The sequence below is a fragment of the Acomys russatus genome, chromosome 6, assembly GCF_903995435.1.
Source record: "Acomys russatus chromosome 6, mAcoRus1.1, whole genome shotgun sequence".
NCBI lineage: Eukaryota > Metazoa > Chordata > Mammalia > Rodentia > Muridae > Acomys > Acomys russatus.
Window position 1 is genome coordinate 1,422,974 of NC_067142.1, and position 72,089 is coordinate 1,495,062.

A 72,089-nucleotide genomic window follows, 5' to 3' on the forward strand; every position below is an offset into this window, starting at 1 on the left:
TTTGTCTGCGTCTTCCTGTATTTGATCACAAATTTTATTTGTTTCCTTCATTATCATCCTCATTACTAAGGATAGAGGTCATTTTCTTGTATTTCCGTTGTATTTGAGTTCTCTGGGTGGTTTTCTTTGGGATAGCTGGAAACTGGAGACGCCATGTTTTTTGGGGGTTTTTTTGCGTATGCTTTTTCGTTGTCCTTTAGACATCTTGCCATCTATGTTTTTGTTTGGGTAGCTTCCAGAGTTGGATGGAGGGTGTCTAACGATTGATTCACTTGTTTTCTCACGATTTCCCTAGGCTGCGAGCTCAAAGCTTCACTGGTGTGTATGTTAGGAGGTTAGCCCTGTTGTTCTGGTCTCTCACAGCCAGTGATCTTCAGCCTCCTGTGCTGTGGATCCTGCAATTGTTCTTTGTCTCTGAATGAGCGTGGGGTCATGCCAAGGTATCCACAGCCTTCTATGTTCCCTGCCAAGTCTAGCCAGGAACACTGGGCCCGAACCACAGGCTGAACTCAGCTAGATTCTCAGGGCCTGAACCATCTGCCAAGCTCAGCTAGGGATTCTGGGCCCAAATGCACACAGGGTCCAGCCAGAATTTTCGGGCTGGGACTACGCACCAAGCTCCGCTAGGGCCTTTTGGCCCAAAGTGCGTGCTGTGGTCAGTTATTGACTCAGGGCCCGAACTGACCACCAATCTCAGCCAGGAATTCTGGATTCAAACTGTACACTGTGCCCAACCAGAGTCTTAGAGCTAGTGGAACCGAGCACTCTGTCCAGCCTGCGCCACAGCAGGAGAACTGTGGCTGTTCTGAGTTACCACCAGTGGTGGAACCAAGTCCTCCACCCAGACTGTGTCACTGCAGGGGAGCTGCCGCTGAGCTGAGGTTGCACCTAGGGTGGAACTGCGTGCTCGGCCAAGCCTGCGCCACAGCAGGAGAACTGCGGCTGCTCTGGGTTAGCACCTATGGTGAGACCAATGCTGCTCCGCCCGAACTGTGTCACCGCAGGGGAGCTGCCGCTGAGCTGAGGTATTGCCTAGTGTGGAGCCGTGCGCTCAACTAAGCCTGCGCTACAGCAGGGGAGCTGTGGCCGAAGCTGAGTTAGTGCCTCGGGCAGAATTGCTTGCTGGGCTGGGCCAGTACCTGGGACTCTGAGGCCGAACTGTCCGCCGAGTCCAGTCTGGGTCCGAAGGCTTCATGCAACCCAAATCCTGCCCCGAGTCCCCTCTCCCGCAGCAACTCCCACCAGCCACCACACAAATCGCCTCCACCGGAAGGCTATGAGCTGCAAACCTCAGCCACCATTGCTGGTGCCCCTGGTGCTGCTGCCTCTGCCGCTGCCACTCCGATCAGAGAAAATCCATTCTCCTCCCGTGTTCAGGGGCACGCAGGTCCTCCGCACCCTGGTCCCTCCGAACCGTGGAGCTCTCCCGCTGCCGTGATGTTCGGACCTCGGTGTTCCTGGCTCAGAATCTGTGCAATTCCCTGAATTGTTCACGGGAGCCTCCAACGCGGTACACACTGCTCGCCGCCATCTTGGATCCCCCGAGTCCATTCGTGTTAATTGTACTTAATGATATTAACCAATTACTCTTTTTTCTAAGTCCTATATGGAATTATCATGATATCTACTTTCTAATGTTTAAATCTTCTCTCACTGTGTGTGTGTGCGATCTTGAAGTTTCACTATTTCAGATAATCACAGGTTTTTAAAATTTTATTCAAACGAAACCTATTCATTCTGATACTATTTTGTAACTAATTATTTATTATTTATGGTTTCCATACAATATACAGGACCACAGTTTTATCTCTGCAGGTCCTTTCCCTGCTCTTTTCGAAGGCTTTCCAGAGATATAAACCCAACAGGACATAACAAGTTACAATAAGATTAGGCATATACCTTCTATCAGGCATGGATGAGGACACCCAATAGGAGTTAAGGGTCCCAAGAGCTAACAAAAGAATCAGAAACACCCACACTATCAATGTTAGGATTGAACAAAACACAGGCCAATTCATAATATATATGCAAAGGACCTAGCATAACACCACAGGCTCCATGATTGCCTCTTTACCCTCTGTGTACCCCTTGTGGATCCTGCTGTGTTGATTCTGTAGGCAGCATTCTCCTGGTGTACTCCACTTCTTTTGCTCCTCTTCAGGAGATGTTTCTCCTCCTTTGTCTTCTTCTATATTCCTTTAGCTACAAAGTAAGGGCAAAATAGATCTCAAATGTGGTCTACCTTCCAGCTGTTCTGGTTATCCAGGCACGTCAGCCATGGAATCTTTTTCATGGCATGTACCGGAAATCAGACCTGTTATTGGTTTGATTTCCTACAAGTTGATCCTCCATTACCGCAAAAACATCTTCAAGCAAGGAAGATTATAAGTCAAAGTATTTTGGCTGGGTTGTGACCCAATTCCACAGGTGGAAGTTGCCTGGTTATAAACGACAGCCTTTAGCTTCCATATCCTCCATTACTGGTAGTCGATGCTAGGTCCTGTAGTGCATTGAATAGTTATGTCCCCTGTAACTCATGTGTTTGACTGAGTACCATAGAGAATCGCATTATTAGAAGGATTGTCCTTGTTGAAGTATGAATGGTAGTGTTAGAGCAAATAGGTCACTGTGGGGAGCGGACTTTCAGGTCTTACAATTCAAGCTATGCCCAGTGCAGCATACAGTCTCCCGTTTCCGGAGGATCAAAATCTAGAACTCTCAGATCTTCTCTAATATCATGTTTTCCGTATGTTTCCATGTTTTCTAGAATGATGATAATGGACATCTGAAACATCAGCCAGCTCAGTAAAATGTTTCCTTATAAGAGTTTCTGTGGTCGTGAAGTCTTTTCACAGCAATAAAACCCAAACTGGGCCATCAAGAAACCCAAACTACACTCTTGTAGAATCTTAGTAATTTCTATTGCACGGGTTTTCTACATGCCCCCAGAAGATCCTCAATTCTAGTTGTCTCTGCCTTGCTCTTTCCTTCCATCTTTCCCCCACAACTTGTTCCCTCCTGTTCACATTACCACCATCCCCAGTCTACCTGAAATTATTTCTATTTTACATCTCATGGATATCTATGCATGTACTGAGCTCCTCCTTGTTATTCAGACTTTCCGGTGTCTGTGGATGGTAGCATGGTATCTTATAGATAATATTATCCAGGTTACCTTACTTGTGGTTTTGTTTTCATCCTTAATAGTGTGACCATTTTGTTATATCCTTTTAAAAAGATAAATAAAACCCATTTTTTTTAAAGAAACACAGTTTTTTTTATCTTTTCTTCTGTTGAGGCAATGTATGCTGTTTACAGTCTATGGCATTATGAATAAAGCAGCTATAAACATAGTTCAGCAGTGTATTGTGGTATAGGAGAGAATCCTTTGGGTATGATCCAGGAGTGGTATAGCTGGGCCTTGATGTAGACAATTAGCAGTTTCTGGAAGACCAACATAAGTGATTTCATAGTGGTTGTGAAACTTTGTACTACAGCAGTGGAAGAGTGTTTCTCTTGCTCCACATCCTTGCCAGCATGAGCTATCATTTGTGGTTTTGATCCTTGCAATTATACAGGAACAGATGGAATCTCAAACTGGTTTTGATTTGCATTTCCCTTGTTGCTTAGGATGTTGGACATCTCTTCAATTGTTTCTTAGCTATTTGAGATAACACTTTGTTTAGGTCTATACCTCAGTTTTTAATTGATTATTTGGTTTGGTGTTCCTAGTTCTTAGTTCTTTACATATTTTATATTAGTCTTCCAATATGTGAAATTGGTGAAAATAATTTCCTATTCTGTCAGCTGAAGTTTTGTCCTGTTGATGGGTGTTTTCTCCTTATACGTTTTCTCAGTTTCATGAGACCCATATATTAATTGTTTAATCAGGTTCTTGCTATGGGAATTCTGTGCAGCAAGCTGTCTTGTGTCAAAGCATTCAAGGTTATCAATAGTTTTCCTTCAATGGGTTCTATTTGCGCCTTTACAATGCACATGAAGTGAGTTTTTGTGCAGGGTGATAAATATGAATTTACTTGCATTCTATTACATGCTGACATCCATTTAGACCAGCATTGCGGAAGGTTTTTCCATTTTTAGTTTCTGGCTTCTCTATCAAAAACTAGGTGTTCGAAGGTGTATGAATTTATATCTGGTTTTCAATTTAATTCCAGTAATCAACACATGTTTTAACCAATTGCCCTGAGTTTCTATAGAGCTTGTAGTACAAGTTAAAGTTACGGAGGGCAATACCACAGGAAGGTCTTTTATGGCATGGCTGTTTTAACTACACTGTGATTTTTGTTTTGCCCTTTCTAGGTCTGCAAAGAATTGTGTTGGAAACTTTCAGAGATGTGTAACGGTTACTTTTTTTCCTTTTTTTAATTAATTATTATTGTTACATCTCAATGTTTATCCCTATCCCATCCCTTTCCTCCCATTCCCCCCAGCCCCATTTTCCCATTATTCCCCTCCCCTATGAGTGTTCCTGAGGGGGATTACCTCCCCTGTATATTCTCATAAGGTATCAAGTCTCTTCTTGGCTACCTGCTGTCCTTCCTCTGAGTGCCACCAGGTCCCCCCTCCAGGGAACATGGTCAAATGTGAGGCACCAGAGTATGTGAGAAAGTCATATCACACCTCCACTCAACTGTGGAGAATATTCTGACCATTGGCTAGATCTGGGAAAAAGGTTTTAAAGTTTACCTCCTGTTTGTCCTTGGCTGGTGCCTTAGTTTGAGTGGGACCCCTGGACCCAAATCTGCCTATCATATTGTTCTAGTAGATTTCTAGGACCTTCTGTATCCTTTTATATTGCTATTCTCCCATGCGTCTCTCATTTAGAGTCCCAATAGGATGCCTTCCCCCTGTCCCAGTTTCCTGGTAAGTAAAGGCTTTCGTGGGACATCCCCTTGGGCTAGTATGCATATATAAGTGAGTATATACCATTTGATTTTTCTGCTTCTGGGTTAACTCACTCATTATGGATCATTTCTAGCTCAATCCATTTATCCACAAATTTTGGGAATTCTGTTTTAATAGCTGAGTAGTATTCCATAGTGTATATGTACCACAGTTTCTTTATCCACTCTCTACTGAGGGACACTTAGGCGTGTTTCCATGTTCTGGCTATTATGAATAAGGCTGCTATGAACATGGTTGAGCAAATTTTCTTGTGTGTGCTGGAGCATCTTCTGGGTATATTCCAAGGAGTGGAATAGCTGGGTCTTGAGGAAGCCTATTCCCATTTTTTCTGAGATAGCACCAGATAGATTTCCAAAGTGGCTGTACAGTTTGCATTCCACCAGCAATGAAGGAGTGTCCTCTCTCCCACATCCTCGCCAGCATGTGGTTTCGCTTGAGTTTCTGAACTTAGCCATTCTGATGGGTGTGAGATGGAATCTCAGTGTCATTTTGATTTGCATTTCCCTGATGATAAGAAGGTTGAGCATTTCTTTAAGGGTTTTTCAGCCATTTGATACTCCTCTGTTGAGAATTCCTGTTTAGTTCCAAGCCCCATTTCTCAATTGGGTTATTCGGTTTGGTGGTGTTTAATTTCTTGAGTTTTTATATATTTTTGGATATTAGACTTTGTCAGATGTAGGGTTGGTGAAGATTTTTCCCAGTCTGTGGCTGTTGCTTTGTCTCTTGACAGTGTCTCCTGCCTTACAGAAGCTTCTCAGCCTCATGAGGTCCCATTTATAATGGTTGACATAAAGCCTGGGCCATTGGTTTTCTGTCAGGAAGTTGTCTCCTGTGCCAAAATGTTCCAGACTCTTTCCCACTTTTCCTCTAAGTGGCTTAGTGTCTCTGGTTTTATGTTGATGTCATTAATCCACTTGGATTTGGTTTTGTGAAAGGTCCAAATATGGGTCCAATTTTTTTTTTACACATAGACCTCCAGTTAGACCAGCTCCTTTGTTGAGTGCTATCCTTTTCCATTGAATGATTTGGCTTCTTTGTCAAAATCAAGTGACCATAGTTTGTGGATTCATCTCTGGGTCTTCGATTCGATTCCACGGATCACCAGCCTGTTGCGTGTGCCAGTACCATGCTGTTTTAATTACTATTGCTTTATAGTACAGTTTGAAATCAGGTATGGAGATTCCTCTGGAGAAACCTTTTATTTTACAAGATTATTTTAACTATCTGGGTTTTTTGTTTTCCATATGAGGTTCGAATTGAACTTTCAATGTCTAAAAATTGTGTAGGTATTTTGATAGGGATTGCATTGAATCGTAGATTCCTTTGGTAGGATGGCCATTTTTACTATGTTAATTCTCGACCATGAGCAAGGAAGATCATGCCATCTTCTCAGGTCATCTTCAATCTCTTTCTTCAGAGTTTTGAAATTTTTTTCATACAAGTCCTTCACTTGTTAGTTAGGGTAACTCCTAGATATTTATATTGCTTGTGGCTAATGTGAAGGGTGTGGTTTTCTAATTTCTTTCCTGCAAGCTTGTCATTTGTGATAGGAAGGCTACAGACTTTGAGTTAATTTTGTATCCAGCCAATTTGCTGAAGGTTTTATCAGCTTTAGGAGTTCTCTGGTGGAATTTTGAGGGTCACTTATGTACAGTATAATATCATCGCATAAGGGATAATTGACTTCCTCCTTTCCCATTTGGATACCTTGATCCCTTTTGTTGCCTTATGCTCTGGCTAGAATCGAGAACTATATTGAAGAGATATGGAGAGAGTGGGCAGCCTTGCCTTGTTTCCTGATTATAGAGGAATTTCCTGAGTATCCACCATTTACTTTGATTTTGGCTATTGGCTTGCTGTATATAGCCTTTATTATGTTGAGGAAAGTGCTTGTACCCCGATCTCCTAAAACTCAACACAGAATGGGTGTTGAATTTTATCAAAGGCTTTCCCTGCATCCAAGGAGATGATCATGTGGTTTTTTCTTTTCAGTTTGTTTATATGGGGGATACATTGATGGATTTCCATATATTAAACCATCTCTGCATGCCTGGAATGAAGCTTACTGGTCATGATGAATGATATCTTTGATGTGTTCCTATTCGTTGTTGCAAGTATTTATTTAGATTTTGCATCTATGTTCATAAGAGAAATTGGTCTGAAATTCTCTTTCTTGTGTTGAGTCTTTGTGAGGTTTAGGTATCAATGAGACTATGGCCTATAGAATGAATTCGGTAATTTTCCATCCATTTCTATCATTTGGAGTAGCTTGAAGAGTACGGTATTAGCCCGCCCTTGAAGGTCTGGTAGAATCTGCACTGAAACCATATGGCCCTGGGCTTTCTTTGGTTGGGAGACCATCGATGATTGCTTCTATTTCTGTAGGGGAAATGGGACTATTTAGCTTGTTATCTGTTCGCATTCAAATTTGGCAAGTGAAATTGATCAAGAAAATCGTCCATTTCCCTTAGATTTTCAGATTTTCTGGCGTATATGCCTTCAAAGTAGGATCTTATGATCTTTGAATTTCTTCAGTGTCTGTTGTTAGGTCCCCCTTTCATTCGGATTTTGTTGATTTAATACTGTCTCTCTGCCTTTTATTTACTTTGACTAATGGTCGTGATCTTGTTGATTTTCTCAAAGAACCAGCTTTTGGTTTTATTGATTCTTTGGACTGTTTCTTAGTTTCTAATTTGTTAATTTCAGCCCTGAGTTTGATTATTTCCAGAGGTCTACTCCTCTTGGGTGTTTCGGCTTCTTTTTTTTCTAGGCGTCCAGTTGTGTGTTGTTAAGAGCTTATGTGGATGTTTCCAATTTCTTTTTAAAGGCACTTAGTGCTATGAATTTTCCTCTTAGCACTGCTTTCAATGTATACCCACAAATGTTTTTATTCCTCCTCTTGTAGTTAATTTTATTTTTCTCGCCCATGATTGCAAAGCAAGTCTAGTTATTTTGTAGACTTAGACTCCTGTTTTGATTATTCGTTTCTCAGAAAGTTTTTCAAATAAATAAAATTAATTCAGGACCATTTAATGTAATTTTAAGAATAAAGTTTACTGTAAGAATATATTAATTACTTTTCTATCACTGTAATAAAAACTATAAACTAGGCAATTTACAGAAGAAAGGGTTTATTTGGGATTATGGTTCCTGAAATTTAAGAGTTCATATCCATTATGGTGCAGATATCTGGCAGCAGAAATAATAATAAAAAAAACCCTCTCATGTCAAACTGCAGGAAGCAGAGAGAAAACTGTGAATAGTTTCTGGCTTTTGAAACATCAAAGCCATGCAACAATCAGTGACACACTCTCTCTCTCTCAAGGCCATACTCCTATACTCATTCAAATGACACTAAGAACAGGCATTGAATTTCTGATCCCTTGGGGGATATTTTCATCTAAATCACCACATAGCTCCTCTCAGTCAATAAAACATTATATATTATATATTAAATCTATACTATGAAAAAGTCAAAGCTACACTCCATGAAACTGATAATTTAAAAAAAAGTTATATGTGTAGTTAAAGAATATAGACAGACAAGTAAACAGAATTCAATTACTATGTCAGGTTTAATTGACAAGGTTGGATAAGAGCATTAAATTTAATAGATATTAATATAAATGTACAATGATGCAAACAACATAAGCATAACATCTAGGACTCTTATAAATAATTTTATTATAAGACTTGACCACTCACTTTCTAGCATTTACCTAAGTATTAAAACAAGCATTTGTTCATACAAAATAATCTACCTGAATGTATAAAAGATGTATAAAATGTATAAAAGTCTATTGCCTTCAAACTGATGATGATTTATTAATAATATGTGTCAACATATTTATGTGTGTGTGCAAAGTATATTTATCAAGTCGAATAATTTTACTCTGTCATCTTTGTTACAGCTGCTACCCTTCTCTGAAGCTATTTTTTAGTAGAGTAAAATCCAGGTACATTCTGCACACTTCCTACTATTGCTCTAAAAAGCTCTATGGTTCCTTCTCAATGGAAGATATTATTGTAAACTAGGTGGGAATAAATGTTGCTGATGGAGTTTCATATCTGTTATGGATGGACAGCTGGAGAGACACACATACATGTACATGAGGTGTCCACACTCATACTGGTAAACATTTGTACTTGTAACACTGTGTGTCTATACCAAGCCAAGGATAAAATTTTATTATGGCTATAACTCTAACCAATACCGATATGGGTCATTTTACATATCTCACATTAATTCGTAGATAACCACTTGAACTGTGACAAAAACAGTTTCTCACCATCTGATATCCATTTGTATAATGATTAGCTTACTGTATACATGTATAATGGTCTCAGAAAATTTAGCACATGCTTGGTAGGGAACTGTTTTATTATCGAGAATACATATTTACAAAAAGGTCATTTTTCATTCTGACATCTAATTTGACTAACTTGCAAATTACCTTAATCTGATACAATTATGTGCCATCTCCCTTAGAAGAAACAGAGGTTCAAAATAAAATTTCTGTCGCTCTGTGTACATAGATTCTTTCTGGGGTATTCTTACTTCCTAGATATTTTTATTGGAATATATTAAATTTAAATATTTAGGTATAAAGTTCTATGAGTTTGTAAAGTGTATCATGTCATGGCTTGATATTTACAGGATCCCATCTAGTGGTACTATATTTCTTGAAACCTCATGTCCTTAACCAATCATCTCATTATATGTCTCTCCAAAATGTGTCATCTGTGGTTGTCTTATCTCAAAATGTCCTATCATCAGGACCATAAAAATTTTAGACTGTTAGGACTGTCTTTATTCACTCAGCAGCATGCATTTAGGGTTTCTATCAATTCTTTTTTTCTTGATACCTCATTTATTTTTAACTCTAAACAATAAATCTATAATTACAAATACATATGTCACAATACTTTTTCTTAATCAGCTTTTGAGGAAATTTTGCTTTTTTTACCTCTTAGCAATAATGATGAGAGTCTACATGAAAGTTTTTCTGTGGTTATAAGTTTTCATACCCATTGAGAAAATGTTTAGGAACGCATTTCTGGTTTCAAAGTAAGATTACGTCTTGTATTCACTCTCCAATTGGGTGGACCTTTTATAGAACTCCCAAGTGCTGATTTAGTTCAATGTTCTCCTACTTAGTTTTTAGGGTTTTTTTTAATTTGTTTTGTTTTTTTTAGGAATACTCACTGCCTAGTCTTAAAAAATTCCTTTTTTCTCTAAATCAAGAGTTCCACAGGCCGTGGTGTTTCCGTCTCTCAGTTTAATGCCCTGGGAACTCCATTAATTATATCAGACAGTGAAAACATCAGATGAGTTTTATCTTTCCATTTAAAGAATTATAGATGACTTTTTAAAATGTTCTTTATCTTGAAAGTTTCACTATTTCAGATAATCACCATGTTTTTAAAATTTTATTCAAACTGAAACCTATTCATTCTGATACTATTTTTGTAACTATATTTATTTATTATTTATGGTTTCCATACAATATATCAGGACCACAGTTTTATCTCTGCTAGGTCCTTTCCCTGCTCTTTTCTGAAGGCTTTCCAGAGATATAAACCCAACAGGACATAACAAGTTACAATAAGATTAGGCATATACCTTCATATCAGGCATGGATGAGGACACCCAATAGGAGTTAAAGGTTCCCAAGAGCTAACAAAAGAATCAGAAACACCCACACTATCAATGTTAGGATTTGAACAAAACAGCAGGCCAATATTCATAATATATATGCAAAGGACCTAGCATACACCCATGCAGGCTCCATGATTGCCTCTTTACCCTCTGTGTACCCCTTTGGATCCTGCTGTGTTGATTCTGTAGGCAGCATTCTCCTGGTGTACTCCACTTCTTTTGCTCCTCTTCAGGAGATGTTTTCTCCTCCCTTTGTCTTCTTCTATATTCCTTTAGCTACAAAAGTAAGGGCCAAATAAAGATCTCAAATGTGGTCTACCTTCCAGCTGTTTCTGGTTATCCAGGCACTGTCAGCCATGGAATCTTTTTCATGGCATGTACCTGAAATCAGACCTGTTATTGGTTTGATTTCCTACAAGTTCTGATCCTCCATTACCGCCAAAACATCTTCAAGCAAGGAAGATTATAAGTCAAAGTATTTTTGGCTGGGTTGGTGACCCAATTCCACAGGTGGAAGTTGCCTGGTTATAAACGACAGCCTTTTAGCTTCCATATCCTCCATTACTGGTAGTCGATGCTAGGTCCTTGTAGTGCATTGAATAGTTATGTCCCCTGTAGACTCATGTGTTTGACTGATTGTACCATAGAGAATCGCATTATTAGAAGGATTGTCCTTGTTGAAGTATGAATGGTAGTGTTAGAGCAAATATGTCACTGTGGGAGCGGACTTTCAGGTCTTACATATTCAAGCTATGCCCAGTGCAGCATACAGTCTCCCGTTTCCTGAGGATCAAAATCTAGAACTCTCAGATCTTTCTCTAATATCATGTTTTCCTGTATGTTTCCATGTTTTCTAGAATGATGATAATGGACATCTGAAACTATCAGCCAGCTCAGTAAAATGTTTTCCTTTATAAGAGTTTCTGTGGTCGTGAAGTCTTTTCACAGCAATAAAACCCAAACTGGGCCATCAAGAAACCCAAACTATCACTCTTGTAGAATCTTAGTAATTTCTATTGCTACGGGTTTCTACATTGCCCCCAGAAGATCCTCCAATTCTAGTTGTCTCTTGCCTTGCTCTTTCCTTCCATCTTTCCCCCACAACTTGTTCCCTCCTGTTCACATTACCACCCATCCCCAGTCTACCTGAAAATTTATTTCTATTTTACATCTCATGGATATCTATGCATGTACTGAGCTTCCTCCTTGTTATTCAGACTTTCCGTGTCTGTGGATTGTAGCATGGTTATCCTTTATAGATAATATTATCCAGGTTACCTTACTTGTGGTTTTGTTTTCATTCCTTTATATGTGTGACCATTTTGTTATATCCTTTTTAAAAAGATAAATAAAACCCATTTTTTTTAAAGAAACTACAGTTTTTTTTATCAGTTCTTCTGTTGAGGCATATGTATGCTGTTTACAGTCTATGGCTATTATGAATAAAGCAGCTATAAACATAGTTCAGCAAGTGTATTTGTGGTATAGGAGAGAATCCTTTGGGTATGAGTCCAGGAGTGGTATAGCTGGGTCTTGATGTAGACAATTAGCAGTTTCTGGAAGACCAACATAATGATTTTCATAGTGGTTGTGAAACTTTGTACTACAGCAGTGGAAGAGTGTTTCTCTTGCTCCACATCCTTGCCAGCATGAGCTATCATTTGTGGTTTTGATCCTTGCAATTTATACAGGAATCAGATGGAATCTCAAACTGGTTTTGATTTGCATTTCCCTTGTTGCTTAGGATGTTGGACATCTCTTCAATTGTTTCTTAGCTATTTGAGATAACACTTTGTTTAGGTCTATACCTCAGTTTTTAATTGATTATTTGGTTTGGTGTTCTCTAGTTTCTTTAGTTCTTTACATATTTTATATTAGTCTTCCAATGATGTGAAATTGGTGAAAATAATTTCCTATTCTGTCAGCTGAAGTTTTGTCCTGTTGATGGTGTTTTTCTCCTTATACATGTTTCTCAGTTTCATGAGATCCCATATATTAATTGTTTATATCAGTGCTTCTGCTATGGGAATTCTGTGCAGCAAGCTGTTTCTTGTGTCAAAGCATTCAATGTTATTCAATAGTTTCTCTTCAATTGGGTTCTATTTGTCTGCCTTTACAATGCACATGAAGTTGAGTTTTGTGCAGGGTGATAAATATGAATTTACTTGCATTCTATTACATGCTGACATCCAGTTAGACCAGCATTTGCTGAAGGTTTTTCCATTTTTAGTTTCTGGCTTCTCTATCAAAAACTAGGTGTTCGAAGGTGTATGAATTTATATCTGGGTTTTCAATTTAATTCCAGTAATCAACACATGTTTTTATACCAATTGCCCTGTAGTTTCATTACTATAGCTTTGTAGTACAAGTTAAAGTTACGGAGGGCCATACCACAGGAAGGTCTTTTATGGTTCATGGCTGTTTTAACTACACTGTGATTTTTGTTTTGCCCTTTCTAGGTCTGCAAAGAATTGTGTTGGAAACTTTCAGAGATGTGTAACGTGTACTTTTTTTCCTTTTTTTAATTAATTTATTATTGTTACATCTCAATGTTTATCCCATCCCTTGTATCCTCCCATTCCTCCCCAGCCCCATTTTCCCATTATTCCCCTCCCCTATGAGTGTTCCTGAGGGGGATTACCTCCCCCTGTATATTCTCATAAGGTATCAAGTCTCTTCTTGGCTACCTGCTGTCCTTCCTCTGAGTGCCACCAGGTCTCCCCCTCCAGGGGACATGGTCAAATGTGAGGCACCAGAGTATGTGAGAAAGTCATATCACACTCTCCACTCAACTGTGGAGAATATTCTGACCATTGGCTAGATCTGGGAAAAAGGTTTAAAGTTTACCTCCTGTATTGTCCTTGGCTGGTGCCTTAGTTTGAGTGGGACCCCTGGACCCAAATCTGCCTATCATATTGTTCTACTTGTAGATTTCTAGGACCTTCTGTATCCTTTTATATTGCTATTCTCCCATGCGTCTCTCATTTAGAGTCCCAATAGGATGCCTTCCCCTCTGTCCCAGTTTCCTGGTAAGTAAAGGCTTTCGTGGGACATGCCCCTTGGGCTAGTATGCATATATAAGTGAGTATATACCATTTGATTTTTTCTGCTTCTGGGTTAACTCACTCATTATGATCATTTCTAGCTCAATCCATTTATCCACAAATTTTGGGAATTCCTTGTTTTTAATAGCTGAGTAGTATTCCATAGTGTATATGTACCACAGTTTCTTTATCCACTCTTCTACTGAGGGACACTTAGGCTGTTTCCATGTTCTGGCTATTATGAATAAGGCTGCTATGAACATGGTTGAGCAAATTTTCTTGTTGTGTGCTGGAGCATCTTCTGGGTATATTCCAAGGAGTGGAATAGCTGGGTCTTGAGGAAGCCCTATTCCCATTTTTCTGAGATAGCACCAGATAGATTTCCAAAGTGGCTGTACTAGTTTGCATTCCCACCAGCAATGAAGGAGTGTTCCTCTCTCCCCACATCCTCGCCAGCATGTGGTGTCGCTTGAGTTTCTGAACTTAGCCATTCTGATGGGTGTGAGATGGAATCTCAGTGTCATTTTGATTTGCATTTCCCTGATGACTAAGAAGGTTGAGCATTTCTTTAAGTGTTTTTCAGCCATTTGATACTCCTCTGTTGAGAATTCTCTGTTTAGTTCCAAGCCCCATTTCTCAATTGGGTTATTCGGTTTGGTGGTGTTTAATTTCTTGAGTTCTTTATATATTTTGGATATTAGACCTTTGTCAGATGTAGGGTTGGTGAAGATTTTTTCCCAGTCTGTAGGCTGTTGCTTTGTTCTCTTGACAGTGTCTCCTGCCTTACAGAAGCTTCTCAGCCTCATGAGGTCCCATTTATTAATGGTTGACATTAAAGCCTGGGCCATTGGTTTTCTGTTCAGGAAGTTGTCTCCTGTGCCAAAATGTTCCAGACTCTTTCCCACTTTTTCCTCTAAGTGGCTTAGTGTCTCTGGTTTTATGTTGATGTCATTAATCCACTTGGATTTGAGTTTTGTGAAAGGTGACAAATATGGGTCCAATTTAATTTTTTTACACATAGACCTCCAGTTAGACCAGCTCCATTTGTTGAAGATGCTATCCTTTTCCATTGAATAGATTTGGCTTCTTTGTCAAAAATCAAGTGACCATATGTTTGTGGATTCATCTCTGGGTCTTCGATTCGATTCCACTGATCAACCAGCCTGTTGCTGTGCCAGTACCATGCTGTTTTAATTACTATTGCTTTATAGTACAGTTTGAAATCAGGTATGGAGATTCCTCTGGAGAACCTTTTATTTTACAAGATTATTTTAACTATTCTGGGTTTTTTGTTTTTCCATATGAGGTTCAGAATTGAACTTTCAATGTCTTTAAAAATTGTGTAGGTATTTTGATAGGGATTGCATTGAATCTGTAGATTCCTTTGGTAGGATGGCCATTTTTACTATGTTAATTCTCCCGATCCATGAGCAAGGAAGATCATGCCATCTTCTCAGGTCATCTTCAATCTCTTTCTTCAGAGTTTTGAAATTTTTTTCATACAAGTCCTTCACTTGCTTAGTTAGGGTAACTCCTAGATATTTTATATTGCTTGTGGCTAATGTGAAGGGTGTGGTTTTTCTAATTTCTTTCTCTGCAAGCTTGTCATTTGTGTATAGGAAGGCTACAGACATTTTTGAGTTAATTTTGTATCCAGCCAATTTGCTGAAGGTGTTTATCAGCTTTAGGAGTTCTCTGGTGGAATTTTGAGGGTCACTTATGTACAGTATAATATCATCTGCATAAGGGATAATTTGACTTCCTCCTTTCCCATTTGGATACCCTTGATCTCCTTTTGTTGTCTTATTGCTCTGGCTAGAACTTCGAGAACTATATTGAAGAGATATGGAGAGAGTGGGCAGCCTTGCCTTGTTCCTGATTATAGAGGAATTTCCTTGAGTATCTCACCATTTACTTTGATTTTGGCTATTGGCTTGCTGTATATAGCCTTTATTATTTTGAGGAAAGTGCCTTGTATCCCCGATCTCTCTAAAACTTCAAACATGAATGGGTGTTGAATTTTATCAAATGCTTTCCCTGCATCCAAGGAGATGATCATGTGGTTTTTTTCTTTTCAGTTTGTTTATATGGTGGATTACATTGATGGATTTCCATATATTAAACCATCTCTGCATGCCTGGAATGAAGCCTACTTGGTCATGATGAATGATATCTTTGATGTGTTCCTCTATTCGTTTTGCAAGTATTTTATTTAGTATTTTTGCATCTATGTTCATAAGAGAAATTGGTCTGAAATTCTCTTTCTTTGTTGAGTCTTTGTGAGGTTTAGGTATCAATGAGACTATGGCCTCATAGAATGAATTCGGTAATTTTCCATCCATTTCTATCATTTGGAGTAGCTTGAAGAGTATCGGTATTAGCCCGCCCTTGAAGGTCTGGTAGAATTCTGCACTGAAACCATATGGCCCTGGGCTTTCTTTGGTTGGGAGACCATCGATGATTGCTTCTATTTCTGTAGGGGAAATGGGACTATTTAGCTTGTTTATCTGTTCGTCATTCAAATTTGGCAAGTGAAATTGATCAAGAAAATCGTCCATTTCCCTTAGATTTTCAGATTTTCTGGCGTATATGCCTTCAAAGTAGGATCTTATGATTCTTTGAATTTCTTCAGTGTCTGTTGTTATGTCTCCCTTCTCATTTCTGATTTTTTTGATTTAAATACTGTCTCTCTGCCTTTTATTTACTTTGACTAATGGTCTGTCTATCTTGTTGATTTTCTCAAAGAACCAGCTTTTGGTTTTATTGATTCTTTGGACTGTTTTCTTAGTTTCTAATTTGTTAATTTCAGCCCTGAGTTTGATTATTTCCAGATGTCTACTCCTCTTGGGTGTTTCTGCTTCTTTTTTTTCTAGGGCTTCCAGTTGTGTTGTTAAGATGCTTATGTGTGATGTTTCCAATTTCTTTTTAAAGGCACTTAGTGCTATGAATTTTCCTCTTAGCACTGCTTTCAATGTATCCCACAAATTTGGGTATGTTGTTTCTTCATTTTTCTTTGAATTTCAGAAACTCCTTGATTTCTTTCTTTATTTCTTCCCTGACCCAGGTGTCATTTAGCAGAGAGTTGTTTAGTTTCCACGTACGTGTAGGCTTTTTGTTATTTCTGTTGTTGTTGAATTGCAGCCTAAGAGCATGGTGATCTGATAGGATACAAGGTATTATTTCAATCCTCTTGTATCTATTGAGGCTTGCTTTGTGACCTACGATGTGATCAATATTGGAGAAGGTTCCATGGGGTGCAGAGAAGAAGGTGTATTCTTTCTTGTTTGGGTGAAAGGTTCTACAGATATCTGTTAGATTCATTTGACACATGGCATTGGTTAATGATGAGAATAGTTTCTGGGCCCTGGCGTCTGATGTCTTCTCTTTCTTCAATGCCTATTATCCTCAGATTTCTTCTTTTCATGGTGTCCTTAATTTCTTGGATGTTTTGTGTCAGGAGTTTGCCAGATTTGGCATTTTCTTTAATGGTTGATTCAATATCTGTGATTGTATCTTGTAGCCCTGAGATTCGTTCTTCCATCTCTTGGATTCTGTTAGAAAAGCTCACCTCTGTGTTGCTCGCCTTCTTCTCTGAGGTCTCACGTTCTCGTTTTTCTTCTGTCTGTGTGTTTATCATTGAATCCATTTTCCTTTTCAGATCTTGAACTGATTTTTTGTATATTCCTGAGTTTCTTCCATTGCCTCTGTATAGGTCTTCAGAGTTTGAACCGTTTTATTTATTTCTTTCATCTGGTTGTTTGCATTTTCCTGCAATTTTTCCAGTTCCACTCTATGTGCTTCTTTTATGTCTCTCACCTGTTTGTCTGCGTCTTCCTGTATTTGATCACAAATTTTATTTGTTTCCTTCATTATCATCCTCATTACTAAGGATAGAGGTCATTTTCTTGTATTTCCGTTGTATTTGAGTTCTCTGGGTGGTTTTCTTTGGGATAGCTGGAAACTGGAGACGCCATGTTGTTTTGGGGTTTTTTGCGTATGCTTTTTCGTTGTCCTTTAGACATCTTGCCATCTATGTTTTTGTTGGGTAGCTTCCAGAGTTGGATGGAGGGTGTCTAACGATTGATTCACTTGTTTTCTCACGATTTCCCTAGGCTGCGAGCTCAAAGCTTCACTGGTGTGTATGTTAGGAGGTTATCCCTGTTGTTCTGGTCTCTCACAGCCAGTGATCTTCAGCCTCCCTGTGCTGTGGATCCTGCAATTGTTCTTTGTCTCTGAATGAGCGTTGGGTCATGCCAAGGTATCCACAGCCTTCTATGTTCCCTGCCAAGTCTAGCCAGGAACACTGGGCCCGAACCACAGGCTGAACTCAGCTAGATTCTCAGGGCCTGAACCATCTGCCAAGCTCAGCTAGGGATTCTGGGCCCAAAATGCACACAGGGTCCAGCCAGAATTTTCGGGCTGGGACTACGCACCAAGCTCCGCTAGGGCCTTTTGGCCCAAAGTGCGTGCTGTGGTCAGTTATTGACTCAGGGCCCGAACTGACCACCAATCTCAGCCAGGAATTCTGGATTCAAACTGTACACTGTGCCCAACCAGAGTCTTAGAGCTAGTGGAACCGAGCACTCTGTCCAGCCTGCGCCACAGCAGGAGAACTGTGGCTGTTCTGAGTTACCACCAGTGGTGGAACCAAGTCCTCCACCCAGACTGTGTCACTGCAGGGGAGCTGCCGCTGAGCTGAGGTTGCACCTAGGGTGGAACTGCGTGCTCGGCCAAGCCTGCGCCACAGCAGGAGAACTGCGGCTGCTCTGGGTTAGCACCTATGGTGAGACCAAGTGCTCCGCCCAGACTGTGTCACCGCAGGGGAGCTGCCGCTGAGCTGAGGTATTGCCTAGTGTGGAGCCGTGCGCTCAACTAAGCCTGCGCTACAGCAGGGGAGCTGTGGCCGAAGCTGAGTTAGTGCCTCGGGCAGAATTGCTTGCTGGGCTGGGCCAGTACCTGGGACTCTGAGGCCGAACTGTCCGCCGAGTCCAGTCTGGGTCCGAAGGCTTCATGCAACCCAAATCCTGCCCCGAGTCCCCTCTCCCGCAGCAACTCCCACCAGCCACCACACAAATCGCCTCCACCGGAAGGCTATGAGCTGCAAACCTCAGCCACCATTGCTGGTGCCCCTGGTGCTGCTGCCTCTGCCGCTGCCACTCCGATCAGAGAAAATCCATGCTCCTCCCGTGTTCAGGGGCACGCAGGTCCTCCGCACCCTGGTCCCTCCGAACCGTGGAGCTCTCCCGCTGCCGTGATGTTCGGACCTCGGTGTTCCTGGCTCAGAAATCTGTGCAATTCCCTGAATTGTTCACTGGAGCCTCCAAACGCGGTACACACTGCTCGCCGCCCTCTTGGATCCCCCGAGTCCATTCGTGTTAATTGTACTTAATGATATTAACCAATTACTCTTTTTTCTAAGTCCTATATGGAATTATCATGATATCTACTTTCCAATGTTTAAATCTTCTCTCACTGTGTGTGTGTGCGTGTGTGTGTGTGTGTGTGTGTGTGTGTGTGTGTGTGTGTGTGTATATATATATATATATATATATATGTACATATATGTATCTTCCTGTCCCCATGCTCCATCTATCTTCTACTCTATTTCCCTCCCCTAGAACTCTGACTGGTAGATCCCTCCAACCACACAATATGGCCACAAGTATCATCTGGATATCCTGCATCTCCTTTCTCTGTGTGCCCACAGAACATCTTCTCTAAGTGTTCTTGAGGGAGGCAGTCTCCTGCTACCCTACTCTTTGCCATGTGGAGAATGGTTTTGACATTGCAAGCCAAAGTCCTAGACTTAGATATAGCCAATGGACAATACATTCTCCTTCCATCAATGTAATCAACCATATAAACAAACTGAATGAGAAAAGAACCATATGATCATCTCTTTGCATGTTGAAAAAGCATTTGACAAAATCTAACACCTTTTCAGGTTAAAAGTCTTAGACAGATTGGGGATACAAAGCACATACCTTAACATAGTAAAGGCATTATACAGCAATCCTATAGCCAACGTCAAATTGAATGGAGAAAACCTTAAACCAATTCCATTGAAACCAAGGATGTAAAAAAGCTGTCCACTTTCTCCATTTCTTTTCAATATTGTATTTGAAGTCATAGCTAGAACAATAAGAAAGCTAAAGGAGAACAAGTAGATACAAACAGGAAAGGAAGAAATTAAAGATTCATTATTCCCAGATGATATGATAGTACACATTAGTGACTCTCAAAATTCTACCAAGGAACTCCTACAGCTGATAAACACCTTCAGCAAAGTGGCTGGATACAAAAATAAAATTGAAAAAGTCAGTAGCTATCCTGTATACTAATGAAATACTGGCTGAGAAATAAATTAGTGAAACCACATTCTTCACAATAGCACAAATAATATAAAGTATCTTTGTGTAACTCTAACTAAGAACCTTCAAATATCTGCAGAAGGAAGTTGAAGAAGATATCAAAACAGAGAAAGATCTCCCATTGTCATGCATTGGGACAATACATATAGTAAAAATGGTCATCTTACCAAAAGCAATCCATAAATTCAATGCTATACCTATCAAATACCTACACAATCTTTTAGAGAGCTGATCATTTCTCAGCTTCATATAGAAAAACAAAAAACCCAAAATAGCTAAAACAGTCTTCTGGAGGAATCTCTATCCCTGATATCAAGGTGTACTATATAGCAACAGTAATAAAAATGGCATGGTGCAGGCATAGAAATAGGCCAGTCTTGGCAACCTGCTGTCCTTCCTCTTAGTGCCACCATGTCTCCCCCTCCAGGGGACATGGTCAAATGTGAGGCACCAGAGTACGTGAGAAAGTCATATCCCACTCTCCACTCAACTGTGGAGAATGTTCTGACCATACCCTATGAGCATATACAGGGGGAGGTAATTCCCCTCAGGAACAGTCATAGGGGAGGGGAATAATGGGAAAATGGGGGGGGGCAGAATTGAAGGATACAAGGGATGGGATAAACATTGAGATGTAACAAGAATAAATTAATAAAAAATATTATTTAAAAAAAAAAGAAATAGGCCAGTCAATAAATGCAATTTAATTGAAGATACAAAAATAAGTCCACACACCTATGGTTATTTAATTTTTGTCAAAGAGGCCTAAACCATACAATGGGGGACAGATAGCATCTTCAACAAATGATGATGGTCTACCTTGAAAAAATTCAAATTGATCCATATTTATTACCCTATACAAAACAAAAAGTAGAAGTATATTAAAAATCTTAATATAAATCCAGACACATCAAATCTGTTAGAAGAACAAGATGGGAAAAATCCTAGAACTCATTGGCACAGGAGACAACTTCATGAACAGAACACCAACAACTCAGGCTCTAAGATTACCAATTAATAAATGGGACCACAGGAAACTGAAAAGCTTTAGTGAGGCAAAGGAAACTATCAACAGACGAAAGAGAAAAGATTTTAATCAACCCTACATCCACAAAACATAAGAAATCAAACACCACCAAACCAAACCAATTAAAAAATAAAGTACAGAGTTAATCAGAAATTTCTGAAGACAGCAATATAGAATGGCTAAGAAACACTTAAAGAAATGCTCAATGTGCCTAGTCATCAGAAAAAGGACTCTGAGATTCCATCTTACACCTATCCAAATGGCAAAGATCAAAAACTCAAGTGACAATACATACTGACAAGGATATAGAGAAAGGAGAGCACTCCTCCACTGTCAAAGGGAGTGCAAACCTGTACAACCACTTTGGAAATAAACCTGACACTTTCTAAGAAAATTGGAAATAGTTCTCCTTCAAGACCCTGCTATACCACTCCTGGGAATATACCCTAAAGATGCTCCACCATACATGAAAAACATTTGCTCAACTCTGTTCATAGCACCTTTATTTGTAATAGCCAGAATCTGGAAATAACCTAGATGTCCCTCAGCTGAAGAATGGATAAAGAAACTGGTAGATTTACACAGTGGAGTTGTATTCTGCTATTAAAAATGAAGGCACCTTTAAATTTACAGGCAAATGGATAGAAGTAAAAATGATTATCATAAAAGAAGTAACTGAGACACAGAAAGACACTCATGGTATATATTCACTTATAAGTGGATATTAGCCCAACATAGATGTCCTTTGAGAGACTCCACCCAAAGGGGGTTCAAACCAGAAAGATTCTCAGACGTTAAGCTGCACTATTGGTAGAGTGCTGAGAGTTATAGGGAAAAGTTGGTTGATGGAAGGTTAGGGAGATAGCCAGACCTCTACAGGGAAACCATCAAGGCCTGTAGATCAGGGCATTGGGGGCAGGTTCTGCACCATCTGATGCAACAGTCAGACAATTCATGCAGCAAACTAAGACCCCTTTTTCAGAATTAGCCTATGAACTGCTGATTCTCCACGTTGGGTGAAGGAAGCACTGCTGCTGAACCGTTGACATGTACTTCGGTGCCCATTATTTGGTCATTACCACTTGGCAAGATGACCAAGTGACTACATAGTGGAAGGGGATGCATCCTATTATGATGGGACATAATAGGCTGTTGACAGAGATCTAGGAGAGGGGATCAAGCAGAAGAGGGAGGGATGGTGGTAGTGGGAGGATAAGAGGGGAGGGATTATATTTAGTAGGTAATGTAAAAAAATAATAATAAATAAAAATATACATTTAAAAAAATCCAGGCAGAGGAGGGAATTGCTGCAGAGACCAATGCACTCACCAAAGACCATGCATGGTGAGGACATAGACACTCTGCTCAGATGCAGTTGATAGGCAGCACAGTCTCTTTGTGGGTCACACAATATGGAGAGTAAGGACTACTTCTGACAAGGACTCTGGTCCCCCAATGTTCATCACTTCTCCATGGCTGGGCGTCCTTGCCAGGCCACAGAGGAAGAAGATACAGATAGTAAAGGTGAGACTTGATGAGCTGAGGTCAGATATTAGGGGAGGAGGGACCCCATTTATGAGGGTTAGTGGAAGGAAGAGAAAGGAGATGAGGGAGGGTAAGATTTGGAGGTGACAAGGGAGGGGATACAGTCTGGATGTAAAGAATTTAAACTGCAGAGCAAGCAGGTAACTTATATTCCTAATCCTTCTACATGGGAATAACTTTCAGACTTGCTGAGACATGAATATCTATGCATAGACTATGCTTCGTATGGTTACAGAATCTCTGTGATTTAGAATTAGATGCAACTCTTCATATAGTATGAATGAAGATTTACAGATGTCTTTCTTCTGATCAGTCAAAGAGCAGAGAAATAGACTTGATTGTTATGTGCACCATGTGAGGTAATGTATACATACCACTCAAGTAGAATACAAGGTTTACCTCCAATATTTTGAAAGTGCTATTGCAGGCTTTTTAGGAAAGTATAAAGAATCTCCTTTTATAAGATATTTCAACAGCATATTTTGAAAGGATCAATATATTTTACAGGAAGTCAGAAAATTAGAAAATATTTTAAACATGAACTCTTAAAGAAATTTACTTTAGCAAAATTTATCACAGAAATTTAAGTTAGAGTTTATAAGGAAATGGGATGCTTGTTATTATATTTACTAATAAATCATGTGGCATGTTGTTCAGTAATTTAGAAAAATTAGGAAGTTACTTGAAAACATATTTTATAGTGTCTTACTTGAAAATAAATAATTTATTCTTGTTACATCTCAATGGTTATCCCATCCCTTGTATCCTTCCATTCTTTCCTCCCTCCCATTTTCTCCTTACTCCCCTCCCCTATGACTGTGCCTGAGGGGGTCTTCCTCCCCCTGTATATGCTCATAGGGTATCAAGTCTCTTCTTGGTATCCAGCTATCATTCCTCTGAGTACCATCAGGTCTCCCTCTCCAGGGGACAAAAAAATATGTATAGAAAAAAAGAAATTAAATAAAATATATATTTTTCAGAATATTTATCTCATGCAGCCAAAGAAATCGACAGCACCCTGTGCCTTACTAATAATTCTGTCATAGATCAGGAAGTTAAATAACTACAAGTCTTGCACAACCAAAAATCCTGTAAATGTACATACGATTATGTAAGGGACTAATTTATTTTAATAAATAAAATATTTAATGTAATAATTTTGCATAGTTGCCAAAATTAGTTTAGTTTTAAAAATAAATATATATTTCTGTATTGAGACTGAATATTCCTACAACCAAATTATAAATGAAGAAAATTCAATTTTTGGTGGCACTGATGCAGTTTATTTTTAAAAGTGATTAAACACTTACACACTGTTTCTCTTTCACTCCATTTCGCCCTCTCTCTCTCTCTCTCTCTCTCTCTCACTCTCCCTCCCACTCTCTCTCGCTCTCTCTGGAGCTATGATGCTCTCAATTCATTTCTACATTTATTTTTTTCCTTATATAAACACTCATGAACTTTGGGCACTGGGCACTGTATCCTGAGCTGAAAGTGGCTTGAATGTATGCTCAATGAAGACTCACTCTTATGCTAACAGAAGGTGTCTTGCAAAATTACAAAGCAGACAATCAACCAAATCATCTTATCAAATTTTGAAACCTATGAATTCTATCAATGACCAGTATGGTCACTGATCCTCTGCATTAGGATACAGTAGTAACATGCAAACTTCGTTGATAACCAACAGCCCTTTAAGTGGACCTAAGACCCACTCAATGAGAGGGAAGTCATGCCTGGTACTGGAAATCTAGCCAACTATACTGGGCTAATGAAGCTATGGATCCTGGAAAAAACCTACAACTAAACCTTCATAACCCCTAGTGTAATTTAATATTTGTCCTTATACACAAAGAAAAGTGAAGTCTTCAGCCTTCATCGTTAAAATGTCTTTGTGGAACAGATGAAGACTATTACAAAAAACTATAACCAATCAAAATACTGAGTTGTGAATTCAGTCGCAAATGGTTCTTCAACAATACAACTCTTCAATTAAGGCTCAGAGTTCAGCTTGTAAAGTAGGCAGAAAGACTGTAAGAGACAGAATTAGGAGAATATGTGAGATTTTGTTGGCTAGAAATATTAGTATATATCAATAATTATTATTGGCATAACTTCCTAAAGATGAACAAAGGCATGAACAATGCAGTTTCTATTCTGGGCCAGAATTAGAGTAGGTAAGAAAGCTCAGGATTCTTCAACCCTGAACACGGAGGTACAACAAACTAAAGAATGCCTAGAGAGGGAGAAGTAGTCTTCTGATTGGAAAAGCAAAGCAATTGGCTCTCCAATGACAAGTGTTCATTTCAGAAAATATATACATAACAGTAACATTACACAGACTGTGGTACTCATATATTTAGGAATATACACAGATATGTGTATATATGTATATTTATATATACATATATACATATAATTATGTATACACAAACATATATATATATATATATATATTCGTAAAAAGAAGCAAAAAATATGAGAGATCAAAGACTGGTGTATGAGATTATTTGGAGCCATTTGACAAAATCCTACATCCATTCATGTTAAAAGTCTTATAGAGATCAGGATACAAGGCACATACCTAAACATAGGAAAGGCATTATACAGCAAGCCTATAGCCAACAAAAAAATAATGGAGAGAAACTTAAATCAATTCCAAAGAAATCAAAGACAAGTCAACCTGGCCACTCTCTCCATATCTCTTTAATATAATATGTGAAGTCATAGCTAGAGCAATAGGAAAACTAAATGATGTCAAGAGGATACAAACTAGAAAGGAATAAGTCAAAATATCTCTATTCTCAGATGATATGATAGTATACATAAGTGACTCTAAAAATGCTACCAAAGAACTCCTGAAGCTGAAAATCACATTCAGCAAATTGGCCAGATAGAACATCAACTCAAAACGTAAGTACTTTTCTGTATATGAAAAACAAACTGTCTGAGAAAGCAATTAAAGAAATTACATCCGTCACAACAGGCACAATTAACACAAAGTATCTTGGTGTAACTGTAACCAACCTAATCAAAGACTTATATCAAAGTAACTTCAACTTTCTGAAGAAGGAAATTGAAGAAGATATCAATCTTTATCAATATACCTACACAATTATTTACAGATATTCCCAGAATAGCTAAAATAATCCTGTACAATAAAAGAACTTCTGGAGTAATATCCATGCATGATCTTAAGCTGTACTATAGAGACACAGAAAAAAAAAAAAAAAAGCATGGTACTGGAATATAAATAGGCTAATTGATAAATGGAATTGAATAAAAGACACAGAAGTAATCACACACACACATATGGACACCTGATTTTTGACAAAGAAGCCAAAACTATACAAGGGAAGAAAGATAGCATCTTCAACAGATGGTGCTACTCTAACTGGATCTCTACATGTAGAAAAATGAGAATAGATCAGTATTCATTACCCTGCACAAAACTTTAGTCTAAGTGAATTAAAGACCTCTGTATAAAACCAGACACACTGACTTTGTTAGAAAAAAGTGGGGAAGAACTTGACCTCATTGGAATAGGAGACAACTTCTTGGACAGAATATCAATAACTCAAGCTCTAAGATCGACAATTAATAAATAGGAGCTCATGAAACTAAAAAGCTTCTATAAGGAAAAGGACTCAGTCTACAGAACAAAGCAACAGCTTATAGATTAGGACAACACCTTCACCAAACTTACCTCAGACAAAGAGCCAATATGCAAGATATATGAAGGATTCAAGCAAATAACACCAACAAACCAAATAATACAATTAAAAACTGCGTTACACGAGCTAAACAGAGAACTTTCAAAAAAAGGAATATCAAATGGCTGAAAAATACTTAAATGCTGAAAATCCCTTCTCATCTGGGAAATGCAAATCAAAAGGACTCTTGGATTCCATCTTACACCTATCTAAATGTGAAGATCAAAAACTTATGTGAAAATACATACTGACAAGGATGTGGAGAAAAGAGAATAATTCTCCACTGCCAATGGGAGTGCAAACTTGTATAACCACTTTGGAAATAAACCTGGCATTTTCTAAGAAAATTGGAAATAGTTCTACTTCAAGATCCAGCTGTACCACTTCTGTATATATACCCTAAAGATGCTCGACCATACAAGAAAACACTTGCTCAACTCTTTCAGAGCAGCTTTATTAATAATAGCCAGAATCTAGAAACAAACTAGATGTCTTTCAATTGAAGAATAGATAGAGAACTTGTGGCATATTTACATAATGGAATACTATTCAGCTTTTAAAAATGAGGACTTCTTGAAATTTACAGTCAAATGGATGGAAGTACAAAAGATCACACTGACTGAAGTAACCCAGAACACAGAAAGACACATATGGTATATACTTATTCATAAGTGGATATTAGCCAAGGTAGATGTCCTCTGACTCTACCCAGAGAAGGACAGGGACAGATACTGAGACTCACTGTGAAAGACACCGGGGTCTCGAGAGCCTTTAAATGTGCTAAAAGATGGGTGGAAGGCACAAAACTGTCATCAGGACATGCCACAGTCTCTAGGGTTTCAAACAGTGGTGGTGGTGCACCAAACAGTATCTCAAAGAGTACCAATGGTCCCAATGGTCCAGGCGTGTTCTATACCCGGAACAAGGCAAGGGAGAGAAGGGCTGTCCAATGACCCCCGCCAGTCTCGAAGGTCAATTTTGTTCTCTTTTATAGTTTTATTCATTTTTTTTTACCTGTCCTGAGTTCAGGGGTCTATAAGCACAAGGTAATTTTAAATTTATCCCCAATTGTCTGGCCAGTCCCTGACTTACCTGGGTGACAAAGGCAGGCCCATTGTCCGACCCAATTACCTTAGGTATCCCGAACTGGGGAAGGATTTCTTTAAGTATCTTCTTGGACACTAAATTTGTGGGCAATGCCTCAACCCACCCTGAGAAGGTGTTTATGAAAACTAGAAGGTATTTATTACCATATCGGGCCGGTTCGACTTCAGTGAAATTGACCTCTCAATAAGTTCCAGGTCGATCTCCCCACAAGCACTTTCCTGCACAGTGTCTGCTGGACCCAGCATTAGTGAAGGCACAAGCCTTGCAGTTTTTTACCATCCCCTCTGGGGATGTGATAAGGAGACTTATTGACCAGTTCTGTAATCTTCTTGGGCCCTAGGTGGGTAAGGCGGTGTATATTAGCCAGGTATTGTAGGCCCTCTTCTTCTGTGAGGATCCTTTTCTTGGGAAACCCCTCAGTATGTTGGGGCATAACCTCACCTATTAGAATCATCGGTCCTTTTGCTGCCTCTTTGGCCATCTGGTCAGCCATTTGGTTCGCCCTTTCTATGGGGCCAGTCCTTTTTTGATGTCCTTGCCAATGGATGATCGCCACCTTGCAGGGCAAATGGACAGCCTCTAACAAACTAAGAATTTCTTCTTTATTTTTAATGTCTTTGCCAGCTGATGTTAGCAGCCCACATTGTCTATAAATCGCTCCGTGGACATGAGCTGTTGGGAAAGCATACCGGCTATCAGTGTAGATATTGATAGCCTTTCTCTCCATCAGTCTTAGAGCTTGGGTCAAAGCAATAAGTTCTGCTTTTTGGGCCGATGTTTCTTCTGGCAAACTGCTGGCCCGGATGACAGACTTCCTGTCCACTACCACTGCCCCAGCCCTCCACTTACCTTCTAGCACGAAGCTACTTCCATCAGTGAACCAAGTTTTTGCCCCAGGCCACGGCCGCTCAGTGAGGTCTTACCGGGTCCCAGTTTCTTTAGCTAGTATCTCTTCACAGTGATGTACTGGAGACTGGCCAGCTTCTGGTAGCAAGGTGGCGGGGTTAAGGATGGCGGGCAGAGTGAAGGTCACCCGCTCTGTCAGGAACAAGCTCTGGTAGTGGATCATCTGGTCATTGGTCATCTAATGATCTGGTGGTTGATTGGTAATATTTTTGAGGGCGTGGATGGCCACCACTGTCACATTTTGGCCCATGGTTAACTTATCGGCATCTTTTACCAATACAGCCATTGCTGATATCGCCCACAAACAAGAGGGCTACCCACTAGCCACAGGACCCAGTTTTTTTTTGACAGATAGGATACCCCTGGCCACCCCCTTCCACTCATCATTGTACAGAGTAAAAGGCTTGTTCAGATCAGGCAGTGCTAGGGCAGGGGCTTGTAGCAGTGCCTTCTTGAGGGTCTCAAAAGCCAAATGGTGTTTCTTGGTCCAAGTGAACTCCCCCATTTCTCTTGTTAGAGGGTATAATGGGGCCACCAGAGTGGCGAAACTGGGAATCCAAAGCCTGCAGAATCCCGCGGTCCCCAGGAATTCTCTTACCTGGTGAGGGGTGGTTGGGGTTGGGATCTGATTCACTGTCTGTTTCCTGGCTTCTGTGAGCCATCGTTGTTCATCTTTCAAGGTGTTGTATCCCAGATATGTCACTTCAATCCGGCACAGCTGTACCTTCTTGGCAGAAGCCCGATACCCCAACTCACCTAACTCAGCCAGGATTTTCTGAGTCCCAAGCTCGCATTCTTTACGGGTCTCTGCAGCCAATAGGAGGTCATCTACATACTGTAGAAGAGTCACCTGGGGATTATTAGCACGGAAAGGGGCAAAGTCCCGATGTAGGGCTTCATCAAATAGTGTGGGGAAGTTTTTAAACCCCTGCAGCAATCTCGTCCACGTAAGCTGTCTAGTTCTTCCGTTTTCTGAGTCTTGCCACTCAAAGGCAAGCAGGGATTGGCTTTAGGGTGCAATATCAGACAGAAGAAGGAATCTTTGAGATCAGGTGGCAGCGTTCAATCTTTTCTGGGTCTTCTTGGCCCCTGCCTTCTGTTGTCGCCAAGGTTCCCTGTCTGCCTCGGCCTGCCTGTTCCCTGACACCTTCCTTCTCCTACCACTGCGGCCAGTATTTTTGTCAGATTTTTCTCCGCCTTTTTTCTTTTGTTTTTCTCATCCTCAGCTCTCTCTCTTTCTTTTCTTTTTTTATACTCAGCTCTCTCTTTCTTTCCTTTTCCCTCATCCTCAGCTCTCTCCTTTTTTCTTTCCTGTTTCACTTTTTCTGTCTCCTTTTCATGATAAACTTTCTCAGCCTCCTTTACTACATCCCTGATGGTATAATCTTGCAATCCCTCAATGCACTAATGTGCTGTAATTTCTTCCTAATATCAGGTGCTGACTGTCCCATGAAAGCCTTGATTACAGAGGCTTGCTGTCCCTTTGACGTAGCGTCAAAAGGGGCATATGTTCAGTAAGCCTCCATGAGCCTCTCTAGAAACACCGAGGGAGGCTCAGTTGCTCCCTGCATGACTTTTCTTACCTTCGCCAAATTGGTGGGCCTCCTCACGGCCCCTCTGAGACCTGCTACCAGAGCCCGGCGGTAAATGGACAGCCATTCCCAACCTTCTGCCATGTTGTAGTCCCACTGAGGACAGGTCAGGGGGAATCCTTCATCTATTTTGGCCAGGGTCTGGACGGGATGTCCAGCGTCATCTCGGATATTCTTTCGAGCCTCGAGGAGAATTCTTTCTCTCTCCTCAGTGGTGAATAAAACCTGCAGAAGCTGCTGACAGTCATCCCATGTGGGTTGGTGGGAGAACATCAGGGACTCTATCAGACCTGTAAGTCCCGTAGGGTTCTCTGAAAAAGGTGGGTGGTTAGTTTTCCAATTATACAGATTGGAGGAAGAAAAAGGCCAATACTATAGGAGTTGTAACTCATTTTGGCCTGTAGGTGCCAGCCCAATAGCCCTAAGGGGCAGAGCCATGGTAGAATCAGGCCCCTCAGGGGTTGCTCTACGGCGGATCCTAGTGCCTGCTGAGGGTCCATCACCTGTGGCCCCGGAAGCCAGGGGCGGGGCTGAGGTCGGGGTTGCTGGCTGGGGGACTCAGCTATATGGTGGGAGCAGGGCCATTGGCCATTCAGGGGGTTTTGCTATGTCAGGATATATTTTAGGGAGGGGCTCCAGTGGTGTGCTGGGCTCGCTTCCTCTGCTCTGCCGTGGTTTTGAATTCTCTTCTGGGGAGCCTTCTCGCACTGCCAAGACTCAGGAGCTTGGTGGGTGAGGTGGGATGAAGGGCTTGACCCACAGGGGTGGGTAATGGGCCAAATCTTCCCACAGGGTGATGTAAGGCTGTTGGTCTGGATGCGACCCTGATCCTTCCTGAAAAATAACTGCTCTGACAGCTCTAATAGCAGGTAAATCAAAAGTCCCCTCAGGTGTCCAGCCCCCATGGAAAGTCGGCCGTTCTGAGGTGCAAAAGCTCTGCCAGGGTCCCTTCTTAATTTTTATGGATAGATTATGTCCTCTTGCCCTAACGTCCGTCCAATGGTCCAAAGTCAAAGATAAAGGAGTCGTCACAGTCTGTCCCATTTCAAAAAACAAGAAGCACAAAAACAATACAAGCACACAAGACACTATAACATTCAAGCACACTTGTCTGTGTCTGGACTTGTACAACCAACCGAACACAAGTTCTGATGGGGTAGGCTTCCACACCTTCCCCTCAAGAAGGAGCACTCCATCTCCTTCATCCCGCAAAGAGGCAGTCAGGCTGTCCTGACTCCGCTTCACCCTTAGGGCGTCCCCCAGAGTTGTAGCCTGCAGCCCTAGCATGTCTGCCTCTGCAGCCACTGGGTCCTTATGGCCCACAGTGGCAGCTGCCAGAAACTGAAACCAAGACACGAAATCATCAGCACCGCACTCAGACACACAAAACTCACACAGACCTACCTCCAAGGGGTCATTGGGGGTCTTGGGCGGTCGCGCAAATCCTGGGCGAGCCCCCAAAATGAAAGAACTCCAATGGAAGACCCTCACTCAAGCCTCAGGATGGTGCACACCCAAAGACACACAAATGACCATCTTGCTGTAGACACATGAGGCAGTTTATTGACGGAGCTCTGGGTCGACACATATCTCACATAGGAGACAGAGGGGTTGACCCAGAAGACCAGGAGCTTGGGGTTTATATGGACAATGGTTGAAGGGAGTGGGATCTCTTGGCACAGCCACAGACGATTTGTTGTTTTGAACATCAGCCAATTGTGTAAGCAGATCTGGGGTAAAGTCAGACTTAATCTCAGGGGAACAGTCCTTGGTTCCTGTTTCTCTTGGAACCCAAGGGCGGATGTTTATCTGCGCTAATGAAACGTCTGGTTAAACTCAAACTAGGAACATTGTGTGCAGGCCTCAAGGGGGAATTAGGCAAACACCATAAGATCGGATGAGGGTTCTTGGCTCATTACTCACTCAATCATGTCCGGTACCTGTTTCTCTCAGGAATTTGTCCTTGTGTATCCTCTCTATCTTTTGTGGCCAGCTGGTCCCTGGAACACTCAATAGGCCTTTGTCTCCTAGCTCTGCATTCTTTGTGACTTATCATCTGGGGCCTTGGGCTAGCATATCTGCTGACCTGCACTCTTAATGAGTCAGAGAGCTGAGAGCTCTGCTGTTCTGGTTGTTTTAATGCTAATTAAAAATTTTCCCTTTCAACTGCTGCATTGTGGGCACAGTACTTAAAGTTGTTGGAACAGTGGGAGTATGGAAGAACCCAGAGAGATCAGGAACTCTACAAGGGGACTATAAAGGTCAGAGGATATGAACATGTAGACACAGCCAGTGGGAGTGGGGTGGGGAGTGCTGCCCATACTGTAGCACCAACCAAGGATAGTACATCAGACTCCCTGTTCAGATGAGGCTGATGGACAGCTAATTATCCACGTGTATATCAGGGGTATGGAGGGGAACTGCCCTCAAACCTCTGAAATGCACTCTTGTACTAATGATTTTATCACTGCCCTTTGGCAAGGTGGCCTTGGGCACATACAGATGAATGGGTGGTGGGCTATCCTGATGAGATCTGATAGGCTGTGGCTTTACAATGTGGAAGGAGAGACCCTCTCTGAGAGATCTAGTAGAAGGTAATAGGGCAGAAAAAAAAGGGCGAATGGTAACAAGAAGATAAAATCAGAGGGACAACAATCAGGACATAATGTAAACAAATTACAGTAAATAAATATTTCATGGTTTAAACAATAAATAAGAAAGTGATTTTGAAAACCAGTGATATGTAAACCACTCACATCCCCCCAAAGAGCAAAATTATATAATTATACAATATCCTCAAAAATAAAATTTAAAGCCCTTAAAAAAAAAAGATATCATACACAGACTGAGACACACATAGTGTGGAAGTGCTGACCTCATTGTGTCAGTTGGTGATATTGATGGTTCGTTTTTATGTTTTTGAATTTCTATACTCAGAAAATAGCCCTTTCAGATATTGTAGTTGAATACTAATTGTTCCTTGGTTAATATGATAATTATCCTGAAGGCCTACAGAGCTTTATTCCAAATCCACTATATTGAATGTCCAAGCAAAAAAGAATAATCCATTAGTTTAAAAACATGCTATGATAAATACTAAAAAAATATTTTCACTGTGGATTTCAGCTGACAATTACATTACAATTACATGTCAGTAGATATTAAAAAATAATGTTATGAAATTATGCTCAAAAGGGATAATAAAGGCCATTAATTTGAGCCAATATGGTACTTATTGATATGACATATATTTGATGATTCAGGAAAAAAAGCTTCTAAATGCCCCCTTAAGATTTTTTTTATTATTAAATACAACTCTACTTCACAAACTAAGGAGTTATTACAAATAATATAAGTAAACTAAATAGTGCCTGCCTCAAAATCTCATTGTACAATATAGGTATACTTCAACATTGACACGTATTTAGCCATGTTTATTTATGTATAATTTACATATTCTTGAACAAAGATTCTATATCCTCTGAGTTCTTTATGCTATGCTCATAAAAATAAGAAGATACCCAGAGGAGATCTTAGAAACTGTGAATATTGAAAAGGAAACATAACTTGTTTAAATAAAGAATAATTTCCTGTAAATGTACATGTTCATTGACAAATGAATTTACTATAATATCTCCAGCATAACCCAGAAAGTGTACGTCATCTTATTTTCATTACTCATTACCTACTTCTCTATATTTAAGCCTCAGTCATGAATAAATTTCTTTAAAATTTATTATTGTGACCAAAGCACCAAAGCACTTTACTGCTTTATCTTAGGGTGATCTTTCATCCATAACTTCCTGTAAGCCAGCTTGACAGTCTATGTAAGCCTTTGGTAATCTCCAGTGGTAGGGGCCTAAGGAACCACAAATCTCTGATATTCACATTCACATATATTTCATTTCTTACATATAACAGGAATTTGATCAACATGATAGAAGACAAATGGGAATCAAATTTTCTCACAAGTTCAACTAGACTCTTCTAAAGAAAAGAGCACTTGAATACCAGCCACCATTGACTTCAGTGAAATCACCATACTGTCATTCTAGGCATAAGTACAAACCCCATGAAGAGGTAAACTTTTCCTACCATCCATCTAAAAAACATACAAATCAAAGGACTGAAGATACGCCCATTCAGTCTGCATATTATGTTGCAGGTTCAGCTGCCACCTGCTATGTCAGATATTGTGCCTACATCTGAAGCTTGTCTGCCCTTACAACTCCTTTCCCCCTATTTTGTGTTGCTCTGTCCATTATTGATATGAGGACTTTTGCCTTGTCTTCCTCTATTCTGGTGTGTGTGTGTGTGTGTGTGTGTGTGTGTGTGTGTGTGTGTGTGTGAGAGAGAGAGAGAGAGAGAGAGAGAGAGAGAGAGAGAGAGAGAGAGTTTTTCATCTCTTGAAGGCCTGTTCTAGTCATAAGAGTCAACAGAAAGGGAGTGGATCCATGAAACAGGATGTGATGGGGAGAACTGGGAGGAGTAAATGGAGGAGAAACTGTTCAGGATATATTGAATGAGAAGAGAAATTACTCTTAATGAAATTAGTAATCAAAATTTGATCTATGAATCATTCAAACAAAAACAAAGCATTAAAGAATATCCATAGCATATAATATTTTAACTTTAAGACAGCGAAGTTCTCTTGATGTGTTATACTTTTGTGTGTTGTTGCATATGCCAGGCATTTCCTGCTTTAAAGACATATGTAACATTTTTTTAGCATTCATTTTTCCCATAATATAGGCAGAAATTATACTTTCAGGAAAGAATTGTGGTTCTTTTACATAGAGCATCTTTAGGAAGTTGAATTATAACTGACCCAAAGAAGAAGGTTCCTTTTCTAACAGTCACCCAAAAGTGTATAGTTTACAAGAAATAAATTTGTCTGATATCTAAAGTATTTTAAGAAGAGAAAAAGGAAGGTAATCACAGAAGCAAATGTTTGCCAGGGAGATTTCATTGACTAAAGATTAACTATTTAATTCCTAATAAAATGAAAAATGAAAGATAATTCAAAACATTTCGCCTTTTAAATCTGAGTAGCGCAACTTTATTCCTTCTCAACTCTCAAGGTACCTGTCATATAACAGAGTTTTTCTTTCTTGTATCTTATTTATATAAATTATTTAAATAAAAAAGATCTTTCATTATGCTTGACATAAAGATGAAGATTTTTCAAAAAGGAATCAATCAAGTAATATTCCCAAGTACAGGAACCAAATATCTGGGGAATTTTCTCATATTTCAAAGACCGAATTTGGGGCTTTGGGAAATAATAGGCTTGATGCTTCACAATGACTTACCTGTCTAGAACATCACATTGCTATCCATAGATCTTCCAAAGCCAGAGTTCTTTTATATAAAATGCATTATGAAACTGAAAAAATACCAAAAGTTCAGAAGATACATGAGTATGCAATAGATAAATGATGAACAATATATATTTTAAGGCTTTCTTTCTTTTTGAATGCTATTTATATCAATAAACTACAAAATGTGCTATATGGTTTTGAATACAACCCAAAAATTGTTTTTAATATTACCTTATTTACAACAGAGAATAATGGGAACACAAGGCATATCTAAATTCAAAAGACTGTTTTATATAAACCTTTTAGTGTTTGGTTTTAAATTCAAGAGTAAACTATAATAACAAGAATGCTTGCTATATGAAAGACATCTGTATGCCATCTTTTGGTAATTTTATCCTATTGTCAAAAGGTCGAACTCAACTAGATCATAAGCTTTTACCCTAACTCAATAGGGTCGGAATTAAAATTTCTGTTCTTAAATTTTAAACCCAGAGGTTAAAGTACAACACTGGATAGAATGTTAAAAAGAGGTCTAAATGTAAAGATTTTGAGGTCAAAGACCTCATTTTTCTTTGTTAAATGTGTTCCTCTATCTCATTTTTGTTGAAGCAGAATAACCCTTCATTATAGAGATTAACTTAATAGAGCACAAACTCACTCACTGAAGTTTATTAACCTCCACAAAGATTAAACCTGCAAAGAAAGGAACAAGAAACAGAATATTATATTGAATGTTGATATTTGAAGCCCAGTCTTCTCTCAAATAAATATGAAGAACACATGAGATTTTTTCCACAAAAAGCAACCTTACAACCACTCAACTATTATATGCTTTGACTACATACATTCATAAACAAGAGGTAGACATTTCACTATTGAAATGGGAATTTCATCTCACCTTCTAAGGTTAATATTTCATTGCATTCATTTCCTTTCTGTGTTAGTTACTTTTCCAGTCACTTTAATCGTACATCTTATAAAATGCAATTAAGAGAGAAAATATTTACTTACGTTTGGTGGGTAAGAGATGGAATGATAGCATGAGGTATCTGTATATTATGAGATGTCCAAAAACAAGAAGCTGATGGAAGTAAAAAAGTGAAGCACTAGCTCTGAAGGTACTCCACTATGACACATCATATACCATTTTAGATCCATGTCCAAAGTTTCATGATTCCTTTCAACCAAATGAGGACCACACTCAAATTCATTACCCTGTGGAGAATTTGCACATTGACACCTTAACATTTTCTAATACCCTGTCTCCTTAATTCTGTAAGTGTTGTTCAGCATCTGGTGGTGACCTGGTTTCCACATCATGGCTGGTCTAAGTGTTGTCTTCCAGATGAGAATGGATGGACCTCATGGGAAAAGGTCCTATTTCTATCTCAGGAACTTTTACAATGCATTAAGGTGAGGCCCATGCAGTGAGCAATATTCCTTGTCTCACTGGGGAAGGAAGAAAATAAATTTCCACAGTGTATCACACTTTAGAACATATAGATTGAAATTTCTGGTATCCAAAATCAGTGGAGTCAAAGAAGATCCACATGCCTATAATAATACAATATTATTACCTACGGCCTTTTGTAAAGCTGCTGTGTTAAGCATGGCAGGGGAAGAAGGTGGGTATACTAAGCAACCAAGAGGTAGGTGTAACAATGAAAAGGCCTAGTAGTGCATCACTCACAGTCTGCACCAAGCTAATGGTAATGGAGCAGGTTTCAGTGGCTGACAAGACTGCTCTACCATGTCTGCCTTTACTGCCTTGGCCAGAAGTCAAGCCCAAAGTATCTAGGGTTGTTCTTCCCCAGAACAAATGGCATTTAAGACTTCATGGTGGAGAAATGGCACACAAACCCAAGAACAAACCAGCTAATCTTTTTTAATAAATGAGCTGTATCTTATCAGATCAGAATGGTCTAAGACTGGACTTCAACAACAACAGAAATAAGAAAAAGCCTACAAATACATAGAAACTAAACAACTCTCTACTTAATGACACATGGGTCAAGGAAGAAATAAAGAAAGAAATTAAAGATTTCCTGAAATTCAATGAAAATGTAGGAATAACATACCCAAATTTGGGTGACACATTGAAAGCAGTGCTAAGAGGAAAATTCATAGCATTAAGTACCTTGATAAAGAAATTTGAAATAACCCATATAAACAACTTAATGACACACTTGGAAGCCCTAGGAAAAAAAAAAGAAGCAGAAACACTCAAGAGAAGTAGATGTCTGGTATTAATCAAACTCAAGGCTGAAATCAATAACTTAGATTCAAAGAGAACGAAAACAATTCAAAGAATCAACAAAGCCACAAGCTGGTTCTTTGAAAAAATCAAGAAACTAGACAAACCGTTAGCCAATCTAACTAAAAGGCAGAAAGACACTATCCATATCAACAAAATCAGAAATTAAAAGGAAGACATAACAACAGACATTGAAGAAATACAAAGAATCCTAAACCTACTACAGAGGCATATATGCCACAAAATTAGAAAATGTAAGGGAATGGAAAATTTTCTTAATCAATTCCACTTGCCAAAATTGTATCAAAATCCCTTAAACTAACTAAATAATCCTCTTTCCCCTAAAGAAATAGAAGCAATCATTGGTAGTCTCCCAACCAAAAAAGCCCAGGGCCAGATGGTTTCAGTGCAGAATTCTACCAGACCTTCAAGGACGTGCTAATACTGATACTCTACAAGCTACTCCAAAAGATAGAAATGGATGGAACGTTACCAAATTATGAGGCCACAGTGAGTTTGATACCTAAACCTCACAAAGAACCTACAAAGAAAGAGAATTTCAGACCAATTTCTCTCATGAACATTGATGTAAAAATATTTTTAAAAATACTTGCAAAGCGAATACAAGAACACATCAAAGATATCATTCACCATGATGAGATAGGCTTCATGCCAGGCATGCAGGGATGATTTAATATACAGAAATCCATCAATGTAATACATCGTATAAAAAAATTAAAGGAAAAACCCGCATGATCATCTCCTTAGATGCAGAAAAAGCATTTGACAAAATCCAACGACATTCATGTTTAATGCTTTGTAGAGATCAAGGATTCAAGGTACATATCTAAACATAATAAAGGCTATATACAGCAAGCTGATAGCCAACAGCAAATTAAGTGGTGATATACTCAAGGTAATTCCTATAAAATCAGGTACCAGGCAAGGCTGCCCATATTCTCCATATCTCTTCAATGTAATTGTTGAAGTTCTAGCTAGAGCAATAAGACAAAAAAAGGAGATCAAGGGGATCCAAATTGGAAAGGAGGAAGTTAAATTATCCTCATTTGCAGATGATATAATAGTGTACATAAGTGACCATAAAATTCCACCAGAGGATTACTATAGCTGATAAATACCTTCAGCAATGTGGCTGGATAAAAAATTAACTCAAAAAAAAAAATCAGTAGCCTTCCTGTATACAAATAAGAAATGTGCCGAGAAAAAATTAGGGAAACTACACCCTTAACGATAGCCACAAGTAATTTAAGTTATCTAGGAGTAATTTTAACGTAGCAAGTGAAAGACTATTTTGTAAAAAACTTCAAATCTCTGAAGAAGGAGATTGAAAATTACATCAGAAGATGGAAGGATCCTCCCTGTTCATGGATTCGGAGAATTAACATAATAAAAATGGCTATCTTATCAAAAGCAATTTACAGTTCAATGCAATCCCTATCAAAATACCTACACAATTTTTAAAGATATTGAAAGATCAATTCTCAATTACATATGGGAAAAAAAAAAAACAAAATAGCTGAAACAATTCTGTTCAGTAAAAGAGCCTATAAAGGACTCTCCATACCTGATCTCAAGCTGTAATGTAGAGCAACAGTAATTAAAACTGCATGGTACTGGCATAGAAATAGGAGGATGTGTGATCAATGCAATGGAATTGAAGACCCAGAAATAAATCCACAAATATATAGACACTTGATTTTTTAAAAAGAGGCCAAATCTATTCAATGGAAAAAGATTGCATTGTCAACAAATACTGCTGTTCTAACTGGATGTCTAGATATAGAAAAATGCAAGGAAACTTATATTTATCACCATGCACAAAACTCAAGTCCAAGTGGTTTAAGACCTCAATATAAAACCAGAGAAATTAAATAAGTTAGAAGAAAAAGTAGAGAAGATCCTGGGACTAATTGGCATAGGAAACAACTTCCTGAACAGAATCCAACATCCCAGGTTCTAAAGTCAACAATTAATAAATGGGACCTCATGAGGTTGAGAAGCTTCTGTAAGGCAGAAGGTACTGTCAATAGAACAAAACGACAGCCTACAGTTTCAGAAAAGGTCTTCTCCAATCCTACATCTGACAAAGGTCTAAGATCAAAAATATATAATGAGTCCAAGAAATTAAACACTACCAAACCAAATAATCCATTGAGAAATGGGGCTCAGAAGTAAACAGAGAATTCTCAACAGAGGAATATCAAATGGCTGAGAAACACTTAAAAAGATGCTCAACATCCTTAGTCATCACAGAAATGCAAATCAAAACAACCCTGAGATTCCTTCTTATTCCATTCAGAATGGCCAAGATAAAAACTCAAATGACAGTACATGCTGGCAAGGATGTCGACAAAGGGCAACACTCTTTCATTGTTGGTGGGAGTGCAAACTTGTACAACTTCTTTGGAAATCAACCTGGTGCTTTCTCAGAATAATAGGAATAGAGCTACCTCAAGAGCCAGCTATACCACTCCTTGGAATACACCCAGTAGGTGCTCTACAACACAGGACACATGTTCAACCATGTTCATAGCACTCTTATTTGTAATAGCCACAACCTGGAAACAACCTAAATGTCCCTTTTTTGAAAAGTGGATAAGGAAACTGTAGTACATTTACACTATGAAATACTACTCAGCTATTATAAATATGAAAATCCTGAAATTTGTGGGTAAATGAATGGAACTGGAAATGATCATATTAAATGAGTTAACTCAGAATCAAAAAGACTCACATGGTATATACTTACTTATAATTGATGCAAGCCCAATAGGTATATTCCCTGAAAATCTTCACTTACCAGGAGATTGGGATAGATGCACAGACCTCATATTGGGACTTTAGGTGAGAAAAGTACAGAAGAACAGAGAAATAGAAGGATCCAGAGGTTTCTAGAAACCTACAAGAGTAAAATCATGTTGGGCAGATCTGGACCTAAGGGTTCTGCCCTGCTTACTGCACCAACCAAAGACAATACATGCAGTAAATACTGAACCACTACTCAGATCTAGCCAAGGAATAGGACAGTATTCACAGTCATATTGAGTGTGGGGAATTACTCTGACATGAACGCTGGTGCCCCATATTTGACCACTTGCCTTTGGTGGGGAGGCCTGGTAGCACTCAAAGAAAAAATAGGAAGGCTACCAAAATGAGACTTGATATGCTGTGTCCATATGGTTGGGTAGGATGTCTCCTTCTGTCACAGACATAGGGCATGAGAATAAGGAAAAAGAGGGAGGGAGGAATGGGAAGAGACAGGCAAGGGAAAAAATTGAGGTGTAATCTGAAGAAATTAATAATAAAAAAAGAAGTCCATGACAATCATGACTCAGAGATGGAAATGGATAATTGACACTCTGCACAATGTTTCTAAAGAATGATTACAGGGCAGGTTTGTTAACATGATCTAAGTCCATAGTATTCTGTGGTAGGACTCTTAGAAATAAGTAGACAAATGTTATATTTGGCAACAAATGAAAGGTAATATTATGAAATACAAAGAGTAAAACATTTGTTTATTTAAGTAACAGTCTCAATTATCTGTTTTTAATAGCAAGTCACATAATCTATGTTAAAGAGTTTTCATATTCCACCTAATAAAACCTTTATATTTCTTGCTCAACATTGTTAGTCATCAGAGAAATGCAAATCAAAATGACACTGTGATTCCATCTTAAACACATCAGAATTGTTAAAGTAAAAAATTCTATTGACACCACATGCTGTCAAGGGTGTGGAAAAAGGGGAACACTCCTTCATTGTTGGTGGGAATGCAAACTTGAACAACCACTATGGAAATCTATCTGGCAACTTTCTCATAAAACTGGGAATAGGCCTTCCTCAAAACCCAGGTATTCCACTCCTTGGAATATACCCATAAAATGTTCCACCACACATCAGGGTCATATGCTCAACCATGTTCATAGCAGCCTTATTCATAATAGGCAGAACATGGAAACAGCCTAAGTGTCCTTCAGTAGAAGAATGGATAAATAAACTGTTCTACAATTACACTATGGAATACTACTCAGCTATTAAAAACAAGGGATTCCAGAAATTTGTGGACAAATGGATTGAACTATAAATGATCATAATGAGTGAGTTCACCCAGAAGCAGAAATGGTCAAATGGTATATACACACTTATATCTAGACACTAGCCCAAGGGGCATAGCCTATGAAAGTCTTCACTTACCAGGACATCTTATTGGGACTTTGGTGAGAGAAGCATGGGAGAATGGGGAACTAGAAGGATCCAGAGGGTCCTAGAAACCTACAAAAAGAACATTATGATGGGCAGATCTGGGACCATGGCTCCTGCTCAAACTATGGCATCAGCCAAGGACAATATGTACAGTAAACTTTGAGCCCCTACCTAGAGCTAGCCAATGGACAGGACATTCTCCACCATTGAGTGGAGAGTGGGGACTGACTGTCACATGAACTTTGGTGCCCCATTTTTGACCATGTCCCCTTAATGGGGAGGCCTGGTGGCACTCAGGGGAAGGATAGCAAGATACCAAGAAGGGACTTGATACCCTATGAACATAGACAGGGGGAAGAGGTCCCCCCCCTCATTCACTGACATAGGGGAAGGGAGTAGGTGGAAAGCAGGAGGGAAGGAAGAATGGGAGGATATAAGGGATGGGCTAACAATTGAGATATAATAAGGATAAATTAGTAAAATACTAAAAAAAGAAAATAAATACTACAAAATTTCTTTATACTTCTGGAAAGACTAAAAATGAATAAATAAATAAATAAATAAATAAATAGATAGATAGATAGATAGATAGATAGATAAATAAACCACAATCAGTGAGGGTTTATTTTGCGTGAATGTGTCTGATTCAGTGGGGCTAAGAGTGCCAGGATACTTAATTTACATGCAGGGGTATAGTACCTCATTTACATGCAGTAATTCTGGGTCCTATCACAAGAGAGAAAAAACAATAATTACTTGTTCTATGCCTGGGGGAAGAACTTCTAGGTAAAATTAAAGGTCATTTGGTGAAGGCTAGGATATCCATAGCATAGGGTGGGGTACTTCCAGGAAATCCTAGGTACTTGCTGAACATGTTCGCTCAGGAAATATTCAGGCCTGTAATCCTCCCTAAGGGCCATGTAATCCCTCCTTAGTATCTAGGGTTCAGAGTAAGGACAACACTGAGAAAGGGAGTGCCATTACTATATACTGAGCACAGAGGCTGTTCAGAAACATCAGACTCCACCATTTCTAGTAGAAATATGCTTCAGTCATTTTCTTACTCTTTGACATTTATTCATTTAATTATCAGCATACGTTTATTGTTCAATTGACATATTGCCTTGTGACTTTTTCAACATGGCCACTCACCTCATTCTGGAACTACAGTTACAAGGGTTCCAATGCTCTCATCTTGTTTGCACAAGGAGCAGGCAAGCAAAGATTATATAGATGTACATGCAGGAAAGCATTCAAACACTTAAAATAAAATAAGTCTTGAAAACAGAGGAGATGTTCTTAGGTAAGAAAGAATCCAGTAGGAGAGAGAGAGGACAGAATGGAGGAGGAGAGGTAAACATGACATCAGTGAGATTGTACATGGCATGAATGCATGAAAAAAGTCACAAGGCAATAAATCAATTGAAACATTTTAATTTTCTTAGGATTTTCATTGTTGCTCTGTTTTGTATTGCTTGCTGATGATATTTATATTAACAGTAGAAATTCTTACTATTCCTTTTATTCATCATTACCCTGTAATTTGAACTTTTCCTTTTACCTTCAGTTTTCCCTAGTATTTCTATGGGAGAAGGCTATTTATCTGGCCATGAATTTCTACTTGATGGTTTTCTTTATGCTTTAAAACCTGTGTTTTACGTCTGTAATCAATTATGAAATAGTATTTATCAGCATCAAAAAATAACATTCTCAAGCCGGGTGATGGTGGTACATGCCTTTTATCCCAGCACTCAGGAGGCAGAGACAGATGGATCACTGTGAGTTCGAGGCCAGCCTGGTCTCCAAAGAAAGTCTAGGACAGCCAAGACTACACAGAGAAACCCTGTCTTGAAAAACAAACAAACAAAAATAACATTCTCCTTTACTCTCCTTTTCTTGCATTATATCACTTACATGTTGTTGGGGTAATTAGTCAGACTCAAATCATTCCAATCTGGTTTTGCTTTTCACATTTCATTCCCGTTCTTTTCTTTTATATGTACATTGAGTAAACTAAAATGTCATCAAATTTTTTATACTGCATCTCAAAGTAAGATGCTAATTTTAAAGTTCATTGGTGATGTGTTCAAGACAATCCTTCTTTACCCTTAAACTCAAAGATATTCAAATATTTGAACACTTCTCTACTTTGCACAATTATGCTCACTCTCCACAGAAATGCTCCTCCTGAACTTCTGATGTATTGACATACTACTACAATCCTGACTGTAACAGAACAGTAGAAATGCATCCGTGATTTAAGTTGAAATTAGGAGATGGGTATATATGGGCATATAGCTCTTGCACATGGTATCAGGAATGTTTTTATTGAAAAATATGAAATACATTATCTGTAGGCATGAACAATGACAACAAACCATTACATATTATCAGTGGAAACCAGTAACTGGCCAGGCATGGTTCTCTATGCCTGAAATCCAAGGATTATGGAGGCAGAGGCAGGGAGAACTCTGTGAGTTTGAGGCCAACCTCTTCTTCAAAATGAGTCCATAACAGTGAGGGATATATGAATAAACCCTGTCTCAAAAACAAACAAACAAACAAACAAAACAAAAAACAAAAGAAAAGAAATGGAATGGAAAGAAAACAAGTAACTAAAGTTTATCATGATCAGTCAGCCAGTCTTCTCTTCAGTTATTTTTTTCATGTAATGTCTCTGAAATTATAGGTAAGTAGCCTGCCTTGATCTTCCTTTCACATTCATTAATAAAGATAACTCATTCATTATTCTAGCAGTTTGAAAATTCCACCTCCCATACCACTTCTGCGTTAACATTTTCAGCAATTATGACCAAGGGCTTCTCATGAACATTGGCAATTGCAAGAATGGGTACCATGTACCAAACAATAGACATTTTCTTTTCACTGAACACGACTTAGATATTTTGGAATTCCCACTTTTGGTCTTTTGATGCATTAATGAAATGTGGGGAAATATGTCCCCCATCAAAATTCATGCCTTTAATAATCTCTCATCATTCAGGGCTTTCCCATCCTTCACTATGAGGGTGTCCTTTCTTCCAACATTTTTCATTGCATCAAAAATAATGTTTCTACTAGAGTCCCCTTCATGTCCTCCAAGAGGCCCATTCTGACTTAGGGCTCCATCTTGACACAGAGATATTCCCACCCATAGTTTCTCTTTTTCTCTGCAGGCCTTCTGTCCTCTGTCCCCACTTCCCCAACGTCTGATCTCCACTATTATTACTCTTTGTGTTCCCTTTTCTACCTTGCTCCTTCTCTTCAACCACAACATCTGTCTATGCCATTTCCCCTTCTAACACCTCAAGTAGCAGCGGACATGGAGCCTGAAGAGGATAACTTCTAATTATACAAGGCTCCTGTGGAGGGAAAAGGACACCAATCTTCCCACAAAATCTTTGATATGAATATTTCCCTACCCAAAAGATGTGCAGGAATAAAGATAAAGCAGAGCCAAGATTGAAGTTATGTCTAGCCAAAGTCTTGCTCAACCAAAATTCCACCCCCTTGGAAGAGAGACAACCCCTGACATTATTAAGGATAATCTGTTATGCTTAAAGACAGTAGCCTATCAGAGTTGTCCTCTGAGAGGCTCCACCAAGCATTGGTTCAAAACAGATGCTGATATTCACAACTGAACTTTCAGCAAAACATAGGAAGTTTTATGGAGAAGTGAAGTAAAGGGAAAAAAGCACCTAGAGACAGCAAGAGTTCTTCAAGAAGACCAACAGAACCAACTAAGAAGTGCCCAGGGGTACCTGTAGAGTCTGAAGCAACAACCAAGGAAAATGCATAGCCTGGACACAGGTACTCTAAGTACATATAGACAATAGGCAGCTCAGGCTTCATGTAGGTCCACTAGAAATGGTAGTGGGGGCTGTCTCTAACATTAACTCTGTTGGCTTTTGGTCACTTGACAAGCCACAGGAAAAGAGGCCAAGTACAATCTTGATATGACTTGAAGAAGTGGGTTGTAGGATAGGAGGGACAGGATAGGATTTTGAGGAATAGGATAGTGATGATGGGGAAGGAAAATAAGAGTGTACTACAGGAGGGAGGGGGTATGACTGGATATAAAGTGAATAAATGACAGGTAGATAGACAGAAAAAAGAACAAAATTATGTTTCCAAAGTTTTTGTCTCTATATTCAGAATGTGTACCAACCTCATAAATTTCTTCAGGGGACAAGTTTAGTTTTTTTTTTTTTTTTTAATTTAGCAATTATATCATCAAGAACCAATATCACTTATCTCTGGATTATCAACTTTCTGATCTTCTCAAAGCTCTCCCTTACAATAGAACATGCCAGTACATTATCAGTCATAGTGCCATCCACAGCTTTCCATTTGTGTTATTAATAAAATCCTGAACAATTTTAGCTCCAACATTCTTGTATTTGTCATTTAAACCAATTATACTCCACCATCAACTTTGAGTCTTTCTTGGATTTATTTCACAGTATTTATTCAATGGCAGAGACATCTATTGAGTGATGGGGCAAAGTTCTAGATTCTTTTCTGAATTAAGAGAAGCAGGAGTTGTCAATCTGGTTCTTTGTGATGTTGCCTTCTTGGAACTTCAATGCAACTTTTTCGGGAAGTTTGCTTTCTTTTGTTTTGTTTATTATTCAAATTTTGTCTTCTTCCATGAAAAGACTGGTATTACATTTAAAAAGAATAATAAATATGTTCTTGAAATGACATGGTTTCTACATTGACTATCCTGTTACCATTCTTGTTTATTATAGACATAAAGAAAGTCTTTAGAACTCTCTTTTAAAACAGACTATAAATTATTAGCTTGTTTTTTAAACTATTCTTGAACTTCTGAACTTTATATGAAGACATAATTTATAAGTTGTTTAAGACATTTTCCTAAAAACAACATAATACGGTTCATATTATATGTATACATGGTTAAGCAATGACACCATGAGGATGATTACACCACTGTCTACAGCATCCCAGTGTTGAAAATATAAAGGAATGTAACCAAACACAAAAGCAATAAAGCGCCAGAGAGTACATGCTAAAATAGCCACACATGCATCATGTTGATATATGTGAACAATAATTTCACCTGGTTATTAACAATATAACTCCATTGTACTCCTTGGAATTTTATAAGTGGAGTCTACTTTAATATTTGATCATATTAGTTCTGAAAATTAATCTCTCTAATGATTATTTTTAAAAAGACTTCAAAGGATAATGCTGGTATGACTTATGGTCACCTTATTGCCTTTTCCAGAACAGTCATTGGTTCCTTTTGAAAGTGGAGTACTCAAAATGAATTACTACAGAAGGTAAATTAGAGGAGGAAATGGTGTTATAGTAACAAGAAAAGGACATTTGGTTCTACGTTTTCAATATAATATTGCCTAGTTCTCTATTTCAGTATCAGACAACAATCTCAGTATCAACATGGCACCAGTGCTTTTTGCAGCTCAATTATAAGAATACTTCTTTTCATTCACAAAAATTTTTAATAATGGAACATTTTCAATGGCAATGAAGTTGAATATTAACATAAAAATATAATCTCTATGTAGTTTTGTTAGAATAAACCTGAAAGTGAAAAAACTCTCAAGCAATAATCAGGGAGACTAAGCTTTGAAGGCTTCTCATGTAAAGATAATTATACAGGCTGTTGATCATTCCCTTCTCTGTGGCAAGCAACATAAGGAGCATTTTAATGTTTCTCAAACCTGTCTCTGAAGATATCGTATGAAAAAAATAACTGAAATAAAAATATAAAAAAGTAGATAAGAAGTTAAAATATTAAATTGGTACATATATATGAAGTGAAAAACAGGACTTTGTAGGATGGTTCAGTGGGTAAAGATGCTTGTTGTCCATTCCGGTGACATGAGTTGGATTGTCTAACTTAGAGTTTGGAATGAAAGAACAGAACCTGATAAAGTTTATTATCATCTACATGTTTGCCATTGCATGAAATCACACACATTCACACACACACACACACACACACACACACACACACACACACATATATATACATATTTAAATGCATTATTTTAATTTTATACATATCTGAATGGACTGAAAGACCCTAAGTATGAAGTGTCTAAAACTGTTAAGTACATGAAAAAAATAGCAAATACAAATAATCATATACATGGTAAAGCTTGACTTTTGCAAGTATTGGCAAGACAACTTTTAAAATAATATTCTATCTCTATGAAAAAATAAAATTTGCAGTTTTGTGTAATTTTATTTTCCTTTTGTCTATGGTTTCACATGCATATGTGTACATATGAGAGTAGGTGCCCACAGTGTCTGTTGTATGGAAAGAAACCAGTTTTAGTGGGCTTTGCGCCTTGGAAACACAATGGATAGCCCACCGAGAAGGACCTTGTGATGAACTGAGAGGAGCCATCCTGAGGCCAGAATAAAGGAAATGAACTGGAGACTCCAACCGGACTATTGTGCTACAAATTGACCATCTAGAGGAGCAGGGAACAGGAGGAGAGTCCAGGGGTGGCCAACAGACTGGGAGAAGTTTTAGGTAGAAAAGGCTGTGATGAGGATTACTTGGTTCTGGGAGAGAATCTGCCTATAGGCCCAGAGAAGCTAAGGAATTTGCTTTAACTTCATTTTCCCTCTTGCTTAAAGAAGTCTGGTTATAAGGAAGATAACTTTGATTAATAAATTCATAATAAAACATAATTTTTAAGGACAAGAGCCTGTATGACAGGATAGGGTTTCTTGTACCTGGATTTACAAGAAGTTGTGAACCAGCTATTACATGTCTATATGGATGTTAGGAATAAAATTTATATTTTCTTAAAATACACAATATGTACTTACATGTCAAGCTGTCTCCTAAGAACATATTTTGGTATTTTATAAATACACACTTACATGTAATACTATAATAACCTAAAATTCTCAGAAAGAGAAAATATTTCATGTATTTTTTTGGTCTAGCTTCTAGATTAGTGTTGAATAAGTATACAATATATGCATAGACATCATATACATAAATCATGCATGTAATTCTTATTTTTGTATTGTTTTAAGGGAGTCATAGCTAACTTAATTCTGATTATTCTTCTGAAAAATACTTGTATGTTCTCAGTGTATGAAATGGACATCCAAATGGAATGGATTTATAGTTTCATGTTTCATTTATGTGAGCTTTCATTCAGATAAGTTAGATAAGTTAGTTAAGACACCAAGATTTATAGGACATTCAAGAAAGAATATGTGTTCTTTTTTTTAAAAGTCCTTCGTCCCACTGTATTTTATAACCCATATACTTTTGTATAACAGTTTCCACCATTGCAAGAATTTATTTTAATTTAAATAATAATACAAGTATTGCCACAAAGACATGTATATTTACCTCCTTTGTTTTGTTTAGTTACAATAACAAAATAAAAAATTAAATAGGTGTTTTATTATTTAATTTATTTTTTACTTGGGACAGAGTCTTAGTATGTAACCTTACCTGGCCATATAGTTGTTAAACCACTGACTCTTTCTTCTCAATGCTGTGATTACAAGCATGTGTCCACATGTTATTCCCACAACCTTGGAACAAATGGCAAAGATTCTTTCCAAAAATATAAGGACAGTATTTGCTTCTACTCAATGAATATGACACTGACAACATGAGCATTATGAGCATATGAAAATTAGATAACTCAGAACAAATAGCATTAAATAAGTATATATTTAATAATCTCTTAAAGCTATCTGTCTCCAACTATCCCTTTCATCAATATTTATAAGATCCTGTTACTCTTGGGGAAGTAGATAAGTTATAATGATATTGGTATTAATATTTGTTAACTCTATATTGTGTATAAAATAGACATTCCATAGATGTATATTGATGTATATAGATGTATATTGAAATAATGAAAATAATGAAAAGTAATGTATATATGTGTTCATGACACATTTTATTTTATATGAATCAATTATAGTAAACAACAAAATTTTGGTGAAACACGGTGTATTCTTCGAGATATTCCTGTCTTGAATTGTGTAAAAGTATTAGCTCAAAAATACATTTATCATAACACCTAAAAAATAATATGAATAAAGAAACTTAATGTTAGTGTTGATATCAAGAAATAATTTGGCTGTCCCAGTGACATATAAAAGTGATACTGATGTATCAGTCTTCTGTCACAGGCATAGATGTTTTTCAAGGAGGCTGCCAAGAAGATTCCAGAAGAGCTTTCCTTTCTCTCTCTGTCTACTTGTGATCCACATGCCTGAGGTTTTGCAGCTTTTTTTTATTTCAAGAAAATGTCAGGAGTGTTTAATATATGAATTCATTTCCCCCTAATGTTTATGTTCTCTTCTAAATCCTCAGTTAGATGATAAAATTCATTTTTGTGAGCAAAGTCATTAAATCTCCTATGCTCTCCTCCACCCTTTGGCATTAATTGTTTTAAAGGTAAACATTTGCAGAGAAGAATTGTTACTGGGTTGTTCCTCAACTGATATCACTGCTTACCTTTAAATCTCATCACTTCTAGTAATTCTTTTTGCCTATTCCTGGCGCCTGTCCTGGGACTAGTTCATTGCTGTATGGTTAGGTACTTTATATTCCAAGGCATGCACTCCTCTGCTCTAGGTCCCATTCTTTTGGGATTCCTCCCTCTGACCTGTCAGCCATTGTATCAATCTGGTTATCTGTCACCTGGTATCTCAAGGTGTAAGGCATCCACGTTCTACTGATTAATATCTTCACATTTTGGTAGTATTCACAAAGTAACAAATAATAAAACCTCATTCCATTAAGTTGTGTTATTCCAAGTAGAAACATCTAGTTCTTTGGACTACTAGTTCTTGTGTCAGAGGAAAACCCAAATCCTCATCATCACCCAGTTTTCATGAATGGTTTAATAGTTAGATAAATGTTTTACCAGTTAGACAAAATTTGAAAGGACTTTGTAATCCTCTCAACAATTCTTCCTTTTTGGAGCTAACTTGTTTAAGGATGAAAATTCAGAATGAAAAACTATGGGATATATTAGATTTGAAAATTCATTTTTTCACTGACTGGTCAGTAGCTGCTGTAAATGAAGACACCAAAGACAGGCAAAATCAATATCCTTATTCAGAAAACTATAGGTATAAGTTTATTGTGTAATTTAAATGATGATTTCTGTATTCTCGCCAATATCTTGTTTCTGGTTGCAATCTTTGTTTTGAGACTGTCCTATCTCAGTGTTGTGTAAACACTGCTCCCCGGACATGTCGTTGTGTAAACACTGTTCCCCAATTGTACCCTGACATGCTGATAAAGCAGCTTCCAGATAGTTGTTAAGCAAGGGAAAGAATGAGGCTGGACTTCCTGCCAGCCAGGAGAGGGGGAGTTAAAGAAGGAAGTAAGGGGTTGAGCAATGGTACTGAGCTTGAGAGATTGTCCAGGAGAGGCCAGGAGAGAGAGGGCTGGAAAAGAAAAAGCTACAAAGTGCAAGTATCTCTCGCATGTAAATGGGGAGAAAGCCAAATTAGCTTTAGAGGATTAATAATATAGTAATACACACATGGTCTTTTTTTATGTTTATGACAGATATATAGATAGATGGATAAATGGGTAGATGATGTATGTATGTATGTATGTAAGAATGGACAGATAATTGCATGGTCACTATCTCAACATATATGTGGGGAGGTGTTAATATGCACAAATCGCAATGCATACCAAATATGCAATATTAAATATATATTGGAAAATAAATAAAAAAGAATAGAATAATATCTGTTCAGTTCTTGTCCTGTGTAACATGTTTAAATAATGTAATAGAGTTTCAACTATTTGTGTGATAGCTGGGTTAAGAATTAGAAAAATAAACACAGGTAAGTAAAAATAAATCTAACAGAAAACATTAAAGAAATTCTAGAGAATTTGAAGTAATTAATAGCGCCATCAGGAAAATGAATTATTTCTAATTGACCAAAAGCCTGTATGTTCACTGATAATTTTTAAGCAATTGCTGCTAAGAAGTTGGCTCGCAAGGCTCTACAATTAATTGCTTGGTACCTGATATGAATTCTTTTTCTTATTTAAACAATCAGACATTTTTCTATATCAGCTAGGTTACAATTTAAACACTTGTCAATATCAAGTTTTAATCTATTCTACTATATACAGATCTTAGTTATTGAACTAATAATTATGTCTAACAACTATTTATTGAATTATTTTCTATAATAATATTGTTAACAACTCTTGATATTACTACTGATTTGATGACTTTCATACCATTCAATTTGTATAAAATATTCGACAAAAAATTAGGTAATTTAGTAAAGTGATAAACAAACACATGTTGTATTTTGTTTTTCACTTTCATGTTTACTATGCTAAAAGAAAAGCAATTATTAGTATGCATAAATTTTTAAAAAGCTTAATATTTATTTAATGCATTACTTAGATGATTATCTTTATAATTCATAGTATGAAATACTATAAATTTGAATTATAATATAAAAACTCATTTTAATATCTCATTATTTGCTTACAAATCTTAAGTAACACAAAAAAAGCAAACCAATGTAAAATCCTACTACTACTATTCACATTAAAATAGAACAACTTTCCTTAAGTTATCCCTTAGATCCACAACTATTTCTTTTAAGAAAGTTGAGATTAATTTAACTCAAATAAAATTAATAAAAGGATACATTTCAGAATCAGAGAATTATGGGTTTAAGATCTTGGTTTTGAAAACATCGCTTCTTTATCTCAAGACAGGCAACTTAAATATTGCTTCTCTGCTTTTCATTTATTAACAGATTCTTTAGGTGTTTAGGTGAAAATAAATTTTATTCAGTTTTCTGAACTACCCCATAATACGTGTAATCCGCAGTGACTATTGAGACACAGATTTAGTTGAATCAATAAATATTTTAACATGGATCATATGTCCTTCACATTTTTAAAAATTTTAGTAACCTAACTGTTGAAATAATAAACCATAAATGCTCTTTCAAAATTTCATTCTGGAAACATAGTTGACCTGAATTGCATACAACATCAACAGTGAGTGTTTTTTCAGATTGCAAAGGCAGAGGCTTATTCATATGCACATTGGTATAAATGTTATTTGGCTTAGAAGAGTAAAATTTAAAAAAAAGACTCAAAGATATACCTGGATAGTCATTATATAACATGTAATATATATGTAATACACATTAATATCTATTATAATACAACACATGCAATTTACAATAATATATTAAAACTATATGATAATAACAACACTGAATATGCAGGTATAAATTAATAAATTGGTCTTGGCATTCCTGGACCTGAAGAGCTCCAATGGCTTCCATAATGCTCATGCATTCTTTTATCTTTCAAAAGACCACATGCACTGATCAGCAAGAAGATCACCATTCACAACTGTGGACAACTCTAATTCTGTTGACTTGTCGGCAACTTACGCACCACACCATTACTTCTGTAGCAAAGAAGAGTGTCCCTCTGTTCACCCTGAAGTTCTTTGGGTTACATATTGTCCTTATTTCACTCCAAGTTTACCTGGATTGCAGAGTTAAGTTTTTGATTATGAATAAAATTCACAGAAAAATAAATAAATTGGACTTTTATCTCATACTACATATAAAACTCAACTCAATATGGATTAAATATATTATAAAACATGAAATATTAAAACTAAAAAATTTTTTTAAAGTAATCCTTAATATCAATATGGAGAACACGGAATTAAACAAACTGTGTCAACAACTCAGATAACAACAATATGTGATATTCTTTCAATAAAAATATTTTAGTCAACAACATAATGAGTACAAACAATGGGAGGTCAATTGGGGTTAGTGGACATTATCTAATTGTAGCCTTTTGGAGGATGAGGAAGGAGAATTATTCTTTTCTATACTAGCCTGACCAGGACATTCTACTCCTGTCAGCTTTATACATAATCTTCCCTTTCTTTTTAGTGTCTAAATTCTTTTATTAATATCATAATATAAAGTGTAACTTTAAAAGTCCCAGTATCTCTAAAACTTCCAATGGTTTAAAACCTCAAGGCTTCTCTAAAAATTCAAAATGTCTTAAGTTTAGGATCCTGCAAAAATCAAACAGAAGTCACATTTCAACTTAGTGCTCAAACATCATTTCCTTGAAAATCTTGAGAAAATTTATGGCACTGTACCTGGATTTAAGGAAGGAGATATAATACAGAGAATTTAAACACTGTTATTTGCTATAATAGTGTTCCAAGACATGAATAAATCATATATTAAACCAGTGCTGAGAATAAAATAAGGTCGGCTCATCAGTCTTGGGCGTCTTTTACAAGCACCTGAAGGGCAAGATGAAGACTTGCCCCTCTCCTACAAGGTTAGCTGCAGGATACATATGGAGGAACATTCACCTCCCATACACACACCTTCCATAAACTGAGCTCTGATCACACCCATGTATGACTTATGTTTTTTTATATTAAACCAAATTCTAATAAACCTGAAATCAAATGGGAACATTTTGTAAAAGGATGGCAGTAAAATCAAATGCCAACACTGCCCAAATCCAACATTATTTACTTAAAGAATGCAAATGATTAGTGGATCAGGGAATCAATTCAGCAGCTTCACTGTGTGTGTGTGTGTGTGTGTGTGTGTGTGTGTGTGTGTGTGTGTGTGATGTCTGTTTTCACATATCAAATATGAGGGCAACAATAAGTGTGTTTTTCCTCTATCACCCTCTATGTTATTTATTTATTTGCAGCACTCTCACTATGTAGCCCATATTGGTCTGGGATTCTGGGCTGGATTTGAACTAATAGAGATCTGCCTCTATTTGTTTGCCTCTAGATTTTGAGTTCTGGGATTAATGGCAGATACCACATCCAAAAAATTATTTCTACACACTTTAAATTTCTTATCATTGTATAGTTTAAAAGAAATATATTCTTTCAGAATTTATACCTGTAAACAATGATTCAGTTTTTAAAAAAATATAATAAAATAAAACAAAAACTAACACATAGGTATAGGAATAAGCAAACATACAAAAGAAAAGAGCCCAAGTGAACTCATAAGAATCAGACAAAGTGTTTGCGTACTCAGAAGTCCAATAAAAACACGAAATTTGAAGCCATACCATATACTCAGAAGTTGAGGTACACACCAAACCCTGTACATGCTGCCACAGTTTCTAATATTTCCTATCATCTTTGATCATTTAGATAGGGAGTTTCTTCTTTTCCTTGTGTCCTCAAACCTCTGACTCTTACAATCTTTCTTTTTAGTATAGTTATTTTTACTTATACATTAATATTATTACTCATAAATAAAGCACTTACAACAAGAAAAACCACAAAACAATCAGGAATTAATTATATAAATGTTACATTCATTATGATTTAGCTATATGTATTTGGCAGCCTTTAAGAAAACATCTTTCCTATCTTGGTGAGTCTAAAATACTGAATGAAAATAAAAATCTGTCATATCTCATCTCTATCAAATTCAAACATCTATGTAGACATAAAAACCATATTAGCAACTAAACAACTAAGCTTAATTGTAAGACTAAAATATTTGATCTTCAACTGAATCATAGAATTGAGAAGGAATAAAACATAATTATTTAGCAAACAAGAAATACAAAATAGCAGCTTCCAAAATGACAAAATGACAGAGGCAGTATGATGCATGAACTTTCACACAAGACTCTCTATAATGTTGGAGCATGTTCTTCAGCCTTCTGGTCCAATATGTCTGATAGACATATTTGTGATGTAGAAACTATTGAGGACTTTCTTACCCTTTCTTGGCAGTTTGGCCATCGACTCTGCCTACATTCAAGCTTGTACATTTCTAGGCAGAATTCTGTCTATGGGAGAAATTAGGATGTACATCATCCACTTTGAGAAAAACTTGGTTTTGTCAGGAGTTAACCTGTCTTATTGTCAGTGAAGCTTTTAAATATGTACTGTTGTTCACTAATATATTTGAAAAGTATTTAATAGGCTAATATGTATTTTAAATAAATTATTGAAAAGATCTAGAGTGAAGACAGTATATATTTGCTTCTTTTCGTATTATTTATTCAAATGTATCCTAACATATTAATTCAATGTATAGAACATTACCTCTAAATTTATTTTTAAAACTCAATATTCAGCTATCAATATTAAAATTATAACTATGACAATATAAAGGTTTCTGAAAACCATCAGGATATGGATGGGGTAACATAGGTGTGTTAGCATAGTTTATAGTTTGAGCTGCTAGTGAGCATATCTCATAAGGATAAAAAATACAATCTATTGACATCCTTCTTGGTTTAAATTCCAACCTGACCACTGTTGTTCCCCTGAAACATTTTGGTAAAGTTTTTTAATCTTTCTAAGCTTTGTTTACCTTATTGGAACTATGAAAACAATTATAGTGCCTGGTGAGGCTGGGGAGATTTCTCAGTTTGTAAAGTACTTGCTGTGCAAGAATAAGTACTTCATTTAGATATTATCACTCAATTATAAATCCAAAAATGTTTTTAATGTCAGTATTAGGAGAACAATACAGGTGGATCTCTCAGCTACTTTGTTGGACAGTGTCTTAGTTGGTATTTCTATTCCTATGTGGAGATACCATGGCCTTAGTAACTCACATAAGAAAAAATATTTCATTGGAACTGGTTTATAGTTTCTGACTTTAAGTCCATTATCATCATGGAGAGAACAGAAGCATAACATAATGCAGGCAGACACCGTGCTGAGGAAAGAGCTGTAAGTTCTCTCGATTGATGCACAGCCAGGAGACACATTAGGCCTAGATCTAGTATAAGAGACCAAAAAGCCCACCTCCACTGTGACACACTTCCTTCAGAAAGGCTACACCTGCTAATAACACCATACCAGATAACCAAATATTCAAACACATGAGTATATGGAAGTCTTTCCAACTCAAACCACCATAATTTAATACCTGGCTCACATAAGCTTGTAATGAAAACATAATAGAAAATCCATTTAGTCCAAATGTAAAAATCCACATAGTCTATAAAAGTCTCAACCATGTTTAAAAGTTCAAAGTTTCTTCTGATACTCAGACATTCTCCTGCATGTAATTCCCTGTAAAATAAAATTAAAAATGGGTCACATACTTCTAACATGCAATGGCACATGATATACATTACTATTTGAAATGAGAGGAAAGGGAGCATAATAAGGAAAGAGTGGATAAAAACAAGACTTAAAACCATCTGGTCAAACTTCTAATTATGTATCACCATGTCTGATGTCAAAGTATTCTTTAGATCTCCAACTCTTTTGATCTTTGTTGACTGTCATACACTTTTCTGCCCTGGGCTGCTTCCAGTCCCTGTTAGCAGCTCCTCTTGGCAGGTATCTCAAGGCTTTGGCATCTCCAACATTTTGGTTTCTCCAGAGCAATCTGGATATCACATTCACAGCTTCACATAATGGCCTTTTTGGGCCTCCATGCAAGGGCACCCCTACTATACTCCTGATCTTAGAAAAGTACCTTAGTCACAGAGGAATAATCCATAGCTCCTTTCTTCTATCCTGGACTCAAAAGACGGAACCATATGGCCAAAGATGCCAAGTTCTGCTGCTTTCTGGAGCTGGAAAATTGCCCCTTCATTCTATTTTTGACAGTTTCCTTCACTGCCTAATCTTGATTATCCTGGAACTTTCTATGTAGACTAGTTTAGACTTGACCTCAGAAATCTGCTTGCCTCTGATTCCTGAGTGCTGGGACTAAAGATATGTACCACCATGCAAAACCTATGCTGCTCTTTAGTTCCTTTTCACAACTTGGAAGTTTATCTGGACATAATCTTGTCCTGAGGTCCATTTAATCTCAACTACCTTTTTGGGGTAGAACAATATTATATTACTTTTTAATGGATGCATAAGAAAGAAAAAAACTTATTAAAATAAAATTGGTCTATTATGATGCAACATAAAGTGCTGGAAAGGTAAACAAGTATGGGTATATAGGAACACATATCATACACACACACACACACACACACACACACACACACACACATTTTATTTTATTTTATTTTATTGCATTTTATCCTGTTTTATTGTGAGCTTTGTAGAAAGATAAAATATTAAAATGTTTTAACTTGGTTATATATTTAAATAGTGAAAATACTTTTTTTTCTTATTAATTATTTTTTTCCTCTTTTTATTATTAATTTATTCAAATTATATCTCAGTTGTTAGCCCATCCCTTGTATTCTCCCATTCCTCCCTCCCTCCCGCTTCCCCGCCCCCATTCTCCTAAACTATGTCTGTGACTGAGGGAGACCTCCTCCCCTTGTATATGCTCATAGGGTATCGAGTCTCTTCTTGATGACATATTATCCTTCCTCTGAGTGTCACCAGGCGTCTCCATCCAAAGGACATGGTCAAATATGGGGCACCAGAGTTTGTGTGAAAGTCAGATCTCCTTCTCCACTTAACGGGTGGAGAATGTCCTGTCCAACGGCTAGTCTGGGTAGGGGTTCAAAGTTTACTGCCTGGTGTCATAGTTTGAGGAGAACCCCAGGGCCCAGACCTGCCTGTAGTTTTACAGGACCCTCTGAATCCTTCTATTTCCTCATTCTCCCAGGCGTCTCACACCTAAAGACTCAATAGGATGTCCTCTCTTCTGACCCACTTTCCTGATAGGTAAAGTTTTCCATGAGGACGTACCTCTTGGACTAGTGTCTCGATATAAGTGAGTATATACCATTTAATTCTTTTTGCTTCTGGGTGAACTCACTCATTATGGTAATTTCTAGTTCAATCCACTTGTCCACAAATTTTGGAAATTTCTTGTTTTTAATAGCTGAGTAGTATTCCATAGTGTAAATGTACCACAGTTTCTTTATCCATTCTTCTACTGAGGGACACTTAGGCAGTTTCCATGTTCTGGCTATTATGAATAAGACAGCTACGAACATGGTTGAGCATATATCCCTGTTGTGTGGTAGTGCATCTTCTGGGTATATTCCAAGGAGTGGAATAGCTGGGTCTTGAGGAAGCCCAATTCCCATTTTTCTGAGGGAGCGCCAGATAGATTTCCAAAGTGGTTGTACTAGTTTGCATTCCCACCAGCAATGAAGGAGTGTTCCTCTCTCTCCACATCCTCCCCAACATGTGGTTTCATTTGAGTTTTTGATCTTAGCCATTCTGATGGGTGTAAGATGGAATCTCAGTGTCGTTTTGATTTGCATTTCTCTGATGACTACTGAGGACGAACATTTCTTTAAGTGTCTCTCGGCCATTTGATATTCCTCTGTTGAGAATTATCTGTTAAGTTCCAAGCCCCATTTCTCAATTGGGTTGTTTGGTTTTGTAGTGTTTAATTTCTTGAGTTCTTTATATATTTTGGATATTAAATCTTTGTCAGATGAAGGGTTGATGAAGACCTTTTCCCAGTCTGTAGGCTATCGCTTTGTTCTCTTGAGAGTGTCTCCTGCCTTACAGAAGCTTCTCAGCCTCGTGAGGTCCCATTTATTAATTGTTGACATTAAGGCCTGGGATGTTGGTGTACTGATCAGGAAGTTGTTTCCTATGCCTATGTGTCCCAGGCTCTTCCCCCCTTTTTCCTCTAACTGCATTAATGTCTCTGTTTTTAAGTTGTGGTCTTTAATCCACTTGGACTTGAGTTTTGTGCATGGTGACAAATAGGGTCTAATTGCATTTTTCTACATGTAGACATCCAGTTAGACCAGCACCATTTGTTGAAGATGCTATCATTTTTCCATTGAATAAATTTGGCTTCTTTGTCAAAAATCAAGTGAGCAAATGTGTGTGGATTCATCTCTGGGTCTTCAGTTTGATTCCATTGATCCACCACCTATTGTTTTGCCAGTACCATGCAGTTTTAATTACTGTTGCTCTGTAGTACAGCTTGAGATCAGGTATGGAGATTCCTCTGGAGGATCTGTTACTGTATAGGATTGTTTTTGCTATTTGGGGTTTTTTATTTCTCCATAAGAATTGGAGAATTGATCTTTCAATATCTTCAAAATATTTTGTAGGTATTTTGATAGGGATTGCATTGAATCAGTAAATTGCCTTTGGTAAGATGGCCATTTTTACTATGTTGATTCTCCCGATCCACGAACAAGGTAAATTCCTCCATCTTCTCATGTCATCTTCAATCTCTTTCTTCAGAGGTTTGAAGTTTTTTTTGAATAAGTCCTTCACTTGCTTGGTTAGAGTTACTCCTAGATATTTTATATTGTTTGTGGCTATCGTGAAGGGAGTAGTTTTTCTAATTTCTTCCTCTGCCTGTTTGTCATTTGTATACAGGAAAGCTACTGACTTTTTTGAGTTTATTTTGTATCCTGCTAATTTGCTGAAGGTGTTTGTCAGCCGTAGGAGTTCTCTGGTGGAATTTTGGGAGTCACTTACATACACTATCATATCATCTGCAAATAGGGATAATTTGACTTCTTCCTTTCCCATTTGGATACCCTTGATCTCCTTTTGATGTCTTATTGTTGTGGCTAGAACTTCAAGAACTATATTGAAGAGATATGAGGACAGAGGGCAGCCTTGTCTGGTTCCCGATTTTAGAGGGATTTCCTTGAGTATCTCTCCATTTAATTTAATGTTGGCTGTTGGTTTGTTGTAAATAGCCTTTATTATGTTCAGATAAGTGCCCTGTATTCCTGATTTCTCCAGAATTTTAAACATAAATGGGTGTTGGATCTTGTCAAATGCTTTTTCTGCATCTAAAAAGATGATCATGTGGTTTTTCTCTTTTAGTTTGTTTATATAATGGATTACATTAATGGATTTCCATATGTTAAACCATCCCTGCATGCCTGGAATGAATCCTACCTGGTCATGGTGAATGATGTCTTTGATATACTGTTGTATTCACTTTGTGAGTATTTTGTTGAGTATTTTTGCATCAATGTTCATAAGAGAAATTGGTCTGAAATTCTCTTTTTTTGTTCGGTCTTTGTGGGGTTTAGGTATCAATGTTACTGTGGCCTCATAGAATGAATTTGGTAATATTCCATCCATTTCTATCTTTTGGAATAGCTTGAATAGTATCGGTGTTAGCTCCTCCTTGAAGGACTGGTAGAATTCTGCACCGAAACCATCTGTCCCTGGGCTTTTTTTGTTGGGAGACTACCAATGGTTGCTTCTATTTCTATAGGCGAAATAGGGCTATTTAATTTGTTTATCTGTTCTTGATTCAATTTTGGGAAATAGAATCGGTTGAGGAAATTGTCCATTTCACTATGATTTTCAAATTTTGTGGCATAAATGCCTTTAAAGTAGGTTCTTATGATTCTTTGTATTTCTTTGGTGTCTGTTGTCATGTTTCCCTTTTCATTTCTGGTTTTGTTTATTTGGATAGTGTTTCTCTGTCTTTTAGTTAGATTGGCTAACGGTTTGTCAATCTTGTTAATTTTCTCAAAGAAGCAGCTCTGGATTTTGTTGATTCTTTGGATTGTTCTCTTTGTTTCTAATTTATTGATTTCAGCCCTGAGTTTGATTATTTCTAGGCGTCTACTCCTCTTGGGTATTTCTGCTCCTTTTTTTTCTAAAGCTTCCAGATGTGTTGTTAAGTTGTTTATGTGGGATGTTTCCATTTTCTTTTTAAAGGCACTTAGTGCTATGAATTTTCCTCTTACCACTGCTTTCAATGTGTCCCACAAATTTGGGTATGTTGTTCCAACATTTTCATTGAATTTCAGGAAGTCTTTTATTTCTTCCCTTATTTCTTCCATAACCCATGTGTCATTAAGTAGAAAGTTGTTTAGTTTCCACGTGTTAGTATGCTTTTTGTTATTTCTGTTGCTTTTGAAGTCCAGCCTTAGACTATGGTGATCTGATACGATACAGGGTATTATTTCAATCTTCTTGTATCTGTTGAAGTTTGCTTCATGACCAACTATGTGATCAATTTTAGAGAACATTCCATGGGGAGCTGAGAAAAAGGTAACTCCTTGGCGTTTGGGTGGAAAGTTCGGTAGATATCTGTTAGATCCATATGATTCATGACATTGGTTAATGAAGTTATTTCCCAGCTTAGTTTTTGATTCAAAGACCTATCCTTGAGTGAAAGTGGGGTGTTAAAGTCTCCCACTGTTAATGTGTGGGTATTGATGAGTGGTTCAAGCTTTGTTAATAACTCTTTTACAAATGTGGGAGCCCTTGTATTAGGAGCATAGATGTTCAAAATTGCTATGTCTTCTTGGTTGAATTTACCTTTGATGAGTACAAAGTGTCCATCCTCATCCCTTTTGATTAATTTTGGTTGAAAGTCTATTTTATCAGATATTAGAATGGCTACCCCAGCTTGTTTATTGTGACCATTTGCTTGGAATATTTTTCCCTAAACTTTTACTCTGAGGCAATGTCTGTCCTTGTGGTTGAGATGTGTTTCTTGAATGCAGAAGAATGTTGGGTCATGTTTATGCATCCACTCCGTTAGTCTGTGTCTCTTTATTGGAGAATTGAGACCATTGATGTTGAGAGATATTAATGATCAGTGATTGCTAAGTCCTTTCATTTTTCGCATTTGTAATAGTCAAGATTTTGTGAGGTTGTGATTTTGCGATGGTATAGTTACCTATTTCCTATGTAGTTTTGGTTGTAGTTTGATCCATTGGGGTGGAGTTTTCCTTCTACTAACTTCTGTAAAGCCAGATTTGTTGCTAGGTACTGTTTGAATTTGTTTTTGTCATGGAATATCTTGTTTTCTTCGTCAATGGTTATTGATAGTTTCACTGGGTATAGTAATCTTGCCTGGTATCTGTGTTCTCTTAGGGTGTACAGAACCTCTGTCCAGGCCCTTTTGGCTTTCATGGTCTCTGTTGAGAAGTCCGAAGCAATTCTGATGGGTTTGCCGTCGTATGTTACTCGACCTTTTTCTCTTGCTGCTTTTAATATTTTTTCTTTGTTCTGTATATTTTGTGTTGTTATTATTATGTGGCGGGAAGACTTTCTTTTCAGGTCTATTCTATTTGGTGTTCTGTATGCCTCTTGTATGCTCATATGCATCTCCTTCTTCAAATTGGGAAATTTTTCTTCTATATTCTATTAAAGATATTTTCTGGGCTGTGGAGTTGGTTGCCTTCTCTTTCCCCTACCCCTATTATTCTCAAGTTTCATCGTTTCATGATGTCCTTGATTTCTTGAATGCTTTGTGTCAGGCACTTTTCAGATTTAGAATTTAACTTGATGGATGCTTCCAGTTCTGCGATTGTATCTTCAAGTCCCAATATTCGTTCTTCCATTTCTTGCAATCTGATAGATAATGCCACCTCTGAGATGCTTGCTTTCTTTTCTGATGCTTCTCATTCATGTTTTTCTTCCATGTGTTCCTTTATGATAGCTTCCATCCTTATCTTCAGGTCTTGAACTGTTTTAATGATTTCCTTCATCTGGTTATTTGTATTTTTCTGAAATTCTTCAAATGCCACCTTATATGACTCTTTTAAATCCTCAGCCCTCTTGTTTGCCTCCTCCTGCATTTGTTTACAATTTTTATTTGTTTCTTCCCTTATCATCTTACTTACTAAGGATTTGAGGTCATTTTCTTGTATATCAATTGTTGTTGGGTTCTCCATGTTGTTTTCATTGGGATTGCTGGGATCTAGAGATGCCAACCTGTTTTGGTTTTTGTTAGTGTTCTTTTGCTGTCCTCTTGTCATTTTGGTGACTCTGGTGTTTTGAGGTGATTTGTAGTGACCTTCCCTGTTTGAGAGTGGATAGTTGATGCCTGATTATCGGTAGGGTACCCTTGCCTGTGGGATCAAGGAGTATTTCCCTGGACCAGGCAGGTGATTCAGGTTCTACTCCTAGAGATTTTTCTCAACACCTTAGGCTCCAGGCTGAGTCTTGCAAAGTAGGTTTCTATTTGGGCCTTTTCACCTTACTGCTGTAATTCAGACCAGCAGTTTTGGACTCTAGAGTAAGGTCAGCACACAAGATCTCTGGTTGTGTAGGTTGATCCCAGCTGCCTGTCCTTCCTGTTGCTTTGTAGCCAAGACACCAGGTGGATCAGATCTTCTGGGCTGCAGCAGTCTTTTACCTCTGCCTCTAAACTCTGTAGGAGTATGCAGCCTCTCCCATGACTTTGGGAGTTGTTGCTGGGTCTGCAGGAGCTGACCCAGCTAGAATCTGCCTGTTGGAGATTACAGGATTAGTGCCTGGTGGGCCAGAAACAATACGGTTCAGGCCACTGGCATTATCCAAGGAGGCAGCAATTTCCACACCCCTGTAAGCCAGGACACTTCCAGACAATGACAATTCAGACCACTGGCGGGAACCCCCTGTATCTTCTCTTTCTGCCAGTGACAGCCAGTATACTCCCAGCTCACTGTAGGTCAGCAATTAGGCCCTGCAAGCACAACCCATGGCTCCCTATATCATGGGAGGTCCTGTCACACCCGCCAGAATGGACCCAGCTAGGTTCTGTTGTTTTGGGAGTGCCGGTTCAGTGCGGGCAGCCCGGGCGGGCTGCTGGCTACAATGGCAATTCAGACCACTGACGGGAATCCCCTGTATCTTCTCTTTCCACCAGTGACAACCAGAATGCTCCCAGGTGGCTTTAGATCTGCAGTTAGACGCCGCAAGCAAGACCCATATCTCCAGATAACGTGGGCGGTCCCACTGGGCGGTGGGAGCAATCCACGCTGGTTTCTAACTGCCCCTGTTTGCAGGGTCAATCCTTTGTGTCTGGGTTCAGATTGGGCCCAGGGCACGGAGCGAGAGCTACACGCCAGCTCTAGCTGATTTTGGTGAGTCCCACCACCTGTGTTTCCACTCGGGCTAGGCAGGTGACCTCCGCAGTTTGGCATGGTGTGGATAGAGAGGGTCAATGGTAGTTTCACCCTATTCGCTGAGACTCCTCAGGTTGGGGGCTCCAGAAAATCTCCTCCCCAAATGGCGAGTTTGGGTTTTACGTGCCACCTGCAGCTTGATTGTGGATTCCGTTTCAGAGTTTGGGGTGTGCGTTTAGCACCTCTGGGCTGTTGCTTGTCCCAGGGATAGAGCCACTGGTGGTCTGCAGAGTTTGGGGCCCCACTCACCTACAGTTCTCAAAATCCCACAGTCTGTGGCTCCATTCATATCCCTGGTCACCTCGGAGTAGATCAGCTATGGTGCATACTGGCCGATGCCATCTTGCGAATCGACACACACACATTTTATTAGCAATGAAGTTTCAAAGGAATTATGCCTCAATCATTGACACATAAGTTTTCTTATAGAAAGTTGATTTCTTTCAAAAAATAAACATAAGATTTCAAATGTTATATCACACTAGTTGATGACAGGTCAAGCTTATATTAGTATAAGAGAGACAGAATAATAAATTTGTTTACAACCAAGTTATTATTATCATTCTATTATGATTATGATTATTATTACTACTACTGCTACTGCTGCTGCTGCTTCTACTACTACTACCACTGCTACATGTGTGTTAGTGGTATATCCTGTTTGGTGGTCAAAGCATTAAAATGGATCAATATTTAAAGAACACCTACAAATCAACAGTAAAAAATACAATCAACTAAAAATCATAGCAGTGTATATTATGCTCAATTTACTAGTAAAAGTACACATTAAAGGTAATATAGTGTCCTTTTGTCTCGTGTAATGTAACTTTATTATGGCAGATAATTAACTCTTGTTACTACTAACTATTAAGATTATGGGGAATGTCCATTATCAAATATTGCTGATGGGTGAGTGAAATAGAGTGGATGTCTTAGAAAGAAATGTGCTGTTGAACAATGAAATAGAAAAAGTGTCTGTTCTGTTAACACTTTCTTTTATTTATTCTATCTTTAATCAAATAAATTTCAGCACTAATAATACCAATTTAAGATGAATTTTAATATGAAAAATATTCTAATACTATACTTTTCCCTAAGTTTATAATTATAGACTAAAGGATATTCTTATGTAAATAGTTAGTTGACAAATATACACCGCAATATTATCTGACAAACAAGTAAGTTTCTTCAGTATCTGCCAATGGGGTACAAGTAAGTTATGTTCTCAAATAATTTTAGACATGATTCAACAAAAGTGGAAAAATGCAAAGAACAATCCATACCTCTAAAGTATAGTAAGGTTTCTATGGTATTAATTTATTTATACCATGAATTTTCTTCACTGGTAGAAGACAGAGAAATCTATGTTCATTATCATATTCTTCAATACAAAAACTGGAGAGGGAACAAAATTGATTTTATTCACGATATTGCCCTGGAGTAAATACCTCCTGCCTACATCAGAGTTCTTCAGCAGTTGTTTTTCCCTGAGATATTCTTAGAAAGGAATAGAGAATTTATAAATGGGATGACTCCCAGCCAGAATTGTTTTGCAATTACAGTAAGTCACAGATAGATAGGAAACACTTTTTCTAGTTTTAGCTGGTCTCAGAGGAACACCAGTACTTGACATGGTAAAAGAGATTAGATTAAAAACAGACAACCTGGTTTTCAAATCAGAGCAGATACTGGCAAAGGAAAGCATTAACCTCTGCTCTAGTAAGTATCAGATATTAAAAGAAAGTTTAAATAGACAAATAATGTCACACACTGTCTATTGACACTGGTATACATTTACTGATATGAACTTGTAAATGTAAAGCAAATTACTTAGTATAGACTGATTCCTGGAATAGACTGAAGGAATACAGTATTCTGAGACAAGATTTCTCTCTAAAGAGAACTATGGCTGTCCTAAAAATAGCTTTGTTTACCAAGCTGGCCTCAAACTCACAGAGATAGTCCTTCTTCTGCCTCCTGACTCCTGGGGTTAAAGATGTGTGTCATCATGCCTGGAAAGGATAAGATTCTTACACTAAATTTCAAAATATTAAGTAATTTTATTTAAATTAAAATCGAGAATTTATGACAAAACTAAAAATATATGACTTGCTGTTCAAAATATCAATGAAACTATTCATAATCATATTATGCTTTACTCATAGATTGGTAGCTTTTTCAGTCATCATCAAAGAGGTTCTTTCTGGTAACAGATAGGATTAGGCATGGAGACCACAGCCTGTTAACATGTAGAGAAAGTCTAAATGGAAAGTCTCCATTGGGTTCTCAACTAGGAGATTATGGAACTTTACTGGAGAGGGGACAGTATGACTGTAGGATTAAGAGTGGATAGAAAACACTAGGAGAGCATGACCCAGGGAAACAATTAAGCAGGGTTCACAAGGGCTTAAAGGGACTGAAGTGGAATACATCCATGGGGCCAGGATTTCATCAGATTGCTTGGGACTACTAATAGGGTGAAAACCTGTGACTATGACTCTTTTTCCTTCTCTTTAGACTCTTTTCTGTCCTTTGGGTTTGTGTTTTCTTGCCTCAATATGAGGGCTTTCATCTTCTCTTATTATATCTTGATTTGTCTTGTTTTACTTTCATAAATTGTAGGCCTGCACTTATATTAAGAGAAAGAGGATGGGGAATGCATCTGGTGGAGAAGGGAGGAATGGTGTGACTTAGGAGGAGTTGAGGGAGGAGAAATCAAGGCTGGGAATATATTGTATGAAAGAAGAATGTAATATATATATATATACATATATATATATAATACTTATTTTTGTATATTCACATATATTCATGCACACACACATACATATGTCTCTGTGTGCGTGTGTGCATGCATGTGTGTGTGTGTGCATGTATGTGTGTGTGTGAATTTGAGTCTAAATTTCACCATGGAACATTTCTCTTTCCCATGTTTTATGATTTTATAGTATTGAAAAATCAAAATAAAACAAAGCATGGAAACAAGGAAAGGGAAATGAAAGCAAAAAACAAACAAAAGACAGAAAAACAAAACAAAAATTAAAAACAGAAACAAAAAGAAAACAGTAAAAAAAGATGAAAAGTGGGGGAAAGGAAGTTGAGTTCAAGAATATGAAAATTGTTGATCCATTTTTTCAAACATTTTCATATTTCTTCTGAGGTTTCTAAAGAATTCATTGGTAAAAGGAAAAGTGTCAGGGGTCAGACTGGAGTACTTCAGAGGATGAGGGGAAAGGCAGTTATGAGCTCACAGAAAAGAAATAGTGTTTGTAATATACCTCTGTTCTGGAACATTAATAACTTTTCTTTCAGGCCCTTAATGTAACAATCACAGTCATAAATGTTTTTGATGTTCAATAGTGCCAAAATCTATGGCATAGCTGTTCTTCCTCTGGCAATACCCCAGGCTATCTGAGGACAAGGCTGCTTTACTGAATTTTCCAACCACTAGGTGGTCAGGTTTGAAAGAACATGCACATTTCTCCTGCAGACCAGTCCAGACACTATTTGGTTCTGGACAAAAAAAGAAAAATCTTTGGGATCAAAGTTTCCATTTTTCTCAGGAACAAATAGAATTCAGAGTGAGTGTTATGAACTAGGTGAGGCACCCAGTCTCACCAACAGAGGTGAAAATGAGTTTTCCATTGGGTCTTATAGATAGCTCTTTTAAAATGATTGATGGTTCAGTATTCAAGATCATTGTCTGTTCTTCCAGAGTTCCTGTGTTCAATTCCCAGCAACCTCATAATGGCTCACAACCATCTATAGTGGGATCTGATGCCATCTTCTGGAATGCAAGTGTATATGAAGACAGAGCACTCACAAAATAAATAAAAGTTTAAGAGAGAGAGAGAGAAAGAGGGAGAGAGAGAGAAGAGAGAGAGAGAGAGAGAGAAAGAGAGAGAGAGAGAGAGAGAGAGAGAGAGAGAGAGAGAGAGAGAGAGAGAGAGATTTCTGGAACCAGATGGCAATGGAAACCTGGGAGTTCCAAAATCCTGTGATGATACCACACTACGACCAAGGTAACTTATAGAAAAAAGAATTTAATTTGGAGCTTGGTTGTATTTTGAGATGGTTAGGCCACAGCCATCATGGCAGGGAATATAACATCAGAAAGATGGGATTGGTGGTGGAATAGTACCTTAGAGCTCACATGTGATTCACAAGCAGGAGTCACAGAGATACTGGGCCTGACTGTACTTTGGAAACCTCAAAACCTACCCAAATGACCTACTTCCCACAATAAGGCCATACCTCCTAAACCTTCCTTCCCTATGCAATTCTACTAACTAGTGACCAAGCATTCAAATGTAGAAACTAATGAATTTGGTAGGTTAACTAATATTCCAATAGTTACGTGAAATTATCTTTTTTGAAAGTACTAAAAGAAACTCTATTAAAAGTCTATTAATGTACACATGGTTCACCAGCAGCTACTTTTGCCTACCAGAACATGGTTTCTTGGGCGGGGTCCCTACATCCCATCTCTTAGACTAGTGCCATTTCCAGGGCTTCACTCCTATCTGAATCCCCAGTAACCAGTACCCATCAAGGAGTACCAGGAGTGAATCTTCCCCCAACTCCTGGCCTGCCAGAACCCACCACCACCAGTGAAGTCTTTCCATGTCCCTCGTGGACACACACCCAAGCACCCTGTGCTCTGGTCATTAAACAATCCCCACCTCCACATGCAACACCAGAGACTGGCAGCCATCAGGGAGCAGCAGAGAACAATACCTATCAGTGACCATCAGAAAGAAGCAGACATCAAGAATACCAAGGCCCATCTTCATCAATAATCCAAGAGATCAGTTGCCAACCCTCCCACCACCAATAATCATAACAAAAAATGGATACAACAAAGAAAGAAAAATAATAGCTGCAAGGTAAAAAGAACAATTAACATATATAAACAGGCCTATCAGAATTACACTTGGCTTCTCAACAGAGACCATTAAAGCCAGAAGGGACTGGGAAGACCCTAAGAGACCACAGATGCCAATCTAGACACGTATATCAAGCAAAACTTTCAACTGCCATGGATGGAGAACACAAGATATTCTGTGCCAAAACTAAATTGAGACAATATCTTTCCACTAACCCCTTCCAACAGAGGATGCTAAAACAAAAAGTCCTAAATAAGGGTAACAGCATCCAAGAAAATACAGGAAATAAGTAACTTTACGTGAGTTAAAAACAAAAGAAGGGGAGCACACACAATGATAGTAAAAATACAAATATCAAAATTACAGGAATCAGCAATAATTGGTCATTAATATCTCTCAACATCAATAGACTCAATTTCCCAATTAAAAAACACAGGTTACAGAGCAAAGTAACCATACCACCAATGCTGAACTTGACAAACCAATAAGGTGGCTGGGGTTATTTACAGAGGCGTCGTGTATGACTCAAGAGCAAGTGCATCTCTGAAAGTCCATCCTGGCCTGAGTGCCTACTCACTAAAGCTTCAATTTTGGCAGTCTCCTCCCTTCCATTAGGCAGTCCTCCCTGCTGCTTGTATAACCTCTGTGGTAAATTTCAGGGACCTCTTGATGCTTATGAGCCATTGACTTTCTGGATCTTAAGGAGGCTCCCTCCAGGATGCTTGTGGAGGTCACAAGGCAAAACTCAGGTATCATTCCTCACCTAACACCTTGCTTGAAACAGGGTCTCAGCCGAGTGTGGTGGTGCACACCTTTAAGCCCAGCACTCAGGAAGCAGAGGCAGGTGGATCGCCATGAGTTCGAGGCCAGCCTGGTTACACAGTGAGTCCAGGACAGCCAAGGCTACACAGAGAAACCCTGTCTTAAAAAACACAAACAGACAAACAAAAAAGAAACCGGTAACAAACAAATAAAAATCTCACCATGGAAAAAAAACAAAAACAAAACAAAAAACACAGGTTAACAAAGAGGATAATAATACAGGACCCATCATTCTTCTGCATACAAGGAACACATCTCGGCAACAAAGATAGACATTATCTCAGAGTAAATGGCTGGAAAAAGGTTTTCCAAGCAAATAGACCCCCAAAAAACAATATCTAATAAATTATAGCTTCAAGCAAAAGTAATCAAAGCAGATAGGGAAGGTCATTACATACATACTAACAGAAAAATCCACCAGGATAAATTCTTAATTTTAATCATGTAAGCCCAAATGCGAGGGCACACATTTATAAAAGAAACATGATCAAACCTTACATATATTGATCTCCAAACATTAATAGTGGGAGACTTTAAAATCCTTCTCGTTCCAATGTATAGATCAATGAGACAGAAACTAAACATGGAAATAATGAAACTAACTGATGTTTTATATTAAGTGGATCTAACACATAACTTCAGAAAATGTCACACAAACACACAAACACATACATTCTTTTCAGAACCACATGGAATCTTCCCCAAAACTTGCCATATTCTTGGTCACAAACAAGCCTTAACAGATACAAGAATATTGAAATAACCCCCTATATCTTATAAGACCACTATAGATTAAAACCTACAAAATCCTAGAAAGTGAACAACTTCCTACTCAATGACCACTGGGTCTGGGATGAAATAAAAAAAGGAATTAAATACTTTAATGAAAATGAAGCCACAACATACCCAAAGTTAGGGGACACAATGAAAGCAGTGCTAAGAGTAAAGTTCATAGCACTAAGTGTCTTCATAAAGAAATTAGAGCGATCTCATACTAGAAATTGAAAAGGACACCTAAAAGCTCTAGAAGAAAAAGACACCAACCAAGCAAAGATGCGTAGATGGCAGCAAATAATCAAACTGGGCACTTAAATCACTAAATAAAAACAAAGAGAACAATAAAAAGAATCAAAGAAACGAAGAGCTGTGTTGTTGATAAAATCAAGAAGATGAAAAACCCTTACACAATCTAATTAAAAGGCAAAGGAAGACTACTGAAATTGACAAAATCAGAAACACAAAGGGGCACATAACAATAGACACTAAAGAAATCCAAATTGCATCAAAAGCATGTATTCCACAAGTTTTGAAATCTAAATAAAATGGGCAATTTTCTTGATAGATTGCACTTACCAAAGGTAAATCAAGATCAGGTAAACAGTTCCGAGTCCTATAAAAGCAGTCAACAAAATTCTCCCAACCAAAAAGAGACCAGGGACAATTGATTTTAGGATAGACTTCTACAAGACATTAAAAGAAAAATTAATATCAATACTCCTCAAACTGTTACAAAAATATAAACAGAAGGAACATTGCCAAATTCATTCAATAAGGCCATAAAACCACAGTCACCCAGAGATATTCAACAAAGATTTACTCAAAGACCACACAAAGACTCAAAAAAAAAAATTAGTTCAGATATTATCCACTCATGAAAATTTATGAAAAAATACTCAATAATATACTGCAAACCAAATCCAAAAACACATAAAATACATGATCTACTATGATCAAGTAGGCTTCTTCCCAGGGATATAGTGATAGTAGAACATATGAAATTTCGTCAATGTAATCCACAATAAAAACAAACTGAAAAAAATCATATAATCATCTCATTAGATGCAGAAAAAGCCTTTGACAAAATCCCATATCACCTTATAATAAAGGTCTT

The 72,089-nt window shown here is 37.9% G+C and overlaps 1 pseudogene; it reads right to left on the reverse strand.

Moving 5' to 3' along the window:
• Window positions 1-2,662: 2,662 nt before the first annotated feature.
• On the reverse strand, window positions 2,663-30,282 carry LOC127190899 (uncharacterized; annotated as a pseudogene).
• Window positions 30,283-72,089: the final 41,807 nt, after the last annotated feature.